Source organism: Hippopotamus amphibius, chromosome 11 (assembly GCF_030028045.1).
Source record: "Hippopotamus amphibius kiboko isolate mHipAmp2 chromosome 11, mHipAmp2.hap2, whole genome shotgun sequence".
NCBI lineage: Eukaryota > Metazoa > Chordata > Mammalia > Artiodactyla > Hippopotamidae > Hippopotamus > Hippopotamus amphibius.
This window is the reverse complement of record NC_080196.1, coordinates 2,849,308-2,920,926: the sequence shown is the minus strand read 5'-3', so window position 1 is coordinate 2,920,926 and position 71,619 is coordinate 2,849,308. Positions and strand designations below refer to the sequence as shown.

At 48.8% G+C, this 71,619-nt stretch overlaps 1 long non-coding RNA gene across 1 annotated transcript; it reads left to right on the top strand.

Annotated features, from left to right (window-relative positions):
* The first annotated feature begins 17,093 nt into the window (after positions 1–17,093).
* Positions 17,094–58,826, top strand: LOC130831466 (uncharacterized). The gene is made up of 4 exons (XR_009048061.1): positions 17,094–17,175; positions 19,735–19,857; positions 57,113–57,236; positions 58,494–58,826. It is a non-coding gene; the product is annotated as an uncharacterized LOC130831466 (long non-coding RNA).
* The last annotated feature ends 12,793 nt before the right edge of the window (positions 58,827–71,619 follow it).

Genomic DNA, 71,619 nt, shown 5'->3' with positions numbered 1-71,619 from the left:
TAATTATAAATTTGTGTTGATGGGCAAACACAGTAAATGATAATAGTTGGAGACTTCACTTGCATAGGAAACCCCACACAGCAACAGCACAATATGAATTATTCTCAAGTGTACATGGAACATTCTCTGGGCTAGGCAGTATGTTAGGCCACAAAACAAGTCAGTAAATTTTAAAAGACTGAAATCATTTAAAGGATGTTCTCTGAACACAATGGAATGGAATTTGAAATCAACAACAGAAAGAAATCTGGAAAAATCACAAGAATGTGGAAATTTTCTAGTTTCTTAAGGTGGAAGTTTAGGTTATTGGTTTGAGATCTTACTTATTTTCCAGTGTAAGTTTTTACAGCTATACATTTCTCTCTGAGCATTGATTTCACTGCATCCCATAGGTTTTGGTGAGTCTTTGTCTTTCAGAAATTTGAGTATAATGTGTTTAGGTGTGGATTCCTTTGTGTTTATCCTACTTGGTATATGTTGAGTTTTTGGATGTGTTAGTTAACTTTTTTCATCAAAATTTGGACTTTCACAGCTGTTGTTTCTTCAGATATTCTTTCCAATGCTTTTCTTTCCCTCTGCTTCTCCCACTAAGCATATGTCAGTATGCTTGATGACGTCCCACAAGTATCTGAGGCACTGTTCATTTTTCTTCATTAAAAAAAAGTCCTCAGAGTAAATCATCTGCATTGGCCCATCTTCAAGTTCTCCGCATGCTTAAATCTGATATTGGGCCCCTTTAGTGAATTTTTTATTTCAGCTATGAAAATTTTCAACTCCAGAATTTTTATTTGGTTCCTTTTTTAAAAAAATAATGTCTATATCTTTGTTTGTTGTCTCTATTTGGTGAGATATTATTCTCATGCTTTCCTTTAGTTCTTTAAACGTTGCTTTCTTTAGTTATTTGAATATATTTAAAATAGCTAATTTAAAGTCTCTGTCTAGGATGTCTCACAGCTAGGCTTCTTCAAAAAGAGTTTCTATGGCTTCTTTTCTTCTATGTATAAACTATACTTTCTTGTGTCTTCGCCTGTATTGCACTTTAAAAAAAAAAGCTGAAAATTTAAAATAATAAAATGTGGTAACTCTGGAAATCACATTCTCTCCCTTCCTGGCATTACTGTGTTTTGTTGGTGGTGCAGTGGTTGTTGCAGTTTGTTTAGTGACTTCCCTGAACTAATTCTGTAAATCTTGCATTGTTTTTGTCATGTGTGGCCACTGAAGTCCCTGCATGGTTAGCTTATTGATCAGTTAATGATCGAAAAAAGATTTCATGAAAGGCCTGGAACGAATAAGTCTCCCATTTTTTTGCTGAGGGGCTCAGAACTCACCCAGGCAGTTTACAACTCTGCCTTAGCCTTCACTTCCTGCTTGGGTAGAGCATCAAGGTCAACCAGAGATAAGAGCTTAGTGCCTTCTCAGGTCTTCTCTGAGCATGAGGACAGCCTGGTGCTTGCATGTGGCCTTCTAGATTTCTAGTAATTTATTGAAGCTTTTCAAAGCTTCCTATAGACAATACATTCTCCAGCTTTTCTTTTTGTTTTATTAATTTATCTGCCCCAATTCTTATCACTACCTCAGGGAACTGCAATGTTAAATGATTGGCATTGATTTTTTTAAACAAATGGCCCTGGGAAAAAGGCTGTTTTTATTGGGCAGACTTGGGGTAAGGTCAAATAAAACACACCCTGCAAGTGGGATCTTCTAGGGAAACCTCAGACAAATCCAATAATGACAATTTTCTGGGAATGGGGTTTTGAGAGAGCTGCAAGCTTTTGAGTGACTGCTGGGCTGCTGGATTTTATTGCAGTTGTGGACTGTTGATTTTCAAGACTCCTGTACAGCTGAGGAAAGGGGGGTGGCAATAGGGCAAGTGAAAATGCCAGTGAACCCACTGTTCTTACTGAGATTCAGCTGTTTTTCTTAAATAAACACTCCCAGACTGTTTCGAGCCTTTGGTTAATTTCCAGAGTTTTGAAAAAGTTGATTCTGACACTTCCTGCCAGTGTCCTCTTGATTTTTATAGTGGAGAGGATTTTTGGAGGTCTTTACTCCTCCGTTCCTGTTTATGTCACCTGAGTTGACGTTTCCACTCTATCTTATCAATTATCTTCTTAGTGGTTGCTCTAGGAATTATAACCTGCATCTTGTTACTAGCTACTAAAGATCAATGTTGACTTAATTCCAGAAAATATAGTAGCTTTGCCTCACTAAAATCCAATTCATTTTCTGTCCTTTGTGCTTTTATTGTTTTATAACTATATTATATATAATAGTTATAATATACCAGATATAACATAGAGATATTACATATAATATGTATGTGTGTTTTAAACCCATCAATAGTCAGCAGCAAAGCTATTGTTTTTCATTCCCTGATAAGACTACCTGGCTGCCCAAGAGGCAGGGGGATTGGAGCTGCCCCCAGCAATAAGGCTGCAGACTCTTACTGCTCTTCCCCCAAAATCTAGCAGCTTTTCATGACTAAATAGCTCTCCATTTGCTGTTTCCCTTCGGTAAACTTCCAGGGCCATGAAAGTGTTGTTTTAAATGATTTTGTCCAGTTTTATACTTGCTTTCTGAGGGGAACTTTTGCTGACCTTCTATTCTGCTATAGCCAGAAGTCCCATATCATCATGATATATTATTTCCACCTTTATTAGATAATTCCAGACTGTTTTCCAAAGTACTTCTATCAATTTACCCTCCCACCAGCAGTATTTGAGAATTACATCTTGTCAACACTTGGTTTTACAGGTTTTATTTTTCTTTATTAGTTTTAAGCTCATGCTATGTCTTACCTTTTCATTCTCTTAACGGTATTTTTAGATGAACAGATTTGTTTAATGAAGCCAAATGAATCAGTCTTTTCTTTTGTACTTAGTGATTTCTAACCCAAGATCATGAAGATGTTCTCACGTATCATCTTAAATAATCTATATTGTTTTATTTATCACGTTCAGATTTCAGTCCACCTGAAATTGACTTTTATGACGCAGGAGGGAAGTTTTTTTTTTTTCCTTTTCCATATGGATATCCAGTTAACTTAGCATCATTTCTTGAAAAGATTATCCTTTTCCCACTGCTTCTGTTTCCAATCCTTACTTCTGGAAATTTGTCAATAACTGTCAAAATTGATCTCGGTATATTCATGTTCAAGACAGTGTAGTCAGATTTTTTAATCTATCTTCTCTTATAATCAGTTGAAAACATTTTTGTTAATTTTAATTTCAAATTTTCCTTTCACATGAAGTGACAGATATGGAAAGTCATAGAAATCCTTTAAAAATGTTCTGTAACAAATAAATGTTGATAAATTTGAACAGTCTGCCAAAGGTATAATTTAGGCAACACCAAATTGTACCACTGATGCAATATTGTATTTTCTTACTATACTCTTTAGTTTTAAAACAATTTATAATTATAATTATAATAAATTATAATTTAAATATTTAAAAATTTAAATCTGAATTCAAATAAATTAAAATCATTAAATATTTAATAATTTAAATTTAAATTATTTAAATAAAATAAATCTCATCTATAAACAAACTAATCAAATCATATAAAATATTTTGAGTTAACTAAAATTTGCATTCATCAAACACAAACCTTATACTTCTCTTTTTCACTATTTTATTTTATTTTATTATTATTTTTTTCTTCTTTTTTTTTTTATTATTTTTTTGGGGGTACACCAGGTTCAATCATCTGTTTTTATACACATATCCCCGTATTCCCTCTCTTCCTTGACTCCCCCCACCTCGAGTCCCCTCCACCCTCCCCGCCCCAGTCCTCTAAGGCATCTTCCATCCTCGAGTTGGACTCCCTTTGTTATACAACAACTTCCCACTGACTATTTTACAGTTGGTAGTATATGTATGTCTGTGCTACTCTCTCGCTTCGTCTCAGTTTCCCCTTCACCCCCCGCCCCCTCCCATACCTCGAGTTCTCCAGTCCATTCTCTGTATCTGTCTTTTTCACTATTTTAAAACTTAAACACCAATCAAAATTCCAAGGGATCTCATAGAATGACAAAATTTAAATAATGCCAGTTCTGGTTTTTGTCTTATAATCAATGTGTTATCATTGTTTATTTTAAATCTACTATTTAAACACAGGAATATGTAGTACCATAGGACACACAAATAGCAATTTTGAATTGTTACAAACTTCCCCTTGAAACAATTCTATTACTGAGATTAAAGAAAAATTAACTTGTATAAACAAACAGTGTAGAATACAGTGTTTATTTTTTCTGTTTTAAAAACTTTACAGTTAAGGTATAATCTACATCCTGCAAAATTCACTCATTACTATCCAGGCCTATGAATTTTGACAAATGCATTTTTTTGTGTGTAACCACCACCACAATCAAGATACAGAACAATAAGAATTTGAATCGCTGTCTTGAAATATCTGCACCCCATGCTTATTGCAGCATTATTTACAACAGCCAAGACACGAAAACATCCTAAGTGCCCCTTGACAGATGCATAGATTAAAAAATGTGTTATACATACACAACGAGAATGTTATTCAACCATTAAAAAGAAGGGAATCCTGTCATGTGCAACAGCATGAACAGAGCTTGAAGGCATTATATTAAGTGAAATATGTCAGGCAGAGAAGACAGTTACTGTGTGATCTCATCTGTATGTGAACTCTAAAAAAAACACATCATAGAAACAGAGAGTAGTTTGGTGGTTGCCAGGGGCTGGGAGGTGGGGGAAATTGGTGAAGGTAGTCAAACAGTACAGTCTTCCAGCTATAAGATGACTACATTCTGCGGGTATGATGTACAGCCTGGTGACTACAGATAACAACATTGTATTGTATGCCTGAAATTTGCAAAGAGAGTAAATCTTAGAATTTCTCACCACACACACAAAAGGTAACTTTGTGAGGTGATGTATGTGTTAACTAACCTTATTCTGGTGATTATTTTTCAATATGTATATGTGTATCAAATCATCACATTGTATACTTTAAACTTACACAATGTTCTATGTCAATTGTACCTCAATAAAGCTAGAAAAAAGCCTGAGATATAGAACAGTCCCAGCCATCCTGCTGCCCCACTTGTGAGTAAATCTTTCTTCCAACCTCTGCCCCTGGCAGTCACCTGTGTCCTGTCTGTATAGTTTGCTTTTTCCAGAATGTCACAGAAATGGAATCCTGCAGTGTGCGTGTAGCCCTTGGGTCTGGCTTGCATTTCTTAGAGTGCTTTTGGGGTTCACCCCTGCTTTCACGTGCATCAGGAGTTCGTTTCCCTGTGTTGCTGAGTAAGTTTCCATCAAAGATGTATCTCCGTTTACCCACTCTCCAGGTGAGACACGTTTGGGTTGTTTCCAGGTTTTGGCGATTATGAATGAAGCCACTGTAAGATTTCATGTGAAGGCTTCTGTGTGAATGTAAGCTTTCCATTTCATTTGGGCACCTTAAACAATGTCAGATTTATCCCTGAGCACTTGATATCTTTTGATGAAGTAAACGGCATCTTAAAAAAATTTTTTTTTCATATTCAAACTCTATTGCTGGGATAGAGAAATACAGTTGAGTTTTGCATATTGACAATCTATCCAGAAAATTTGCTAAGCTGGTTCTTCAATTCCAATAATTTAACCTAGATTCATTTGGAACGTTTATGTTTGAATTGTTTGTTGCAAATTCCATTTTTTAAAATAAGGACGTTCTCTTGTATCATTAATTTGCTAAGATTTTTTCTTCTAATTTTTAATTTAAATGAGGAATATTGATTTTTTTCTTTTTCTGCCAAGCACTTCTCAGAAGTCCCAGGCACTAAGAAGGGGAACAGTTGGATTCACTTAGATTGGGGTTTTTTGTTTGCTTGTTTTGTCGCTTTCTGTAGTTGTTATGTAAATACAACAGATCAAGAGAGTTTAAGATACTGGCAAAAGCGTGGCTGAGGTGAATGAAGCATGGGATTAAAACCCTGCAGGAGGACAAAAGGCCCGAGAAGGGAAAGAGGGGAGGGTGGGGGGGATGCGCCAGGGGAGGTCATGGAGCAGGGGACCCAATGAGGCTGAAGACCAGGCGGAGTTGGAGTCAGTGAATGAAGCAGGGAAAGCAGCTGATGGCATCCGGGACTAGATGCGGAGTCTCAGTTCTGGCTGCCTGTTGGAATGTGCTCTACAAGTGCTTGGATGCCTGGGCCCCACTCTGGGTCAATGACATTAGCATCTTGGGGGTCCCCAGGCACAGGCACTCGGTGACCAGCGTGCAGCAGGGGTGAGAACCCAGCCCTGAAAGGTCAATGGGGAGATTCCCGAGGTGCAGTACGAGGGAGACGGGGCGCACGAAGACGACAGCGCTGGACAGACGGGGCGGAATGGAGCAGGAAGGTGACGCGGACAAGCTGGGTGGGGGCGGGCATCTGTCGAGACCAGTCACCCCGGATGCCGGATGCCGGTGCTCGCAGGTGCTTGCTGGGGGGATGGGAGGAGACGCGTCTTCAAGGGATGAGGGGAGGTGAGTGGACGCTGGAAGACAAGACGAGTAGAAGCTTTTACAAAATGCAGATTGATTAAAAATGGTCTGGAAAAAACAGTGTAGGTGGAAGATGACTTTGACTCGGGAGAAAGAGCAGCCTTGCGGATGTGGCCGCGGTGGTGCAGGTGTGGGAGCAGAGGGAGGCTCTCCTTCAGGTCAGCAGGTATGGGAATCATTTGGAAAACCTTAACCAGCTTTGTAAAAGTGAATTCCATACACCCACCATTGTGTGCCGATCGTGTTTCAGTCTAGATGTTGGCTGCTGGACAGTTCAGGGCTAACCTGGGGCCCACCTGTGAAGGCCAAAGAGCTTCATGGATTTTGAGCACTCATTTCACCCCGGCTCCCATTATGTTCCGATTGCCTTAAATCCATTACTGTTTTCAAATTTTATTTTATCTGGGATTATATGTACCTTTCTAAGCTGCCTGGAACGTGTGTTTGAATGGGGTGCGTTATAAATAAATTCATACGAAAGAATTCTTTGCAGCACAACATGAATCATGGCCAACTCCTTCCCCATAACCAGTTCCCCCTCGTGTATTAACATGTAATTCTATGTACATATCACTTTCATGAAACACGTTTACTGTATGAGATAAACATAGTTTGATTTGATCTAATTTTTCTTGTATGAGTAACAGAACGTTTTGAATCGAGGAAGAGGAAATTAAATTCTGTGTGACCTCCTAATGTTAAAAGAATAACCTATTTGTTGGTACAAAGAGCAGTCTGCATCCCCTTCATCTCTGGCCAAGTCACACTTACTTTGTCAAAACTGGCAAAGAAGGACTGTTTCTAAAGGTGACTGAAAAACACCGAGATGACATTGTTAGCAGCTGGTTTTGGCGCAGTTGCACACAGAGCTGACGGATTATAGAAAAACGTAGTAAATTTCAGAAGTTTGTTTTTTGATGTCAGTGAAAAACTGGCTGCAGACGCGGTGCCTGACACTGTGGCTGGGGAACCCACAGCTCTGACTGTTGCTGGTCTCTGATGAGATAATCAGAGGAAACAAAGCAGGGTGGCTAAGGCCTGGGTTCTGGGCTTGGTACTTACCAAGCTTTCTAAGCCTCCGTTTTATCATTTGTGACACAGAGCGAGAACTGCGTCTACCTCATGCAGGTGGGTGAGAATTAAATGAGATAATGCGTTTGAAGCACTCAGCCTAGTGCCTGGCACCTACTGTAAACCATTTAGAGATGTTAATTCAAACAAAACAAAACAAAACAAAACGGGCTTTCACTTTGATCTAGCTCACTATATGGTGTTATTCTAATTGTTGCCATGCATTTATGTCTCTCTCTAAATAGTGTAATTCCTTAAGGACGGGGAATCTCCCTGCTATGTCTAACTGTGCCAAACACAGGAGACTCTGGCAGATCACTCCGGTCTGGATCTATCGCCTAACAAATGTCAGTGGCATGTCTGAGCCAACATGCTTAAAGAAATTCACCGGGAAACTGCCTATAATGTGGAACTTACTGTGTGATTTCATAGATCCATCTGCCTTTAAATGTTTGTCAGTTGCCTTTTTAGTGTCTCAGTTGCCTTTTTAGTTCCCAAATTTATATACTACTTTCACGATGCCTAGAGCATATGAGTATTTTGGATGTTAATAGTATCTTCTCAAAGCCAACTTTAAAACAAAATTTAGTTTATTTTCAGTTGTGTAGTATTTAGTGAAGCAGAATATTTCCAAGTAATTTCTGCAGGAGTACTTTCTCTTGCTGTTCCCAACACCTTTGGGAATTGATGGTGGTGTCTGGCTGGTGGAGATGTGAGGTTTTTGCCTCCTCCTTCATAATAGAATGTTCCACTGGGAAATTTTCTAATTTTCAGGACTGGTGGGAATTTCGTTTTGTTTTTCTCTGTCAACAAATGTAACCATCAAATCCCCAAAGCAGAAACATGAGAAACGGAGCAGAAATTCTCAGAGTGGTCCCTAAAATCACGGGTGTGATGGAAGGCCTGTGACTGCACACCTGTCCACACCCCACACCCACACGTTCTGTGGCTTCTGACCAGGACCCACCTTAGGGCTTGTCAGCCCAGGCTTGATGGGAATGCGCTGTCTATAAGGAACGAGGCAGCTGGCGTGGGTGGCGCTGGTTCTCAGGCTCAGAACCAAAGGCAGGCTTGCAGGGAGGGGCAGATGCAGCTGGTGAAGAGCACGGCTTCCTGGACTCCCTTCTCTTCCTTCCAGAACAGCTGTGGAGGGGCAGTGGCTGTTCTCCCTAAAGTAAAAACCTACGTCGTTAAGAAAGCCCTCTCCAGCCTTGGGCCTGTTTTCTCTCAATTTTCCCAGACATCAGTCACCTTTAATGACACTTGGTATCACAGAATTTAACCTGAATTTTGAATCCTGGTGAAAGAGTTTGGCTGTGGGTTTGATTTACAGCACCCTGTTTTAACTGTGGTCTCTTGTTAGTTTTTAAAAGTAATATTTCATGCTGTTGGTTTTATCAAAAGATTTCACAGCTCACTGAATTCACTCATGCTGTCTTTTCCAACTTATTTGTTAAATTGAAAAAGTGAAACATACATAGGGTAAAAAAAAAAAATCAACAGTATAAAAGAATATAAGTGAAAAAAAAAAGTAGCAACAAGCCTTCTTCCACTCCAGGTTTCCAGTCCTCCAAGGCTTCCTCCCCAGAGATAGTCATTGTTACCAGAGTGTGTGTCTCTTTCTGGAGTTTTCCGTTTATATACAAATATATATATATACATGTGTATTCATTCTCCCCATACTGATCTGTATCTTGCTTTTTCCACTTAATGTCTCTTTCCATATCAGCTCCTTTATAACCACCCTGTTCCTTTTCAAGGCTGTTAGACTTGTCTTTTACATTTTAATACGATGTTTAGAACAGTCAGGCATTCATTTTTATTTTTGCCTCCAGTTCGGGCCAGCGGCAGACTGCCACACCTGGGACCGGCCTCGTGTCCTGGGAACATCCCCCAGTAGCACAGCATTTTTCTGCCCTGGCCTTCCTGGAGCCTGTAATTCCCTAGACTTCGGCCCCCTGATGGTAGTCATTGCTGCCAATGACTCGAAGGCAGATGTTCCTGGGAATCTTGTGTTCTTTTTCATCCTGGCCTCAGTACCAGTGAATTTTCTCAGGTCCTTTTCTGGAATCAGTGTAGCTGGCATAGGAAGCTGACTAAACTGGGGGTCCTGGGAACTGGGGTGAGGGTGTGAGAGAGAAGAAAGGAGAGGTGGGGCCCCACTCAGCTCACTTTCCAATTAGTTTCCACAGTCACGTCTGTCTTCCCTGAATCCCTCGTGGAAGGTGACTCCACAAACGAAGACGAGGATGGGGAGGCTTTCTTTTCCGTGTTTTATACATTAGGGGAGTCCTAGCCGAGGACTACAGGCCCTGCATTCCAGTCTGAGCAAGAGTCTGTCTGTACTGGGAGACGAGGCAGGACAAAGGACCTCTTTGATAATTTGATAAAAGCTATGACGCTTTCAAGAGAAATGCACAAATACATAGCAGTCTGTGCACCACTGCAAGGTTATTGTTGTTTGCATGTTAACGCTACTACTTATTGGGCAGTTATTATATGTTGGTCGCTCCGTCAAACAGCTCTGCATACTTATTCCTATTTAAGCCTTACAATAACAGCCCTATGAGGTAAATGTTGTTACCCTCAATGTACAGATGAAGAACCCCAAGCTTCAAAGAGTGTCATATGCACAAGGTACCAAAGGATAGAGTTGGGTTTGAATCTATCTCAAGATCAAGAGCTTCTGTTTGAAGGTATCTCTGACCCACCGAGGCGGATGGAGGACCAGGCTTGGGACGCGTCTGATGCAGGGTCTAGTGCCTGCAGGCGGGAAGAGCACGCTGCCCTGCTGGGCAAGAGGTGGCCCGAACAGGCCAAGGCCACACACACACACGTGTGGAGGGGCTGAGCACAGAGCACCAAGTGTGTTCAAAATCACCAAGAGCGGAAGGAAAGGAAGGAAGGAAGGAAGGAAGGAAGGAAGGGGAGTTGGGGGTTTATGTTAGCACCTGGTGTGGAACCGGAGATGATATTAGCCAGCGTTATTGAGTGCCAGTCACAGGTGAAGCATTGATCTAAGAACATCACATGCTGTAACTCACTTAATCCTCAATAATCTTATGAGTAGCTACTGTTAGTATAAACCGGGGATAGAGAGGTCGTGGAGTTTGCTCCAGATCATACAGGTAGTAAGTTGTAAGGTCAGGATTTGAAAACAGGCAGTTGGGCACAGTCTGTCCCCTACCGCCAGGCTATGCTGCCCCTCTCCCACCGGTCCCCATCCCCTCTCCCCCTTTGTGCATCTTGGTAAACTCCCTTAAGGTGATTTTCAAGGCCAAGCCAAATGTCCCATTCTCCTCTGTCTTTCCCCGTCCTCAGCTCCTCCTACTCAAGCCTCTGAGGCATTCATCATTCCCTTCTAGGTGGCCTCATTGCACCTGGTTCATGTATACTCTTCGTTCCTTTTGGATGCTACATTTTAATTGCTAAACTGCAAGTGTCTTGCGATGGAATAGGGCACATTCTATTTACCCCCAGTGCTTAAACCAGCACCGGTGACAGTGATAGATGCTCCCTACGTGTTTCCTATGTGGCTCAGAGGCTGGATTCTGCTTCACTCCCACGCTGCCGGGTACCCGCGCGGCACAGCAGGGCACAGGAGAAGTGGACCATACAGGAACTCACCAGGAGGCTCGTGGAGCCCCGGGCCCAGCAGAGCTGGAGATACCTAACAGCATGAGGGAGGCCAGCCCCCTTGCTGCTTCCCTGGAAGCAGGTGTTGTCTCTACCACAGTGGCTTCACGAGTCTTGCAAGCAAGCATCTCTCTGCTCTGCTATTTCTGTCTGCTTTTACCCAGGGACAGCTGACTCTGTTCATCTTAGAGTCAGATTCTAGGACAGGATCTGACTGCCTTGGCCAGTCACTGTCCAGGGTCAGATGTTCCTCTTGGCAGGGTTCTCGTGCCAGGTTCCCTCCTAAACCTCTAGCCTCTTATATATAGTCTAGGCATCAGTTCCTGGGTGTGCTGAATCTTGGTGGAATCTGGAGTTTCCCGTTTTTTTGTGCATGGAGAGAAATGCTCAGTCCAATTTTACTTTGTTGAATGTCCAATTTATTAATCTTCAGACAATCAACATGCATCTAAATATTCAGACACTAGTTGCACAATGATTAAATGAAAGAGAACGTACGAATTTAATAAATTCGATTTCCCCCAAATCGAAATATTGATTGCAAATTTAATTTAGGTGCTCAGAAATCTAATATTATCAAGTACTTGTGGTTATTTTAATTGACTGGAGACAAAACATGCAAAATTTCAAAGATTATAAAGCTAATTGGTACTTGATTTAAGACTACCACTGCACTAATAAGATGGATTTGAATTTGTTACTCCTTTGCCTTTATTTTTATTCCTTTATTTTATTCTCGCCTTTATCTTTCACATTATTATTCCTTTACTCACCTAACCTCACCAGGGCTGATAATAATTCAGTGCTATTGTGTGAATGAGAAAACAGTGGTCCTTCCTCAAGTAAGAAAAAAAAGGAGTATGTTATTTCTTATTAATAATAATTACAAATAATAATTATAACAGTCATTCTAAGTGAATTTATACAAATAAAATTATTGAACATGAAATGATAGTTCATGTTTTAAATCACAATAGTTAGAAAATTTTGAGTTTAAATACTTTGTTATAATAACAAATCTTACTGTCATGGAAACCATTTTTGAAGGATGTTTTCAATGTTTACTAGTTTCAGTATTTTTGAAATGTAGAAATGTTTGCCATATTTTACAGTCTTTCGTATGACATTGTAGACCTTGAGTAGTTTTTAAATCAATTTTAATGTTGAATAATTTTGTTCTTCACCAATGGCATATACTGGCAAAATTAAATAGATCCTGATAGCTACAAAGTTTTATAAATGTATCCAGATGAGTATTGCCGGAAAAAATTGCAGCACTTGGACAGGAGTCAGGCTAGTCTTTAAAAAACAAGGCAAGGACTTCAGCTCACACATCATACATCCAAGTCCCATCAGCATCTTACTCCTTACTCTGCTCTGTCCGTTTCGATAGTAAAAATGCTATGTTTGTTGCATTCACTTTCCTTGTTATTCTTCCAATTATGTGAGTTATTTATAAACCTTCCTTTTAAGTATATATTGATGTTTTGCTCCAATATAGAAGAAACTGATTTTTAAAAATTTTTGTTTAGAAATTTCAAACATAAAAAATTGAAAGGATAATACAATAAACATCAAAAATCTTTTTACCCAGATTCCTTACCTGTTAACATCTTGTCACATTTGCTTTCCCCCACTTTTTTGTCGAGACGTTTGAACACTGCAGATGTCGTGATGTTCCCTTTCCTTCCATGTGTATTTGCCAAGAACCAACATCCTCCTACGTGTCCTTAAAGCCAGGATCACAGCCGAGAAACCCACTAACTCCCTGTGCTCTCACGTACAGTCTGTGTTCAGGTGTTCCTGACCATCTCCCAGTGGTCCTTTGCAGATCTCTCTTCCAGAGCTGAATCTTGTTTCCGTCATTGTGTTTGTTATTTTGTGGCTGTTTTGGTCTAGAACGGTCCCCTCCCCTGTGTTGTTGTTGATGATACTGACATTTTTGATGCGTTCAGGCCAGTCGTTTTGTAAAATGCACCACCACATGGATTTATCTGTCGGTGACCTCATGATCAGATTCAGGTAGAACGTTTCTGGCAAGAACACCAACGAGGTGAAGTATGGTCTTCCCGCGGAGGCTTCTGCTGTCAGCTTCTCTCTAGTTGGCGATGCTAAGTTTGACCAAGAAACCAATTTTGAAAATCAGGTTGGATTGTAACTAGGCACATCATAAGATTTTCAATTAAAATGAGTCTTCTCCTTTCTAGAATTTTCTATCCTGGGGAAGCTGACATCAGTGTCAAGAGACTCTGAAGGTTCGTCACGTGTCTTTGTAAATGGAAGTTAGAAAGACCGTGCCAGGATATCAAGGGGAAGCGCTTTACAGGCAGGGTGCGGCAGGGGCAGGGGCTGGCAGGACAGCGGTCGGCATGCTTGGGGAGCAGCATGGAGGCCAGGACGAGAGCCTGTAGCGGGGGGAGGGAGGAGGAGACCCAAGAGGAAGCAGGGAGAAGGTCCTGAAGGCCTTGAAGGCCCCATGAGAACTTGAATTTTGGGCTAAGTGTTAAGGGAAGTCTCTGAGAATTTCTAAGAAGAAGCCGAAGTGATCTGACGTCCACGTTTTGCTTGCTATTTAGAATTTTTAATTCTTTTTAAAAGTGATCTTTCAGACGTGGACGGATTTTTGCTGTATATTGTGCCTACATAAAAAAGGAAAACATAAGTGAAAGACGTTGTTTAAGGTATTTCTAAGGCAAGGCCACTACAGCAAAACTGCCACCTGGCTGACGGGAGTTTAAAGACCATCCTGACTTCAGGGATGTTAAAGTGTGAAAAAATATAATAGGAAGCTCCTGCCTAGCAGCTCTTTGTTTCAGAAATATAATCCCAGTTCCGCCGAAGCCCCTTGTGTGTACCTCCCTGATCACACCCCCTCCCCACATTGCACACGTCCAGGCTCCTGGCTGCTGTGTTTGTCCTGGCCTCGTTTCTCTGCTGTTACTGCAAACATGCCTTCACTGCACGTTTCGGCCTTGGCGTTGAACTGTTCTGCATGTTTTGTTCTGCGACTTGTTTTCACGCAACCGTGTGTGAGGTCCCCCGTGCCCGTCCACGCTTCTCTGTACTCTTGGTCGGGGGCGTTTGGGGGCTCCCCGTGTTCGCTGCCACAAACCACTTTCTTACCAGCGTTTCCCACATGCCTCCTGGAATGCATGGGGGCCTTTCTCCTCAGCTCAGACCCCTGGGATCACTGAGTCCATGTGGCACCCCTTCCTATTCTGCCCCCACCGACAAGATCTGTCCTCCCTCCCTGGGCATCCCGAGGGGATGGGAATCCTGCCCTTGCTGGGTCTGTGGCCCGGACTGAACTCTGTATTCAGGGTCCTGAGGGGGAGGAGGGGGTGTACCTGTCAGCCAGCAGCCTGGGGACCAGAGCCAGGACCGGGAGGCAAGGCTGTGCCCTCACCCTGGCTCCCAGATGAAGGGGCTGAGGTGGCCCCTCTGGGGACTGGGGGCATCTCAGAATCCAGTGCGAGGTCCCTGCTGGGCTGGAGGACGTGGAACGCCACAGAGGACGCTTCTCCTTCTGAGCTCCTCTCATCTCGGTTCCTCTCTGATGGCAGGGAGGGAGGCTGCAGCTGCCCTGGGAACACGCGGGGCTCCAGGCCGCTGTTGGGGTCCAAGGTCACCACCTCTCTGATCCCAGACGTCAGGGGGGAGCAGGGACCTCGGCCCCTGGCCACCCTCTGCTGTCTCCACGGTGGCCCACATGCTCCTTCAAGGCCCCAGACGTGGGGGCCCACCCCCAGCCCCTGTGCCCTCGAGGCAGAGGCTGGCAGGGACCTTCCCGAAGGGACAGCTGGTCCTGCTGGTCATTCCTGTGGAGCCTGGACTGGCCGGCTCAGGCCCCCGACTGCGGCGTGGCGTCGCTCTTCCCGGCCCATGGTTTTGTGAAGAGAGGAGCCAGCTGGCCGCCCCTGAGTTGTGCGGGCCTGTTTCTTTTCATCAGCTCTCCGGAATGGAGCCGCAGGGCTGTTCAGGTTGCTGTGTCAGCCCTGCCGGTGGGGTGGGGAGGGGGGACGGGGAGCTCCCCCCACCCCGCCCATCGCCCAGGAATCTGCCCTCCCCCCTTCTGCCCCTCTGGGCATGAGCACTGGTGGCGCTTCCCTCGGAAGTCTCCTGCCGCCGTCCCTCTGCAGGGAGGACACAAGGCCCCCGCCTCTGGGCCTTTATTTGTTCCATCCCGCGCCTGCTGGTCCCTCCGCTCCCGAGAGAGCTGCGTCTGTGCTGTCCTCTGCGCCCCCCACGACCAAGACACCCCGGGACCCGATGGCTCTACCCCCGGGTCAGGCTGCTCCGCCACTTGTCCGGCTGGGCGTCGCTCCCCCTCTACTGTGTCCGCCATCCTGGGCCTGCAGGCCTGGGAGCCACGGCCCCCGCGGCCCCCATGGCCCCCGCCCCGGCCGCTGCTCCTGGGGTGGCCCCTTTGGCCACAGCTGCACACTCGGTGACCACACAAGGAATGATCTCAGCAGGAGAGACTGGGCATCCCCTGAGCAGGGGCTGTGTGTGGGCATCACGGCAGCTTCCCGCCTGCAGGGAGATGCGAAAGGGGACGTGGGAAATGTCCTCAAGCTGACCTGATCCTACCCTTCTTGTGGAGCTCTGTGACAGCGGGTCTCTTCCTGCCCGCGGCCACAGTCCAGCCACTCCCATCGTGACCTGGCAGGGGTGGCCTGGGTACCATAGCGTCTCCAGTGGGGGTCTTGGGAGTAAGTGAGGTTTTCTCAGCGGGCAGCGAGGTCTCCCAGGTGCATCAGGGGAAAGGCACAGCCAGTGGTTAAGTGTCAGGCATAGCTCCTGTTTACCCCAAGCCCGGACAGAGATGTGGACCGACTCCAGAGAAGGAAGCAGCCTCTGGCCCGCTCTGAGCCACAGCCAGCGCGTGGCTAACGGCCTCGGGCTGTTGGGCCGGCAGCGTGACGTGGGACGTGGGACGTGGGACGTGGGCGGTGGGGCTGGCCATGCGAGGCCACGCCCCCTCGGTCAGCGTGCGCACCCGTCCCCCTCCCCCCCCCCTCCTCCCCCGCTGATCTGGGCACACTCGCACCCGTGCGCGCACGAATACGTCAGTCTCCCCTGCAAGGCGGTTGCTGCAGGTCCCTGGGAGATGCACAGTCACGGGGCTGTGTGATCCTTTTTTAAAAAGATGGCTCAGCCTCTGGGACCTGCGCCACTCAGACCGCGGCTCCAGCAAGAGGAGGGACTGCACTGCCCGTGTCTCTCGGGGCCTCTGCCTGGGCTCCACACCTGCTGCTGCCCGTGGTCAGCGATCTCCCTTTGTCCTCGTGTCCTTCTCCCCTACAGCTGGTCGGGCCCTCAGAATAGCATCCCTGCCCCCTCCCCAAAATGCACATCACCTCCACGGGAGCAGGCCCACGGTTCAGGGGGAGGAGGCGGGGACCCACTTCCATTTCAGTAGTATTGCTGTGGCCTCTGTGTGGAAACTAGACTTGAAGGATGGAAGTGGAAGAGAGATTACTTGGGAGGCTTCTGCAGCAGTCCAGGCAGGAGATGCCGGCAGCTTGAGCAAAGAGGATAGAGCGGGGCGTAGGGCGTTGGATTGAAAATCTGCTTTGAACAGAGATCCAACTGGTTCAGAATTCCAAATGGCCTTAGTAGCTTAGGGACATGGAGAGAAACTAACACAGCGAACTGTAGGAGAGACAAAGGCGTTGTGCTTGTAGAGGGAAAACCTGACCTTTCCCGTCCACAACAAGGGATGACAAGGCAGATGCAGTAGAGCTGAAAAGTGTCTGAAAGTCCTGCGGACCTGGGCAGATTGTGAGTCAGCAATAAAGTCTTCTGGTTTGGAAATCAAGTGCAAAATAAACTACACACTTAGCAACCACAAAGCAATCTCTATTGTATTCAGCGCTGCTCAGAGCCTTGCTGGAATTCTGCATCCAGTGTTGGGTTATATGAGCCTAGAGAGATGCAGAGAATTCACAGAAGGTTCAGGTGAGAGCTTTAGTGATGATTAAAGGGTTGAGAAATAAGATGTAATAGAGGAGAAGGCTGCATGGTGGTTTAATAATAGTATTTTGTCCACAAAGGCATGTGTTTTGCAAGAGAGCTGAGCAGTTCTTCCATATTTCTCTTGAGCAACTAAGATGAGATGCCTTTATTTAAAAAAATTTTTTTGTTTATTTTCTTTTATTGAAGTTTTGTTGGTTTACAATGTTGTGTTAGTTTCTGTGTATGGCAAAGTGATTCAGACATATATATGTGTAGTTTATTATAAGATATTGAATACAGTTCCCTGTGCTGTACAGTAGGACCTTGTTGTGTATCTGTTTTATATACAGTAGTATGTGTCTGCTGATCCCAGACTCCTAATTTATCTCCCCCCTTCCTCTTTGTTTTCTAAGTCTGTGAATCTGTTTCTGTTTCATAAATAAGTTCATTTGTGTCACTGTTTTAGATTCCACATATAAGTGATATCATGTTTGTCTTTCTGTGTCTGGGTCACTGCACTCGCTTAGTATGATAATCTCTGTGTCCATCCACGTTGCTGCAGATGGCACTAGGTCATCCTTCTTTACGGCTGAGTAGTATTCCATTGTATATGTGTACCACATCTTGATCCATTCATGAGATGACATGCCTTTGAACTGCTCCAAGGGTGATTTTGGTTGGCTATGAAAACAGTCCCTCGTCTGAAGGGAGGACTGTTAGGCACTGGAATTTGCTACCAAGGGAAGTTCTTGGGAACTTTTCCCCAGACGCCTTCTCCTGTTTGTGGGGACTGTTAAGTGGAGCCCACTTCGCAGATGGAGAGACGGCATAGCCAAAGCTGTGAGCAGTATCCACCAGTGGCTCTCCTGGCCTCTGCGGACCAAGACGGCCAATGAAGTCAATGATGCTTTCCTTCTCAGGATGTCCTGGGGATCCCTGAAGGTGCCAGGGCTGAGAGCTGCGGAGCCTCCTGGGTACATTGCGAGAAGGACCGTGGGGGTGTGGTGGAGATCATGTGCGGTCCAGGTATTGTACAGCTGCTCTCACTGGTCTGGCTCTTCAGTGGAGTCTCACCTAGTGTGCGGCTGGTCTGGACAGCCAAGGTCCAGATTCCACGGCAGGATTCCCTGAGGACCTTACAAGGAAATGCTGCCAAGTTCTCCCTTGTAGGACCAATCTAGGTGGCTGCTGGCTGCCCAGCCTTGGTGTAGAGTGTGCTCTGGGTGGAGGGGGAGGCGGAAGCTCGCTAGCCCTGCCTTCTCGGGGCTTTTGCACATAAAGGGAGTTGTTTGTCTATGAGTGGCCATTAAATAATAAAGATTCTGCCCAAGGTCATGTACTGAGGCTTACAATGGGCGGGTACTGTGCTGGGTGCTGGGAATCCAAAGGCACGGAAGCCCTGCGATTCCTGCTTCTAGATGATTGGCCCCAGGAAGAGCTGGGCGAATGAGACACCGGTTTCTATTCTGCTCAATGCTTTCACACGGTTGGAGTTCACTGCAATGGAACATTTGAAGTGTTTTGTTTTGTTTGTTTTCTTTTCTTTGTATTTTATGAGCTCAAAACAAGGCAAAAAAAAAAAAAAAAAAAAGCCTGTAGAATGCCTCTGAGTGTTCTATCTGGTACCAGGAAAGAATTTTATTTTATTTCTGCTTTCACTAGAAATTTTGCTGCAAATTCTGAGCTTCACAGAATGCCCTCACAAATAACAGGTTCAGGAATAATTCTATCATAGTTACACGGTTTCCTTTGCCTTGAAAAAAAATCTGGTTAGTTACATGCTAGACTGTTGCCAAAATGGATCCACCAAAAGGATATCACTTTTGGGGAGAGATTGTTCCATGATACATAATTGCATCTTTATTCATTAAATATGTGAGGGTCTAACATTGACCTGTATGTTCTATGGGCATAATGTCTGTTCTCCAATTTTTTAATCATAATAATAGTTGCTGTTTTGTTGAGGGTTCGTCCTGTACCAGATCCTGCACACACAATTTTGTTGAACCCGCCCAACAACCCTTTTGAAATAATCAGTATTATTATTTCCATTTTATGGATGAAAGCTGAGGCTGTGAGAGTGTGCCCAAAGTTACATAACCAGAAGTGACTGGACAGGGATATTTTGCCACCAGAGCCTGTAATTTAACCACTACTCTAGCCTGACTCCTTTTGCTTTAATGTGAGAGAGGAGATGTACACCCAAGTACAAACTTCCGATCGCTCCGATTAGGAGTAACCTCTTGTTCTCGGAGCCATACTTCCAGCCGTCCTTGAGGCTGGGAGATGCTTACCTTCTGCTAGTGAAACTGACTTGTGAAAGTAGCACAAAGTCCCTGGTGCCAAGCATGGTGACTACGGTGGTTAATCCCACTTCCAGTCTAAAGTGTGGTGAGACTCAAGTATTATCATTGGCTTGGAATTGTTTCCAAACGAGGCATTTAGAAACGTTTTATCTGATGGTAGAAGGAAGTGTTGACTCTCCGGAGACACCTGTTGTGAAAGGACCTTGCAGGTGCGTGCGTGGTCCTGACCGGTGAGGATTCTCCCATTTTTCCTCAGCTCCTCTGCAATCCCTGGCCCTGAAGGAGTGGGCAGCCTCCCCGTGTGCTGGGCACAGCATTGAGGCTCCCTAAGCAGGACATGACGGATGGACTGCACGGAGCACACCATCGTCCCCTGCAGGTCAGTGAGTCCCTGCCCACCTCTCTCCTTTGTGTCCTTTGGAGTGGGTGCTGAGCTCTGACCTGAGGCCCAGGACGTCCAGGTGGGCGTGTGGTTCTCACAGAGCCTCTCCTCCAGCTCCCACTGACTTGCTCCAGCTGGAGGTCTGGGCTCCTTGATGTCTCAGGCTGCTCTAGGGTCACAGCAATGGGACAGTGCCAACTGCGGCCCACTGGCCCCTGCCTCCCAGCAGAGAGAAACCACCACTCCGGTGGCAAGCCAGACGTAACGCTTTTGGCTTCAAGAACCTTCCCCACAGGTATGCCTCACGTGGGATTTCAGAGCATTTACCTCTGTCCTGCCTCTTTGTCAGGAGCTCTGAATCTGTGGTCCATGTGGCCTGGGGTGAGTGACTTCACCTCCCGAGACCTCTGTGTCCTCATCTGTAAACTAGTGGTGGCTGCGGAGGTGGGGTGACGATGATTCTCTATCTCATCCGGTTGTTGTTGGAAAGAGCACAGATCCGGCTGCTTCCCTTGGCTGGAATCTGCCTTCTAATTCGGGTGACTTCTCTGAGCCTCAGTTTTTTCATACATATGATTGAAACAACACATCATGCGTCTTATTTTTGTTGGAGGGCTTAAAGGCAAGGATACAGGTACAACATGAATTCAGATCCTGCGATACAGAAAATGCTCAGTAGTGGTTTTTATAATCTTACTGTGCTGTCCTGGAGGTCGATGGAAGGCTTTGGAAGGTGCAGTCCGTGCCCCCTCTGGAACTGCCTGCAGGTGTCAGTGTGTAGAGGTGTGCACTCCTCTGGGGCCAGGCTCCATAGCGCTCGGCTGGTTCTCAGAGGCCCACGCTCCCCCCCGCCCCCTCCAGAGTCATGATCCCCTGCTCTAGATGCTTAGATGTGGGGGATTCATGAGCTCCCTAGACACAGCCTCCAGGACAAGGTTGAAGATGGGCCCTGTCCGTGCGCTGCCTCCTGTGTGTGAACCTAAAGCCCCAGGGCTGGTTCTCTTCCCAGCCCACGTCCAGCTCCCCAGCCCACACCCCATCTTCGTGGCTGGTCGTCATTTGTGTTGTGTTGTATATTGTGGCCATCTGCCTTTTTGACTGGACTGTAAGGTCCTGGAAGGCAGGGACTTACCACTTATGTGTCCCCAACAAGGGGAGGCTGAGCTCAGATCCCTGAACCAGGCAGGTGTTCTGGAAGCTCATCGAGTAACCACAGATTCAGATTCAGCAGAGCAGGGCACTGAGGAGCTCCAGGAGCCGTCACTCGGGAGGGGAATCAAGGGGAGGCTTGAAACATCCAGGCCCACGTCCCTGCTCGAGGCCAAGCTGATTTCCACCCACGGGTGGGACAGCAGGTTTCCTCTCTCCTGTGTGATTGCTGGGACAGGTTGGGGCAGGTTGGTAACGTGTGGGAATAATGTGGCTTGCAAACACGTTGGCTGGCTTTGCTCAGGCAATTTTGGTGAAAAGAGAAAAAGGTAAAACAGGTAAAACCTGTTCTGCATTGGCCAAAAATAAAATTGCATTTGGCCTAAAAGGGAATTTTTTGCTTTGCTCGTTCAAATGATTCAGGGGAAATCAGTGGTGGCCTGTGCATCCAGACTGTTGCCGTAGTACCCTGCTCTATGCAGGGAGTTGGGTTTTGGAATCCAGGAATTTAAGGAGAAGGAAAAAAGCTTTCTTAAATTCGATTCAACTACTATGAATAGGTTTAAAAAAAAAAAGAGTCCTATCAAGTTTGGTAAAATTCAGAAAAGCATTACCTTCCTGTTTCTCTCTCTTCCTACCATCTTTCTTCTAAGCTGTACCAGTGAAAAGACTTATTTACTGTGCTGGTTTGTTTTTTCCCCAGAATTTATACATCACACTAGAGAGGGTAAAGTGGTTCACAAAGCCTTTGATTTCCCTGAACTTTTTCAAATTATGAATTTAGTTTTTCCATTAAAAAGTCCTATAAACACACATAAAAATCTGAAGACTAAGAGAAATGTCATTTAAAACCTGACCGCCCATATTTGTATAATCCGTTATCCACTATTACCATTTTTAAAGCCTTTCTGCCTTGTGTGTATACTTAAAATTGTAGTGATGGTTTAACTACAAGTCTGTGTCTTGCAGTTTTCACTTACACAGTCACAGAGGCATTTTCCTCGATGAGCTCTGCTCTTTATAACCATCGTAGTTAGCGGTTGTATTTTACGGAGTGTACACACCATATTCTCCCATTGCTGAACATGTAGACTATTCCGGGCGTGCTGTTACACCAAATGCCACACTGCACATCTTAGTGTGTAAAGCTTTTCTACAGGTGGAATGATTTTCATAAGCTTGGTTCCCAGAAGTAAGATCAGCAAGTGTAAGGGCTTGGGTGCTCTTGACGTGACCTCCCCAGAGCTTCCCAAAGGCTTGGACAGTCCGTCCCGGGCAGCAGCAGTCGGTGAAGGTTCCAGGGTTCTCAGCTGAGTTTTTCTAAATGATGACATGGAAATGGACTGCCTGGAAGGGTTTTCTGATGCGCCGCTGCCCCTGGGGGACAGGTGGCAGGAGGCAGGGCTGCCTGAGGGGCCACCAGGGATCGGGACTCATGATCTCACCCTCTCTCCTCCAAGAGGGATTCCCTCTGCGCGTGGACCGCAGGAGAGCCGGGGCATTCTAAAGCACGCACCAGAGAAGGCAGGCGAGAGTAACAGATACGCGTTCTGGCCTGGCTTAGACACACTGCCTCCTCGTGCTGAGACCTGAATGAGGAAGGGAAGCCTCCACTTCGTATCAGCTCTCAGTTTGTCCAGAGCCAATTTACCGGACTAGCGGTCCAAGGCCACACGTATTTATTGTTCTGCCGGGTCTGTCCACGGTAAGCCGTGCTGCATCCCAGCACCTAGAGCATGTCTGAAGAGAAGCAGCGTCCCACATGTACGTGTTGAGCGTGGGAACGGATGGACTGTAGAAGAGGAGCTGGCAGAGCCCTTGTTTCACGTGAGGCCCAGGGCCGATGTGGCTCTTTGCCAGTCAAACCCCTGTTTCTCTCTTCTCCCCTATTAGCTGAGCCTCCGTCTCACTGGGGGCTGCAGTGTATCAGGGAAAGGCCTCGTTTCCCCAGGCCCCTTGCACGCGGGGAACATGAGGCCGGGGGTCTGGGGACACACGGAGCAGTCACTGTGCAGATATGATCTTTGAGTCTCTGGGGAAGCCCAGTTTCTTCTTTCCCGCTCCCCCGTCTCTGTTTTTGTGAGCCTGGAGGTGGAGCAGCCGTGTTACCATCGAAAGATGACGGACGTGAGGATGGAAGTGATGAGTCTGAGGGCAGAGAGCGAAGGAGCAGGGAGCCGGGGTGGCTGCGTCGGCCCAGGCACTGTGTTTCTGAGGAAATGAACTCTTTTTAGAGACACGACTGTGGTTAGACGTTCAGTGACAGGCAGCTGAATGCCATTCTTACTGATATAAGGACCCCGAGGGCCAGGAAGTGTCATCTCGCCCACGGTCAGTGTGGGCCAGAGCTAAGACCAGAACCCAGGTCCCCTTCGTTAAACCAGACACCTTTTCCACTGTTACCAGTTTTAGACTAGAGGCACCCTCAAAAGTACATCGAGATTAAATGCATTTTCAAGATTTTTGGAAGAGATTTGATAAATAACTCATCTTGATAAATATTGGTTTCTGACTAATTTGGTGGAGAAAGGATACCTGAAGACACTTATGACACAAGGGTTTTACTTTTATAGTATATGTTCTGGTCCAAATGTGAGTTTCTTAGGGGGATATTTACTGAGCAGAAGAGATAATAAAATACCAGGGTTTTCTTTTAGATTTTATTACCTATGTTAACTCTGCCCTCATATGTCATAGAAAATTGGAAATCACACCTGATAAATTTGATTTTGGATTTGATATTTCAAAACTTTGGCATGGTCTTCCAAATTTTTTTTTAATTTTTAGATAGGTCAAGAAAAAGCTGGGGGTACAACTGCCAGTGTGTATTTTCTCTCACTGTGTTGAAGTATGGACCCTTTAGCAATAGTTCTCAAACACCTGCTTTTAAATGACATTTGAAAACCATCTACACGGTTCACATAGTTTTGTTTCTTGGATATATAGTCCTCTACTCTTAGAAGGGACTTAGAAAAGAGACCAGATGAAAGGGTGAAGGAGGGTCAAGTTCACGTGGTGTCTCGTTTGCTGCGATGACCCAGCAGGGAAATATTTCCATAAATCAGCTGTAGCGTTTTCCTTTGTAAGCACAGAGGAGACTGCCCCTTGGTGCATTTGTCAACAGTAGGTAATTTCCTGAAGGTGGGATGCAGCAGACCAGATGTTTCAGTGCCTTCTTCAGGAGTCATATGACATTTTAGAAAACAACGTAAGGATGCTGTTTAGACAATCCTGTCAATATCCTATGTCTTACTCTATTCATCAGTTAATTCCAATTTATCTATTTATTTATTAAAAAATTTTTGGCCGTACGGTGCAGCATGTGGGATCTTAGTTCCCCGACCAGGGATGGAACCCCCATGCCCTGCATTGGAAGCGTGGAGTGTTAAACACTGGACCACCAGGCAAGTCCCATTTCCAATGTTTAAATGTAGTCACCGCCCTGGCTTTTATTGTAATTCTCCATGTGTTAGTACCTATGTCAGGTAACTTCCTGCAACGGACCTGTTGACCCTGACGCAGTTCTGCCCGTCTTTTCGTGCTCTCCACTGGCCACGGGCACGGGGATATCACAGGGTCCTGGGGAGCTCCGTGCCTTCGCCCTGTTCTTCCACCGCAGCCCAGAAGTCAAGCCACAAACGGGGCCTGGCTGTGTCTGGGAGGGATGCTGGGGTTGCTGCCGCCATCTTGCCCTCAGCCCAGGGCTAGGGTCGGCGAGGAGGATGACAGAGTGGACGGTACCAGGAGGTCCTTGATGGCACACAGCCCTGTTCACGCTGCATCTGCGTTCCCAGTTACGGGGCACAGTAGGTGTTCTTCTGGTTAAGCCAGTTGAATCAGATTCTATAAATGGTAACCAAGAGCATGACTACATTTAGGAGGGGCTGAGCGAGCCCTGAATCAGCCCTGCTAGCCATCTGCGATGTCACACTGTCTGCAGGCTGCACGCACAGCCCGTGCAGCTCACGTCCGACTCCTGCAACGTAGGGATGATGGCTGCTGCGGACCCCGTCGTCCAGGGCTACCAGATTCAGCAGGTGCACACACAGGACGCCCAGTTAAACTGAGTTTCAGATACATACACGAATAATTTTTATAGCATAAGCATGTCCCAAATATTGCATAGAACATCCTAATACTAAACAATGACTCCTGTGTACCTGAAATCCAAGGTTACCTGGGCATCTCGTATCTTATCCAACAGCCCAACTGTAGGCGCCTAGAAAGATTTCGGAGGTTCTTGTGGGGGTGCCTGGTTCCTGGCCACCCTGGGGTCTTGAAACCGTGTTTGTCTGGGGCTCATGTTTCCGTAACGCCCATTCTCTGGGTGATGAAGAAGGACCGCAGGGTTTCCCGCCGGACACTGGGCGCTGCGCTAGCGGGGAAGGGTGAGCCTTCTGTTCTCGGCACCATCCCCGCCGACTGGCCCCTGTTCTTCCCCATTTCCAGGAGCCTGGTGCTCCTGTGGCTCTGAGGCCCCCAGGGACACGGCGGGGGGCCTGTGGGCCAAGCGCTACTTCTTTCTCCTCCCTCTCTACACACCCACCCTCACCTCGGGCGACCCCCAGGGGACACCGGGCTGTGGGAGGCTGGCAGACAGCCCGGCCCCTCTGGGAGCGTCTGCCCTTCGGCCAGTTCGCAGGAGCGCTTCTGCGATCTCGTCGGAAGCAGCAGGGAAAGGGACGCCTTTCAAGCAGCAGGTGGGCGTGTGTTGCCCCAGAAGCGCTCGGGCTCTGGCATCTGCTCTGGGGTCCTGGCATCTCAATCCACAGGTGCTCCTGGCTCAGGGGCTGACCGGGGGCCCCGGCCTCGCCTCTTGGAGCCACCAAAAGAGGATTGATTCCTTCTCCACAGCAACCTCAGCCAGCCCTAAATGGAGATGAAGGGGGTTTCCTTTTCTCTTCGGTTGAAATAAAATTGGACTCTTAAGAAACAAAAAAAATAGTCCAAAGCGTGTACATGGCTCTGCCTGCAGAGGTCGCTTTCTGGTCCTGACCGCCCCCCAGCCCCTGCCTGGCACAGCCTCGAGGAATTCAGTCCTGAACTGACCCATCCCTTCACCCTTTCTGGACCAGACGAGCCCCCGAGATAGAAGCGGATGCTGCTGCCTGGGGTGTGACCCTGTCTGTTCCCACCGCCTACAGCATGTCCACCAGCCCGGGGACCCTGTGCTCCTGAGTGGAGGACTTGCCTCTCTGGCCTTGAAGAACCCTGCTCCCTGGTCAGCCTGCCCTCCTAGGGCCTCTGGCCCAGCCCCGGGAGTCCCCATGACTCTGTCTTCGTTTTCTTCGGTCCAGCTTGGCCCCTCCAGTGAAGGTCTGTGTCCTCTCCAGAGGCTCCGGGGCCGCCTGCAGGTCCCATAGCCCTGCAGGTAGCCTCCACCTTTCCCCACGATCCTTCAGCACCTCACTGGCTTCCTGCGATGGCCAGAAAGAGACCCCTCCTCCTTCCTGGTTCCGTGAGCCCCGCTGTCCTCTGGCCCACCTGGAGATGACTCTGGCCCTCAGTTCATTTGCTGCAAATATAAAGATCTCAGTTAGAGAAGGCATCATCTTCAAAGGGCAGCAGTGAAGTGTCCTATAATTTGGTTACTAAGCATGTCTGGCTCCTGCTTCTGGGGTCATAATGACGGGAAGAGGACGGTGAGAAAAACCAGCTTGTCAACAGGAGACGCTGGGAGACTCTGCAGAGTGGTTCCCGTTCAGAGACCGTGTATCAAACGTCTACACTCGTGACCTAATTTAATCCCTCTCACGGCTCATTTAAAGACGAGAAAAGTGAACCATTCGCGTGCCGCTTACCCCCCACCCAACACTGCCTCTGTCACGGGGCTACCGCCGTCATGGATGTCTCAGTTGTGCATCCCCCCAGATTCACATGCCTCAGAGTGTGACGGTATTTGGAGGCGGGGTCTTCAAAGAGGTGATTAATTTAAAATGAGGTCATATGCGCAGACCCTAATCTAGTGTGACAGATGACCTTGTAAAAGGATAGGATTAGGACACAGACACAGAGAGAAAGCCATGTGAGCACACAGGGAGGAGGCAGCATGCACCAGCCAAGGAGAGAGGCCTCAGGAGAGCCAGCCCCGGGACACCTTGACCTTGGACTTCCAGCCTGCAGACTGTGTGAGGGTCGGCATCTCTGTGGCATTTGTTCCCGCAGCCCGAGCGGACTGATACAGCCGTTTCTCACACATCAGCATGGTCACTTCTCCTGCCTGCTGTTGAGGCTCCGGGTTGGGGGGGGTGAGGGAAATGGGTAGAGCTAGGGATCCTCTCAGGCAGCGTTCCAGGCGGGGCTGCTCTCTCTCTGCCCCGACCCCCTGCCGTCCTTTCAAAGCCCCCTGTCCCTGCAGTGGCCACCGAGTCCTCATAGACAGGACATGCGGACAGGAAGGAGTGTAGGTTCGAGGAGGCGTGCAGGGGGTGTTCTCTGAGCAGCACCCCAGCGGCGCGGGGCCTTGCCTCCGAAATTTTATAAAGGTTGTGGTTATGACTTTAAAGTTCTATACAGAGAATGGAGGAAACAAGGTAAAATGAAGGGACAGAGGGAAAAACGCTAACTTAACAGGAGTGGTATCACCTTCTGTTTGCAAAATACATCAGAGGTGACCAAGCCCTCAGGGCCGATGGTGCCTGTCCACCCTGCACGGTGGACGGGGCAGCGTTATGAGTGGCCTTCCCGTTTCACAGAGGGTGAGCGTCTGGCCCAAAGGCCTTCAGTGGGTAGGACGTGGAGGCGGAACCCAGGTCCCGCGCCTGGAGCTGCACAGTGTTCTGTGCACGTGTCCCGCGTCCACGTCGTCTGCGGTGCCTCCCTCGGCGAGGACCCTGAGATTTTGCCACCACTGCCTGGGGCTGGGGGTGGGCTGAGGGCTGAGGTTCCAACAGCTGGGTGCCTCTGGGACACCCACCGTTCCCTGAGCCTCAGCTTTCCCCTCTTCTCCAGGGACGGAGGATGCGTGGAAGGATTTGTATTTTGTCCTGTGGACCGACGGCAATAACACCCACTTTGACAGCCCTCAAGGCCTCGGCCAGAAGCCAAAGAGAGTCAAAGCCACGGTGTTTCCGGTGGTTCCGTTTAAAATGAAAGCCCAGCATGTTGTCCTTTTTTAAGTCCACAATTTATTGTGAAGAGAAAGGAAAGCTCCTGCCCCGGTGATTGAGTTTTCAGAAGGCCCACCTCTGAGCAGGGCTGTGAGGCGCTGCTGCCGGGAGGTGGGGTATGTGAAGGATGAGAGCTGGGCCCTCTCTTTCGTGTGGGCTGTGCTCAGGCACCTGTCCTGAGAAGGGCATCTCACAGCTATCAGGCCAAGTGCAAGGAAGTGGAAGCAGCAGCCTGCCATCGGACTGAGTGTTTTCTAACACTCAGCAGTTATTAATAGGGAAGGCTGTCAGTCACCACCAGGCGTCCTGTTGCACAGGGCTGTCTGCTCTCCAGCTGCACAGAGACAGTCGCCAGGCTGGGGTTTGGATGCTCTTCTGGGAGCAGCAGGGGGGTGTGACTTGGTGCAAAAGTTGCTTCTTGGTTAAGTGCTAGTTCCACCCCTCCTGCCCCAATTCACTTAGGGAAACAGAGGGAAACGCTGTCCTCCTTGGGCCGTGCCTCCCACCCCCAGCAGCTGTGTGTCTCCACAAATCAGAACTTTCCGTGATTTTCGGGGATGTCTGGGAAGGCTCGGGCTCCGACCCAAATAAATGAAATAGGGTACATCCTCAGTGTGGGGGCTCCTTCCGCGCCACTCATCTGGAGCTGGTGGTCACTTAGGCTGAGGTGAGTCAGGTCCCAGCAGAACCTGTGGTCCCGAGATTCCCATCCCTGCTGTTCACGCCTTTGCATACAGCCTCCCCGAGTCTGGGTGGTCCCGTGACTGAGACTCTGGCAAAGGTGGTGATGACTCTGTCTCCCCAGCCGCCTCCCTCGTTCTCTGCTGGCTTCGTTATAACCGCCTAGGGAAGGGCCACGTGCCCAGGAACCCTGAGGCCTCTGGGACAGGGGGCAGCCTCGCGTGGGCTCTCACGCCTACAACCACAAGGAAGTGAGTCCTTCCAACACCCGGAGGAAGCTTGGAGGCAGAGTCTCCCGTCAGGCCTCCAGGTGAGGACACAGGCCAACCACCACCTGTGAGACCCTGAGCAGGGGACCCTGTTAGGCTGAGCCCAGACTCCTAATGCCCAGAAACTGGGCAACAACAAATGTTTGTGGTCATTTATCAGTAGCCGCAGGTACAGGCGTCTGTGGGATAAACGGGTGGAGGCCGTGGTGCCGTAGGGCTGGTGCAGATACAGAAGGAGGCAACTTGGGGAGCCCTTCTGGAAGCACTGCTTGCGTTTTAGGAACAGCCAGCCACCTGGACTTCTGAGCCACCCTTTAAGGAAGCTGCAAGTGAATGCTTCCAGCAAAATCTGGAGTGAACACTGGATCTGTCACTTCCTAGATGGGGCTCCCGCGGAAAGAGTGGTCCCGACACGGGGGCTCAGGGCTACAGCCGCGGTGGGGAGCACACCTGCCTGCCTGACGCACAGGAGGAGGCGCCGTGGCCCGAGAGGAGCTGGCCCGTGCGGGAAGGCCAGTCACGGGGGTCCTCAGGGGCCTGGGTGGCCAGATGGGCCCGTGAAGCACCAGAAGGATACTGGCTTTCACCGAGTGGCCTGGGAAGCTGTTGGAGGGTCTGAGGAGCGGCTGGGGCCATCTGAACCCTCCGTCCCACCTGCGGTTGTTCAGGGAAGGTGGGTGCCTGGGTGGAGAGATGGGGATTCACTTCTGCGCACCTCGCACTACTAAGCACGACGCCTGATGTCCTGGCCGCCCCGTAAGCGCCGGCTGGGTTGGATGGAATGTGCCGGCCCGCCGTGGTCGCTGTGAGGTCTCCAGCTTTCTCAGAGTTTGAGTCCCCAGCTTTATCACGTTGTTTGACTGGTATTGGAGCTATTGACGTAGCTGGTGAAATTCAAGGTAAAACTGTGTCGGTGAGCAGGGCAGTTCTGGTTTTTGAACCCTCCCCAAAGTTCATGGAGAAGAAAAAGAATGGGCAGGTGTTACCTCGGGCACCCCCTCCTTTGCCTGGAGGCTTTATAGAGAGTGGGGTAGAGTAGGGCTTTGTGCAGTTTCTGCTTGTGTGAGTGGTGTTTGGCAGGGGCCTGGGTGGTGTCCTCTGGTGCAGGGCTCTGTGTGGCTTTGCCTAGAGCACCTGCTGCTAGACTAGCACCGGTCTGTTCATCAGTTCTTACTGTGGCTTCCACTCTGTTGTTACTTTTAATACTTTATTAAAGGAAGTCATGAAATCAGCGTGTTCTGAGTAAAGCCGGTTGCTCTCCAGAGTGTAGGTGGGTCTCATTCCGTCAGGTGAAGGCTTTAAGAGAAAAGACCGAGGCTCCCCAAGAAGGAAGGGATTCTTCCAGACTGTCCTTGACTCAAGCCTGCATGATCAGCTTTTGCCAGATTTTCCAGTCTGCCGGCTGCCCTGCAGATTTAGGACTTGCCAGCCCTCACACTCGTGTGAGCCGATCCCTTAAAATAAACCTCTCTCTCCCCATCCTAGTCATATATAGATCCTACATACATAGGCAGCGATATATACATCCTATTCACATCCTATTCATTCTGTTTTTCTGAAGAACCCTGACGAACACACTGTAAAAGATCTCGGAGACTAGACGTCTGTCTACTCCTCCCCTTCTCCCCGAGGGTGGGTCCAGGTCTTCCTTTCGAGCTGGAGTGAAGCATGGGTGTGTCTCCTACACGAGGAGGACAGGTCTGGACGAGGGTAGGTGAGATGTAGCCCCCAGACAAGTCCTGGCGCTGTCAGCCCAGCTTCTCAAGGCCACCGTCTAGGGAGGACCAGGGCCTGAGCAGGGCGGGCCCGCCCACCTGCCCTCCCCTCCCCTGCTCCCAGGGGTCCAGACCTTTGGTAAAGGAGGGTTCTGCTCTTTCCCCAGGCATCAGCTTCCCCAAAGTCCCCTCATGGAAGGGTTTCCACTCAGAGGGGTCCTGATCAAAGTCAAGGGCACGAAGGTGTGAGCACTTTGCAGCCCCAGCGTCTGTCCCGGTGGAGAGCTGGCAGGTGAAAAGCATCTCCGATCGGCGCGCTTACAGGAGGGCGTTCGGTGGGCGCATTTGGCTGCCTGGCTGCCTTTACTCCCCAGGGCCCCAGGGGTGGATGGGCCGGAGGCCTGCTGGCTGTCGTTCAGGGCAGCCGCACACAGTCACCCCCTCCCCCCACCGTAAGCTCCCCCTCCCTGAGTGTGGTCGGCCCAGGCACAGCCGGTGCCGTGAGGTCAGGCCTCTCACCTGGGGACACGGCTGATTTCGAGCGGGCCCCGGTGCTGCGCTCCGTACTTTGTGCACAGAGAGGATATTCGTTAGGATACTGAGACCAGGGGCATTCTGCACCCTGGAGATGCTGCCCCACCTCCCAGCAGGGATCCTGTCCCCGAGTCCCATCAGGACCCGTTGGCCTCTCTGCCTAGTGACCATCCCTCGTGGAGTCTTGGTGACAGCAAGAATGGTGCCAGTCTGTGCAGGTAACCTGCTGTTTGCTCTTTTTAGGAAACACGGCCTAAATGGGGAGACACAGGAGAATCTGCCCAGGAGAAGGGCCCTGGAGCTGGTCCCCAGGCGCTCACCCAGAAGGTGCTCCTCCCCGGCGGGAAAACGGCCATCAGCCGCTGTAGCCGGTTAGATTCCCGCAGGCTGGAGAGTTTGCCGCTTCCCCAGGCTCGGTCAGCCCCCCCATTGTCACAGCCCTGGAGGAGAGTCAAAGGGCAGGTGACAGACACAGAGGGAGGGACAGCAGGTGTGGGGGGGCAGCTCGTTGTTAGGGTAGCTGGAACCCAGGGAAAATCCTCTGAGCCTGGTGTGCTGATGCTCTAAGAAAGTGATCTGCAGAGAGACATAGGGTTTCCTTCTTCCCTCGGCACTTTTGTGCGCTCAAATCAGAGCCCTTTCACGTGAGCTTTTCGGCAGGTCCCTGGACCCACCCGCAGCTGCCTCTTTGCCTCAAGAACTAGGTCGTGTCCACCTTCACTGGACAGGATCTGAATGTGCTTGGCCTGTCACTGCAGCTCCTGCAGGAGGCCAGGCAGCGGGCGTCGGGGCTTGTGTCCTGGGCCCTGAGCCCCGGGGGCGCACGGACCCTAACCCTCCATCCAGCCGTCACGTGCCGTGTGCGCCATGTCCTCCCCCGGAAACCTCGCAGGTGCCCAGCAGGGCAGTGCACTCGGCTGCCGCCCGGTGCCTGCTGTTCTGCCACGTCCCTGGCTGCCCCGGGGGTGTCTCCAGCGACCCGATGTCTCAGTACAAAGACGGTCTGCTGCCTCCTTTTCTCTCTCTCCCTCCGCCTCCCCCTCTTCTTCTTCCTCCTTCTCTTCTTCACCTTCTGGAGCTCAAGCAAATGTTCTCGTCTGAGGGTAATGACTGTAGAGCCAGTCCTTAATTTGGAAACCGTTGTTTTGTCTCCAGCAAGAATCCTGTAATCAGGGTTTGGGAGGGGTATACAATTGAGGTTCCACTGTTCACGCATCAGAAATAAAATGTTCTCTGTCCCTTCCTCCGTGTCACATTTGATAGACTCACGCGCTTGTGACACAAAGAAACGGGAAGGCGCCCGGGAGAGGCTGTGGCTGCGCAGATGGGCAGGCGGGGGCGGCAGCCTCCTCCGGGCACCACCCGCACAGAAAGATGCACCTGGCATCTGGGGGGGGGAGTGGCATCTTGAAACACATGGCGACGTTAGGGGCCACTAAGGAGTGACCTGTACCTTCTTCCCTGGTTTGCCCACGAACAGACAGGCAGAGCTGGGGTGGGCAGGGCTCGACAGCAGACCACTCAGGGGTAAGGAGCCTGATGGACGCCGTGAGGGTGCCCGCGGTGCACGCCCTGCATGGCCAGGACATTCTGGTTTCCTCCCACCCTGTGTGCCGCTTCTCCACCAAGCAGGTCGGGTTCCCGGGTTATCAGCAGACGGAGGCCCCCGAGCAAACTCCAGGCTCACGCCCGGCGCTGCTCAGCGTGCTGCAGACCCGGTGATCCCCAGGCTGAGTCGGGTGGGGGCAGCCAGGTGAGAGGCACCTGCCGGAGGGAAAGGAGGGCAGGCCTGGGAGAGGCCACCTCAGAGGGCAGACAGAGCACCCACCCTATGCCCTGCACGTGCAGGCGCCCCCCTCGCGCGCTCCTGGAAAACGGAGGCCTGAGCCCCCGAGGAGGAGTGCCGCCCCCGCCCCGGCAAGCGCGCATCTGTAACGTGGCAATGCGCACCGCCTGCCTGCTGGGAGGGACCGGGACCCGAGCCCCCAAGCACCCTGCACTCAAGTTAGGGGAGAGAAACTGCAGAGGGATGTTTTATTTAATATCCCCTTACTTGTATGATGTCCAATTTCGCTCCCTCTGCCTTTCCGCTGCCTTGATTCCTCCGTGCTACAGACCTAAGACAGAGCCTGCACTTTGCTAGCTCCCCTCCGGCCGTCACTGTGGAGCCCGCCCTGCAGGTGCCCGCTCTCAGAATCCCACCGAGCCAGCGTGGAGGCGCACGCGTTACCCTCAGGCTGAGCAGCACAGAGCGGAAGGGTCCATCCAAGTGGCGGCAGCTCAGGAGATGTGAAATCCAATACCAGGCTACGCACATTGTTCTTGCAGAGAGGTTCCAGCTGTGAGCGGATGAGACGGGAACCACGGAAACCAGACAGGGGGAGCAGAGGCTGGGAAATGGGGCCTGAGAGACTCCCCCCATCAAGACGTTAGGTCTGGCAGTGGAGAACGATGAACGTGCTGACCAGATGGGTCACCCCTGCAGCGCACCCGAGGGCTCTCCCTTTGGGGGACCCCTCACCAGGGAAATGCAGTCTGCGTGTTATCCCTGCTGGCCTAGGTGCACCACCCTCCCACAACAAATCCGCATGTTGAAGCCCTGGCCCCCAGCGGGATGTACTTGGAGGTGGGGTTTGGGGAGGTAATTAAGGTTAAATGAGGGCATGAGGGTGGGGCCCTAACCTGACAGAGCCGGTGCCCCTGCAAGAAGAGGAAGAGGCCAGAGCCCCTTTCTCCCTGGGACATGAGAGCACACAGTGAGCAGTGGCCTTTCTGAAGCCCAGGAGGCGAGCCCTCACCAGGAACAGAGCCTGCCACCACTTTGATGTGGGACTTTGTAGCTTCCAGAACTGCAGGGAAGTACGTTTCTATTGTTTATGAGTCACCCAGTCAGTGGTATTCGTTTGGGGGCCAGAGCCGCTACGGCCATGGAATTGGAGCTCCGTCTCCCAGGCCTCCAGTGATTCCACCCGCTCTGCCCCATCACGCAGCTCTTCCTCCCCGTTCTGTCCTAACCTCACAAACCAACGAGGCCAAGACTGCTTTCACCCCACCCCAAAGATGAAAACCCCAGGGGTAAAGAGGTCAGCAGACCTGTGGGGTCCACGGGCTGACAGGTGCGGCCCCGACCTGCACCCCGGCCGGGACGTGTACCCTGGGCCTCAGCGCCTTGTGGGCTTGTAATGGTGGGGACGTGCGTCAAGGCAGGACACTTTTAGGTTCCCCTGACTAGTGGTCTCAGCAGCTGCCACGCCGGCCCTTTCGGGGAGGCCGGTGGGCAGGGAAAGTGTCCGAGGACCCGCTGGGCTGGGTGCAGCTGCAGAAAGCCTGGGCCTCCCTTTGACTATTCTTTCCCCTCTGCGTCCCTTCCTGGCCTTTGTCCCCCGTCCCTGAGCCCAGGAAGGCTCCCCAGTCGTTTCTAGGGCTGGATAAGAGCGAAACGGTGACTCAACAGCGTTTCCGGACCCCAGGCTCATGGCCAGTGGCCATTCTGAGGGCCCCCTGCTGAGCACAGAGAGCAGGTGTCTGCCAGTCCCACGAAGGTTTCCAGGAAGGTGATGCTTCATGGCCACCCATGAGGGACCACAGGCTGCCCTGGGGACCCAGCCTCTGCTACAAGCGTGAAAATGAGGGCTTCTGGCACAAAGACCGAGAGGCTGTCAGTCCCTCTAAGAATCTTAAAGTTAAAATCACGGGTCCAGAAGGAGCACCTAAACAGTAAGAGAACACCGTCTGTGCCACCCAGACTCCTAGGAGGCGTCACACGGCGCTTACTGAAATGCACCTCCCCTCCCGGATGGGGCGGGCATGGGGAATAACTCCATCATCTTGGCTCCCGCAGAGGAATGTACCCAAGGAAAGGATGCTGGGTGGAAAGAAGCAGCTCTCAATATTAGTTTCCTTCTTTGCTCTTTTCCTAATATTTGACTTTTATTGTGGATTTAAAGCTTTTTTTTCAGCCAGAACTTTGTGGTGTACATTTCCAAACCACAGCTAGCGAATGACAGTTCTGCTTTATCAGGCTTTGAAAGTGCCGTTTCAGAAATCCAGCTGGGTGACGTGTTGGTGTGTGTGTACGTATTGATTTTGTTCGCTTTCGTGAGCTGCAGGATAACGGTGACGCATTCAGTGCTTGCTGATGTGCTCGGCGCCTGGTGAAGCACTTTCATCGTTGTCTCAGTTGACATCGGCACGCAGCCCTGTGAGCTGGGTGCTCTTCTGCGACACTGGGATTTGTAATGAGAAATCTGTATTTGGTCTTTGTCCCATTCTTGGCACGAAGCTCCTAGAACCCTTGGAATTTCCTAAGTGATAAGAGGGATATGGGTGTCTTTCGTTAGGTTAATGAGTGACTTTTTGAAGCTCTGAGGATGGGGGCTGGTTGCCAGAGGAACCAACTATGTGATTGGAGGGTTGGAACTTTCAGTCCCACCCCCTGGGGGAGGGGACCGGAGATGGAGTTCAGTCACCACTGGCCAAGGGTTTAATCCGTCGTGCCTCTGTAATGAAGGCCCCATAAAACCCCCAAAGACAGGGTTGGGAGAGCTTCTGCATCGGTGAACCAGGTGCAGCTGTGAGCCAGCGTGCTGGGCCCCCAACTCTAGACGCAGAAGGTCCTTTGTTCGGGGTCTCATCCTGTGCATCTCTTCACCCGGCTGTTGGTTCTGATCCTTTAATATCCTTGTACTAAACTGGTGACCTAGCGAGCAAACGGGCTTCCCGTGTCCTGTGAGCAGCTCGAGCTAGATTAATGGAACCGCAGGAAGGGGTTGTGGGAATCTCTGATTTACAGCCCTTCCGTCAGAAGCACCAGTGACAACCTGGACTTGTGATTGGGCTCTGAAGTGGGGGCGTCTTGTGGGACTGAAGGGCTCAGCCCTTCACCTGTGGGATCTGGTTCTGTCTCCAGGTAGATGGTGACGGAACTGAATTTGTGGAACATCGGGTCTCTGTCCGAGGAGAACTGAGTTAATTGCTTGGCGTGTTAAAGAAAAAAAGGCACATCACAGTTGAAGTCTGAATTGTATTTCTTATGCCTGTTTTACACATGAGGGAACTTAGGGACAAAGCCACTTGTCCAAGGTGGTTGGTGGGCACTTAAGAGACCAGAGAGAGAGACTGAACTCAGTAACGCACCTGCCTGGCTGGGAGCCGCACACGCTCGCCTCGTTCCTGCCTCTCCCGCCCCCCGGCTACTTCCTGGATGGGCGTCACTGAGCTGCCGGTTAGAGACTGAGCTCTGGGCCTTGCTCATTCTCCGCTTTCCTCCATCCCGCTTTCCTGTTCTTTCTGATCGTAGCAGAAACGTTTCCTTATATCTACTAGTCAGTCTCTCCCTGTTCTGGACCAAACTGTGTCCACTCCAAAATTCATATGTTCAAGTCCTAATTCCCACCCCTCAGGATGAGACTGTTTGGAGACAGGGTCTTCAAAGAGGTGATTAAGCTAAAATGAAGGCATGACGGTGGGCCATCATTCAATATGCCTGTTGTCTTCCTGAGAAGAGGAGATCAGGACACAGACACACACAGGGGGATGACCGTGTGAGGACACAGAGGAAGACGGCCATCTGCAGCCCAGGAGAGATATCTCAGGAGAAGCCGTCCAGAACCATGGAGCCTTCGGAACACTGAGAAAATGAAGGGCTGGCTGGTATGTTGTCACGACAGCCCTAGCAAACGTATACACTCCTAAAGAGTCAGAGATTGTTAACAGCTGGGCACGACTTGGTCCCAGTCACCATGGAGGCCCTGGTCCAGCGAGAGGGACAGAGAAGTTGGCAGATAACATCAGTGCTGCTTCCTGACTGCGCTGGGAGCAGGGCGCAGGGGGCTTCAGAAGCTGTGGGGGCACAGGGTGGGGCCGGGGGGAGCCAGCAGGGAAGAGGCCTGGGAGAAGAATCAGGAAGGATACAGGTTAGCAAGCTGAGAAGAAAGACAGGCCCTCCAGATGGAGAGGACAGCAAGGGCAGAGGTGGGGAGCTGGACCTCAGGACCACCACGTGCGGTACATCCTTGACAACCGCAGGTTTCGTGTCCCCAGCGTGGGCAACACCAGAGTGAACAGCCAGGTCCCTGGCATGGCCAGGTCCGTGATTTCTCCAAGGAGCACAGGTGACCTGAGGGGGCGGTGCTGGGTGGGAGCCCTTGTCTGCCCTGCAGTGCCTCACTCAGCACGATTTCTGTCTCATCGAGACCCCGGGAGAAGCAGTTTTGCAGACTAGGAAATCGAGGCCGTTACCTGCTGGAGTGCTACTTATGACTCTGAACCTTCCCCAAAGCCCCCAGGTGCATCCCTTGTGGGCGTGAAGGGCCCTTGCAGGTCTGAGATGACGATCTCCCCGGGCTCTGTAAAGGACGTGTTGGTGTCCTGCCCCTGTTCCTCCCTTAAGTCGGTGTGTGTCTCTCACGTGTGTTTTGTTGAGCCTCCTACGCTGTACCAGTGCTGTGCTAGGTATACAGTGGCGACAAAACACGCATGGTCTCCGCCCTCCTGGGGAGGAGCAAACAAGGAAGCTGACAGGTACGCTTTCCAATAAACGCTGCTAAGGGAAAGAGCCCGGTGCTGCGGGAGAGCATGACAGGGGTAGGGACGCCAGCCAGGGGCTCCCTGGGGAGGGGAGGGGAGAGGAGGGGAAGGGAGAGGAAGACTGAGCAAGCCCCTTCCCCCCAGGAGAGGGAGAAGCGGGCCGAGGGCTGAGAGGGGAGCTGGGGTGGGTGGGAGAGGAGGAGCAGCCGGGGTGCGAGGGCCAGGCGGGCAGGGGGCCCTTGAGGCCTTGGGCCAACATAGGAGTTTGGAGTTTATTCCCCGTGACATTGGGTTTTAAGTAAAGAGGGTCAGGATCAGTTTCCACTTGAAAATCATCCCTTGGGATCTCACGGAGAAGGGATAGGAGGGGGCCCCCGTGCACCCCCAACTGGAGCACTGGTTCCCAAACTTGGGGTCCCTTGGAAAGCGTAAAACCATCCTGCTGTCTGGGTCCTCCAGCCCCATCCTAGGGATTCTGATCTAGTTGGTCCAGGGTGCAGCCTGGAATTTTAAAGTGTCTCAGGGGATTCTAACAGGCAGCAAAATTTGAGAATTTGTGCATCTAGAAGGTTCAAGGCATGACTTGGTGGAGCGCTGAAGGCTGAGGCCGTGAGGCGGGAAGTTGTGAACAGATCGTGAGATGCATCTTAAAGGCAGAGACAGCAGCTTCGCAGACACTCTTATTAAGAGAATTCCTCCGGGAGGAAAAAAGATGGCGGCGAAGTAGAGAGACGTGGAATGCATCCCTCTCCACAGATGCATTGGAAATGCACCGAAGGACGCAATAATTCCCACAGAGAACCAGCTTAACACCAGCAGACGGCCTCGGACACCAGAAAGGACCGCAAGGATCCCGACATAACCGACTGTCAGCATGTTTGCACATCAACTGGTTTGTGTTCAGAATCCCATGAGTTTTGTGTTGATCCCTGAACCACTCAGAAGGAAACCCTAATCCCATCGTCGTATTTCTAACATGCTTTCTCTGTAGAACCTTGGGCTTCCCTGGTGGCCCGGTCATTAAGAATCCGCCTGCCAATGCAGGGGACACGGATTCAATCCCTGGTCCCTGATCCGGGAAGATCCCACATGCTGAGGAGCAATTAAGCCCGTGCGCCACAACTACCGAGCCTGTGCTCTACAGCCCATGAGCCACAACTACTGAGCCTGAGAGCTGCAACTACTGAAGCCCACGTGCCTAGAGCTTGTGCTCCACAACAAAAGAACCCACTACAATGAGAAGCCCTCTCACCGCAATGAAGAGTAGCCCCTGCTCGCAGCAACTAGAGAAAGCCTGAGTGCAGCAATGAAGACCCAACACAGCCAAAAATAAACAAATAAATGATAATAAAAAAAAAAAGAGAGAGAATTCCTCCGAAGGAGACCACAGACAGACCCTGGGGAAGCGTGGATATTTGGGTTGGTACTTTAAGCCTCAGGAATAGAAGCAACCACACAGGAGAGCATGTGAATAGGGCAGGAGAAGCGCTCCATTTTAATGAGGAGGAGAGGAGAGAGGCTAGATCGCAGCGGGGCGAGGTGTGGGCCCGGGAGATGAGCTGCTCCGTCTCCCTTCAGGGCGACCCGGCCGGCCCCCTGGACGAGCCCGGCTCCGCGGGGCTGCTCCCTGCCGATGACGCGGGTGCCGGTGTGACGGCGCGGCCGCTGGGTTTACCTGGGAGTTTCCCGCAGCGTTGCTGTGGGTTTCCCACCGCCGTGGACACATGCACCCTCACCTGCACATCTCGCGGCAGCCGCCTCTCCACGGCCCGCGCCGGTGCGGGAGGCTGGGCCTCCCTCTGATTCGCTCTGTTCTCTCGGGTGCCCTCCCTGGCTGTGTCCCCTCTCCCTGCGCCAAGGAAGGCCCTCCAGCCATTTCTAGGGATTCTGGAGGGAGGAGAGCATCCCTGCCGGTTTCTCTTGCCTGCGACCCGCTTTCACAGGCTCACCCGATTAGGCCAGGCCCACCCGGGGCCATCTCCCTTCTGATGAATTTAAAGTCAGTTGATCGCAGGCTTCATCGCACCTGCCAGAGCTCTTCCGTTTGCCCTCTCACACAGCCCCCTCAGTGGTCGGCGTTCACAGGGGCTGCCCGCACGCCAGGGGACGGGGTCACACAGGGCGAGTGCACCAGCGATGGGAGGGGCTGTTGTGAAAGTCTGCCTCCCGCACGGTTCACACCAGGCGAAATTTTAAAAAACAGTGTTTCTTTTTCATTTCTGATTGCAGATGCACTATCAGTTCATAGGGTAGAGTCTGGAATCCTTGGGGATTCCCGAAGAGGGAAATGAAAATCCACTCATAATATCACTTCTCCCTAAAATAATTTTTATTTATTTCTCTTTACTTAATGGGACCATCATTTAGAATTATTACAGTTTGCCATTAGAGGAAGTGTTCTTTGAGGATGTGAACGTGACTCACAGCACTCCGCTGTATGAAGACAGACTTGATCTATTTATTCTTTTCCCTTTCACACTCTGGCTGCTTCTAATTTTTAGCTATGATAAATAATCTCGATGAATTCACTCCAGCACATCTAAGTGCTTGTTCAGAGCTTACTATTCACTTGAAGGTTTCAGGCAGAGATACTTAAAGTGATGGGGCCAGATGCCAATAAAAAAATCAATCTGAAATAAAAAGTAGCCACAACCTGCTATTGGAAAATAAAATCAGTTTTTCTTTAAGAGCATTTGTTTTTCACAAGCATTTATTGAGGAAACCAAGATACTCCTAAGTGCTTTGGTGTAAATCTTCACAAATATGGGGGTGGCATTTACACCAGGTTCCCCAGACTCACATGAAAACTGCCGGGCGTACGGATGTGGTTTTGCCACGAGCACAGTTGCATAACAGCTCCTGGAGGGAAAGATGGAAGCCAGGGAGGGGAAGAGAAAAAAGTGGAGGTGAGTTTGGTTTGGGAGGGAGGGTGGAAGCAGGAGGGGGAGTTAGAGGGTCCGGGACTGCAGAGAGAAAAGGGAGAGGGTCCCTTAGTTGGGGGCTGTGGTGGCTGAGCCTACCACCAGGGCTGCAGGAAAGCTGCCCATGGTGGTGAGCTCCATAGAGTGATTTAAAACATATTGACCCGGACTTCCCTGGTGGTCCAGTGATAAAGAATCCATCCTGCAATGCAGGGGATGTGGGTTCGATCCCTGCCCCACGCCTCGGGGCAACTAAGCCTGCATGCCACAACTACTGAGACGGTGTGCCTCAACTAGAGAGCCTGAGTGCCACAAACTATAGAGCCCATGTGCCACAACTAGAGAAGAGAAAACCCGTACGCCACAAGCCTGCATGCTGCAACAAAGAGCCTGCGAGCCACAACCAAAGATCCTGCAGGCTGCAACAAAGACCCAATGCAGCCAAAAAAAAAGAGTCATTAAAAAAATAAAATAAAACAGATTGATCTCTGCGTCTTTGTGGGTTTGGGTTTAATCTTAGTGGTTGGCTCACTCTGTGTGCAGTGGCCAGTCAGAACTGCTAAGCCAGTGGGGGGTTGGGGCCCTGAGCTGGGTGTGCGAGAGGCGGTCTTGGACATGTCCTTGTAGAGTGGAGGCCGCGGAAGGCAGTGCAGTGGGGTTTTTTTGTTTTTTTGTTTTTTTTTGTTTTTGTTTTTAAACTTCTGAGTTCTCTAGGAGTGTCTGTGTGTGTTGGGAGGGGGTGGGGAGGGGAGCGTGAGACCGGGGAGAGAGCAGGCATGATGGGCAGGATGTCAGGGGCCCCTGGGTGATGCTGGGGAAGCTGGTCCTTTGCAGACTGTGCCTGACAGGTGAGAAGTGTTTCCTGCCACTTGGGCAGCACACCTGTGTTCTCTCTCCAGGTGCAACGGGAGCCACCTCTCCCTCGGCAGTTGTGTCCAAGCCCTTTGTGTGTTATATGTCTGCTGGGAGTGAATTGCTTTTCACCTTGAAGGGGAGTGACCTCTACGTGTCCCCTGCCAAGCAGCCCAGTGGGCGCTCTCTCCTCCCCGAGAAGCACACCTGTGGGGTAGTCGGGAGCTCGGCAGACCCCATTCGCCGGGCGTCAGGCTCTAGCCACCGCCTTGAAGGGAGCCTGGCTTTCTCTTTTCCTTTTTGTCATCTTGGTGAAGAGCGAGCCAGGTGTGGGAAGTGTGAGTGTGTGTTTCGGGAAGAGTGAGTCACTGGTGGTCCGTCCTTGGCACACCTCCAGGAGGTGGCTTTGCTCCTAGCACTTCTGAAATCCTGTGCTTCTCAACTTTACCATGATGAGACTCGAAGGACCAAGCGTTGGTGTAGAACAATGGTGCTCAGCTGGGGGGTGTTCCCCCCGGGGGACATTTGCCAGTGTCTGGAGACATTTCTGACTGTCAACACCAGGAGGCTGGCGGAAGGTGGGTGGGGAGGCTACCCATCTAGTGGGTAGGGGCCAGGGTAGGGCACAGGACAGCCCTCACGACCAAGAATTATTATGTCCCAAATGTCAGTAGAGCCAAGGTTGAGAAACCCCTATATAGACCAAAGTATGACCCCTATTACCAGAAAGCCTGGGTCCCGAGTTTACAAGATAGAAACCAAAGTTTGCATAGGAGCCGTCTGCCAGAACTCTACTTAGGGGGAGAATCATGACCTACTTTTCAGCACTTGCCCTAAAGCAAGATGGGTCAAAAATTTCAAATATCCCCAAATGTGGGAGTAAATGAAAAGCAAACGTCCACATCTATTTGCTGGGGGTTAGAAGACTCATTTCCTATGACAAGGGGACACTTGAAGTAAAGGAAAATAGGGGCTAGAATTGCTGCACCAAGAGTGTCCACTGAGAAAGAGTGCTGAGCTGGTGCAAGGAATACGCCCCGTCCACCCTTATGCCCGCCTCACCTCCAGCCGGAGCTCAGCAGGGCTTTCAGCCCGACCCAGAGCACTGCCGCGCAGCAGACCTGGAGATGGCCTCCCTTTGGGTGGTTTATGCTGAATTAGTTTTGTGGACCCTTTGGGTACCAATTCCAACCGTCTTTCTTCATTATAGATGGTGCCTCTGGGACCGGTAGTGAGGAGTGTGTCTTAAATTACCAGGTCATAAATCTAATATCGGAGACCGTCTTCCCTTCCTACCCAGGAGCGTATCACAAACAGCTTTCAGTGTGTTCAAAAATGCTCACACTTTAATGTGATATCTGGGGTTTAAAGAACCCTCAGGTCAGAGAATAAGTTTTATGAGCCCTGAAACTGTCACGCAAAATTGTGTGTGGGTTCAGTTACCCGAGGAGGGAATCCATTGATTTCATCACCTTCCCTAAGGAGCCTTTATTCCAGGTATTAAGAGCCACTGATATGGACTCGTTCATTCATCACATGTTTATCGAGCGCCTGTTACGTGCCAGCACCGTGCTCCAAACTGGAGGTGGAGAGAGAGACAGGCTGAGTCATTGATGGAGACCTAAAGAAATCAGGAAGGAGTATGAAAAGTGAGGGGAGGAAGAGAATTTCCTCTACCCTTCTAGGTTCCTCTGGGTGGCCTAAGAATTAAAGCGACATGAGACAGATTAACAGAAGAAAAATCAAACGTCAAATAACATGTGTACGTGGGAGAGACCCAGGGAAACTGGGTAACTGGCCCAAATGGCCAAAACCTTCACCTTAAATACCATCTTCAGCTGAAGTCAAAGATGTTGGGGGTAGTGGTTTGGGACGTCAACAGGGAGGAAGGCAGCTCACAGGAAGCTGGAGAAGCAAATGTTTGGTGAATAATTGTTTGCTGGGCTGCAGAGACGACAGGACGCAGAGACGACAGGACGCAGAGTGGACGCTGGGCGGTGCCAAGTTCCCCCCCCACACCTGGTCCATGCTCTGCTGATGCCTCTGGCGATGCTCTATTCCAGGAACAGGCCTTTTGTCTCAGTTCTTGAGGCACCACGCGGCGGGGCGGGGGGGGGTGGTCCGAAGAAAGACGTCCCGAGTCTTGTTTCTTAACAATAATCAGCCTAAACTAACCCTCATGCCAAAGAGACACATTTTGGGGTGACAAATTTTGCTCCCCTACAAGAGGAAAGTATAAAATTAATCAAGATCCACTGAAGAAAGCGATCGAAAAATTTAAAGAGCCTAAAAATGTTTTTGTTTGCTATTGACAGATGTTTTTATTTGTCCGTGCACACCATTGGAACATACTGTGGCTGTGGAGACAAAGCAGAGGAAAGGTATGGCGGTGGTATTTAGATGAAGTCAGGTTTTATTCACAGGCAATAAAAAGCTCTGAGATGCTGATCCTGAAGATAGAAACTAATTTGTTCCCCCCCAAAAGTGTTTCCTTTTAAAAATTTAACGAGTAAGTGGGTTGGTCATCTGTGTTCCCTACAGCTTATAATTTTAGTGTTTTGGGAACGACGTGGAAATAAAAGCTTGCTTCCACAAAGACAGAGGTAAGCTGTTCTGTCTGCCACACCCGTGAATTACCAGGAGGCTTCCGCTCCAATTTTCTTCACTGTAAACCTGTTCTGTTTCCTTCTTCACTCTACAGTTGCACAATCTGCTTCCTAACCCAGCCCTGACCCTGACATTGGGCACAGAGGCAGTGGCAGTGGGCGGGATTGGGGAGTCAGTTGCAGCTGTCAGTGGGCCTGGCATGGAACCCCAGGCTGCGCTCTGCAGGACGGGCCCCAGACATTCAGCCCATGACAAAGACAAACCTCCCTCGCGAGGCCCCCGCACCAGCTTGGAGTTTCACACAAGAGAGAAGTGAATTTCTAATGTGCTAAGCCGCATTTGGGGCCGTTTGGTGCATCCAAACTTAATTATTTAACAAATATAGTAACTTAGGTGTGTTCCTACTGCCTTCCCACTAATGTGTCCCTTGGTCATTTTTATGGTACATGGGATACAAACCCACTCAATGAAAGAGGGTGGAGATTCTTATCGTAAAGAGGCGTCTGGGTAACAGGTGGAGGAGTGGACTAGGACTCTCCCCACGTGGGACTGAGAAGGGCTGGGGCTGGACTGCGATGGTTCAGAGCGACTTCCATGCATCACAGACGCACCCTGGACCGCACAGCGCTGGGGGCGGGGGTGGGGGCCTGCCCTCCGTTCTGCCCACTGGACCAGAGCAGGACTCTCATTCGATCCACAGCCTTTCGTTTTTGTCACTGGAAGGGTGGGAAGGAGGAGAGATGACACGGAGTGAGTGGAAAGGGGCCTTATTTGTATCCTAGGGAGGCGGTAACCAAGTGCCACGGACCACAGGCGTCTAGTGCCTCACAATGTGGAGGCCGGAAGTCTGAAGTCAAGGTGTCAGCAGGGCCAGCCCACCCCCCACCACTGAATGGCTGGGAAGGAGCTGCTCCAGGCCTCTCTCCTGCGTCTGGGAGTTTCCCGCTTGTGGCCGTGTGATTCCCGCCTTCACATGGTGTGTGGAGGACGTACCACCATCCGCCTGTCTCTGTGTCCAGGTTTCTACTCTTGGTACTGCCCTGGAGGTCCAGTGGTTAGGACTCTCTGTTCTCATTGCTGGGGCCCGAGTTACATTCCTGGTTGGGGAAGTAGGATCCCGCATGCCATGTGGCATGGCCAGAAACAAACAAACAAAAACAAATCTCCACTCTTATAAGGACCCCAGTTGTACTGGATTAGGGCCCACCCTAACGACCTCATTTTAACTAATTACATCGACAGTGACCCTATCACCAGTTAAAGTCACATCCTGAAGTACTGGGGGTTAGGAATTCAACACATGAATTTTGGGCAGGGGGACCTCCATTCAACCCATAAAAAGGGATAGGAAGTGACAGAATATTTCAGCCAAATTATTCCATCCCACCAGGAGCAGGAGAGGGAACCGAAGTATCTCAGAGAACCAGGGGACCACACGTGGGGCAGCATCCTGAGAGGGGGAGATGGGCTCCGCAGTGAAGCTTTGGTCTCCCTGAACCCTCCCCCGACGGCAGCACGGCCCCCACTGGCCAGGGTTGCAAATCCAGGACCCTGAAGCTAGGTGTCCCAGCTCCTTGTCTGGTCTCTGTCCTTGCGTCCCAGCTGCTCTTCCATCCTGCCTGGGGGTGAGGGACCAAAACGATTCCATGCTCTGTCCGGAGGCCAACATCAGAGGCGCTGTGTGTGAGACAACACAATTTAACCTTCTCAGTGATAAAAATAGAGCGTGCTCATTATAACTAAGCTGGAAATGACACAAGGGGAAAGCGTGTAGGAAAATCTCTCCTAATGCCAAGACCTGGGCAACCCCTGGTAAATTCTGGTGTACGTTTCACGCATTCTTGTCTTCTTTTTCTGTGAGTATTTTACAGAGTCTGGACCATGGTCTCTATGTAACTATATGCTTTGATTTTTCATATAACATAATATGGCATTTCCTCTGTCATCACAAATCATGCTGAAACATTCTTTCAATAGCTGAGCAAGACGGAAAATGACCAGTAATAATGATGATGACGACACGGAGACGCTGATATTTTCTGCATTCCACTGTGCCAAGCAGTTTATGTACATTTTTCAACGTAATTCTAGCAACAGCCCAACGAGGTAGAAATTATTCTCATCATATAAGTTGATAAGAAAATTGAGGCTCAGAGCTTTAGCAGTTTTTCTAACATCACACAATTATTAAAGAGCCAAAGAGGGATTTGTAGGCAAGTTTGCTTGACTCTGCTTTCCATGCTTCTACTTACTGCCTAATTTCTCCATTCTTGGACATGGGTTTGTTTCCAAATTTTTACTGTTATAAATACTGCAATGTATATCTTTCAGACAGAACATTTTTTCCCATGGATAAATTCACAGAACTGGAATTACTAGAACTAAGATGTGAATGTTAATTTTTTTTTTCTATGTTATTGCCAATTTGCTTTCCAAACAGGCTGCACCATCTTGCATTTCCTCCAGCTCTGTTCTTGTTTTCCGACACACAGCACTGGGCAGTTGGTCTCTCTAAACACTCCCGCTATTTATGACAGCCGAAAATGGATTGTTTTTGCTTTGTGTTTGCTTTTATTTAATTATTAGTAAGGTCACACATTTTTCACATGTTTTAAGCCATTTGTATTTTCTGCTAATAATCTGGACCCATTTATCCAGTAAGGCCTTCGTATGCAGTTGAATCATGTGTGATTAACATTTTTGTCGGTCAAAACATTGTTGACTATCAGCTCAACCACATATTTTCTTCAATGCATTAAGAATATTAATCTTTAGATATATTGGCTTAAAACATTTTTGTTTATGTTTTGATATAGAGGGTTTGATTTCCAAATCGAGGATCTAATAATCTGGAAAGGATTTGAGTAATAACAAAGATGGCATGCTAATGATTTCCACGGACTAATTTTTTTCTTAATTTCATGCTTTCACACTTTGTCTTTTCTGCACTTCCTACTCTGCCTCATCCCCTCAGCTTTGAGTCCAGAAAGATGTAGCTTTATAAAGTAGATCAAGGCTTGGCATCAACTATGGAGACAGAATAGGAAATGTCACTGAAAGAATTACAGGTGCCACTAACACAAGTGAAACTAACACGTCTTCATTGTGGCTGATGCCTTCTTAGAGTAAAACAGTTAAACTGGCCTGAAAGCATTTGGAGGCATAGCCTTTACTGCAGCAACACAGAGGCTCTTTAAAGAAAGAGTGACCATGGCTTACGGGAAGGGACACACCTGGTACAGGTGACACCGGAACAGGCTGCATCTCATCTTAGCCAAAATGAAGATAAAGCCAGACCATCTGGCTTGGCAAGGACCTGACGTTGTCTCTTCCCTGTAGGTAGACAGGAGCACTGAAAGTAAGCTCAGACACACATTTGAACATCTAAAAGGAGAAGAGAAGGATACAGTGATGAGCTCGAGTCTCTTGTCAAATATAAGCTCATGGTCGGAGGACTAGCCGTGGGTGTTTCAGAGGTCGCCGATAAGTGTTTCCTGTTAACATCTGGTGCCCAAGACCATCACTTGTAGAAACTGTTGCTTGTGTTCACGGGGGGAGAGGGCGGGGTCGTACCCCATGCGGCTTCCTTGAGCCTCTGGTTAAAATGATCCACACCAATTCTCACTTGGCCTTAAGTACTTTTCCACGTCAAGAACTGATTATCTTCCGTAAAGACGGGAAGCAGATCTTGGCTCCTGCCGGGTCCAAGCCTCTGATGCCCCCAGCGGGTCCTGCTTCTTTGCGCAAGTCTAAATGGAACTGCGTTTATGTCCACGGCGTGGCCCCCAGGAGGGGGACCGAAGACGTTGCAGGGGCGGCGTTTGCAGAGATCATGAACCCGATGCCCCTGCCTAGGGGCTGAGCGTGCACTCGCTTTTCCCAGGGAGGACACTGCTCCCGCCACGGCCCCTGCTTGTCCCATGCTGGCCAGCCTGGGGGCGCAGCTGGTGGAGAGAGCAGTTCTCCTCCGGCCAAGCTACCCGACCCCGCCACCAATCAGACCTGAAACTTCAGTCCTGCTGGCCCGGCCTCAGACCAGTGGGGGGCCCTGCCCCAGCCCCGGGCCCTGCCCGAGGTGGGCCGCGTTTTGTGGAGACACCTTCCGTGCGCACACATCCCAGATGCTCCCTGGAAACAGCTACCTAAACACTCCCACGCTTTCCAAGGGCCCGGCTGAGACGTGCAGCCACGGTCTGGGCTATTGTTGCCCACTGCCGGGCATTTCCTCTCTGCCCTGCTGAGGTGCAGATCCTAAGAGCTGTGGGTGTGGTTAGGGTGGGCTCGTTGCAGGTACTTGGAGTGTGATAATCCTACACGAGAACGTGAGCACATTTTAAAAGAGAGCAAGAAGAACCGAACAGAAAGAGCAAGAAGCTGGTAACAGCTTGAAATGAATGTGGGGAAATGTGATGATACTTCCGAAATGATAACACCGTCCCCTGTTTGCTTTCTTTTTTTTTTTTAAGATTTATTTATTATTTTATTATTTATTTATTTTTGGTTGCATTGGATCCTTGTTGTTGTGCGCGGGCTTTCTTTAGGTTGTGGCGACTGGGGGCTATTCTTCGCTGTGGTGCGTGGGCTTCTCAGTGTGGTGGCTTCTCTTGTGGCAGAGCACCAGCTCCAGGCACGCAGGCTTCAGTACTTGTGGCACTTGGGCTCAGTAGTTGTGGCTCACGGGCTCTGGAACACAGGCTCCGTAGTTGTGGCGCATGGGCTTCGTTGCTCCTCGGCATGTGGGATCTTCCTGGACCAGGGATCAAACCTGTGTCCCCTGCATTGGCAGGTGGATTCTTAACCACTGCACCACCAGGGAAGTCCTTCCTGTTTGCTTTCTATCAAGGTTTAAATACACGTATCTCCTCCCCTCCCCTGGGGTCTAAAGCTCTCCCTTGGAAGCACATCCATGGTGACTAGAGGCTGTCCCTGGAGCTGTGGTGTGAACTTTTTCTTAAATCAAGGGCATGGGCGCATCTGTCCTCCCCGTGGGCCTGGAACCCAGTGATGCAGGTTGTGTACTGTCCCTCCTGTGTTCTCCCAGAACCTCCCTACCTGGCTCCCAGCGGCTCCTCCCTCTCTGTCCAAACCCATCCTGCATGCTGCCTTGCACGGATGCACTGGGCCTAACTGGCAATGAGCTGCTTCCCTGGAGGAGAACATGCGATAGCTTTGTGGTCCCCAAGGCACTGGGAACAAAGAGCCATGGCTTCTCCTGGGCTCTGGAGACACCTCCCCATCTGACTCACGTACTTTCCAGCCCCCCTCAACCCCACCCGTCTGCCCTGATGCCTGCGACCCTTCATATGCCCCAAACCGGGTCAGACTGCCTCTCATGAGTTTCCCGACCATCTGACCGTTGTCTTCCCGGCCCCGCTCACAATCCCAATTCTGGGTCAGTGTCTGTGAGGGTCAAGGCTGAGCTGTCTTGCTCGCTGGGTTTCTGCGGTACCTGGTGAACAGGTGCTCTGTGAATGTTCTCCGACTGAGGAATGACGTCTTAGCAGCCAGCCCAGCCCCGGCATGTAACACTCCAAGGCCATTCCCTGCTGTTCAGCCCCGCAGGGTCAGCTCTGTCCACCCTAGGCACCTGTTCTCTCCACCTGGGCTGCCCCGTCCTCTTCCCACATCCTGCTCACCTCTCCTGGCTCCCCCAGCTCTTTACCCCGGGCAAGGCCGCCCTGAGCCCTAGCTCATCTGACCGATGTGAGCTCCCCCACTTCTGAGTTCCTGGGGTGCCCCCTGCACCACGGACACGGCCTGCATCACACACTGCCTTGCCTCGCACGACCCCTGGACTGTCCCCACGTTTGCCCTGGATCCCTTATCAAATGTGCACCCACCTCCCCAGCTCCTCGCAGTCCCGAGCGGAGCTGAGCTCGATGAACGTCTGCCTGATCGATTGCGACCGGGCATCTTCCCTGCTTCTCCCCCAGGACCACAGCCACAGACTGTCCATCACTCAAAGTCAGCTCAGCCTGGCTTCCTCCACGGAGGCTCCATGGGTGACACCCCACAGTGGTCTCCCACTGGCTCATGATCCCTGCGGGCGACACTTCTGAGCCCACTCCCAGCATGTATGTCTATCCGTTACTTGCAGACTTCATGCGTGCCCTGTTGGGGCCTGGCTCTCTGGGCCACCGGCACCCTCTCAGGGGAGCCCACACGCCACCTGGAGACACAGCCCCGGAAGACAGCCCACCTGGGGCGGCCACGTCGTCTTCACGCACTTGGACACAGAGGACACGAGGCCCCACCGTGTGTGCTGGGTGCCAGCGGCCCTCTCCCCAGGGCCTCCTGGGCGAGTCACAGTGTCTGGTCCAGGAGTTTGATGCACATTTTCCTCACGGCGGGGGTGGGGGGGGCAGCAGAGTTTTGAGACCAGGGGACTCACCACCAGGAGACCCAGCACAGAGAGACCCACCTGTTTCAAAGCAAGCCCACTGTGCCTGGCCCGGAGCAGGAACTTAATACATGTTGAAATAGCAGAAAAACAGCCGTGATCCTGGATGGCAAGGGTCCTGCCCCGTGTCTTCAGACATTGGCTTGTGAGCCTCATGAAAGAAGTTGGAAAATCTACGTACGCGTCCACCTGTTGTTAAGTTGGCATCTAAAATTTTTCATCCTATGTTTAAATGCTTATGTTTTATTAAGAGGAGATAGGAAGTGTTAAATATTTCATGTGGTGAAAGAAGATCAGGATTGGTTATAATTTGAGTAACTATTTTATATGGTTGGATAAAACACACTTTCATCACTTTATTGGACACGGCATGCCCTAGCTGAGAAACGTCAGGTGAGATTTCTGTTTGTGTGTCTGATGTGTTGTGCTTTGGAAAATCCGAGAGCACTGCAACCATCACGTGTTAGAGGCTCCACGTCACGGGCTGGGGTTGCTCTGGAGGCCCTGAGCCCTGAGCCCCGTGGCCGGCGCCCTTCTTGCAGAAATGCATACCGGACAGGGAAGGACAGGGAGCCTCGTGAGCTTGAGTCGTCATTAACTTGAGTTTATCTTGTTGTTTCAGGCGCCCTCCTGCAACAGAGAACCAAGATTCGGGGTGGATGAGGGATGTCGTTTTCTGCTGTGAAGTGAGAAAAGGCATATTCTGAACATAGGCTCAGTTCAAGCAGATCAGGATTAGCAAAGACTACCTATAGGCATCGATGCCCTTATGAGAATCACCTGGAAGGTCTTCAGGTCTTCCAGGAGGTGTGCGGCCTGGTGCCAACCGCTGGCCCACCCTCGGCCCAGCCACCATCTAGAGCAGAGCCTGGGCGGCGGCCAACCCGGCCTGGGGAGCGCCCGCCTCCTCTCGGCTCCATGGCGAGGACGGGCCTCCTCTCCACCAGCCAGGACAAAACCAAGGAAATTGTTAGATGTGAAACATCAAGCATTAGAAACCAAAACAGAAACTGAAGGGTAGCTAAGCCTGAGGCGCTCGGTGGAGCACCTGAACTCCGGGAGGAGTGAAGGGCCGAGGGTTGGGGGCAGGCCCGGGGAGGCAGGGGCAGCAGGGGTCAAAGGCCGGGTACAGGGGCTGGGGCAGATCTGCGGTCAGTCGAGACCATTTCAAGGGCCCTGCGGTTCCTTTTGCCAGCCCTTCATTGGGAAACCTAGACACCTGGGTCCCCAACGTGTAGCCTTGACTTCCAGGAGAATTATTTACCCCCTGTTGTATGAAGTCTGCAAATGTAGTCCGGCCTCAGCCTCTGTAGCTTCAGCACATACTCTAGTCCCAAGGTCTCACTTTTCTTTGGCAAACCAGACCCTGCCGGGCTTTTGTGCCTCAGCTGACCCCTCCCACCTGGGATGCCCTCCCTATCAGTTCTCAGATCTTTGCCTTGGAGCCTGCTTTCTTCAGCACGTTCAACCTGTCTCAGCCCTTAGAGCAGAATTCCTCAGAGTGGTATCTACTGCTGTGTCAGCATTGTCTGGGATTTTGGTAGGAAAAGGAGAGTAGATTCCTAGGACAAATCTGGGGACACCGATTTGTAGATGTGGATTTAGAATCTATAGCATCAGAGCCCCTAATGCAGAAACCTGCATTTTTACAATAGAAGCCTCCCTGGGGCTCGGGTGTGCTCTGGAGCTTGGGCTCCACCAGGGCTGCAACATTCGTGCTGAAATCCCAATGCCTAAGCAGGTGGTATCGGAGGCAGGGTCTTTGGGGTGATGGGGTCATGAGGGTGGAGCCCTCATGATGGGATTAGTGCCCTAATAAAAGAGCCCCCAAGAGATTCCTTGTCCCTTCTGTCCCGTGAGAACACTGGGAGAAGACAGCTCTCTATTATGCAGAAAGCAGGCCCTCCGCAGACACCAGCACTGTGCACTGCTGGCCCCTTGATCTTGGACTTCCAGCCTCCAGATCTGGGAGAAATACATTTCTGTTGTTTATAAGCCGCCCAGCCTGCCATGCTCTGTCCTAGCCACCTGGATGCACAAAGACAAGCGGCTGTGGCCAGGGACTTCAGCGCTGGCCCGGGCTCCCTCCGCACCTCTGCGGCAGCCCTCCGGCGTCACGCTGTGACATTTGTGGGCCTGCTTGTCCCACCAGTGTCTGGATTCTCCAGAAGAGACATGCCCTTCATCTCTGCAGACTCCACACCAAGCACCGTGCCGGCTACTTGATCACTGTCCGTTCCGTGGTCAGGCGCCCCTCGGGGAGGGCAGCAGAGAGGAGGGGCGCATTCTCAGAGGCCCCCCGGTGTCCGTGAGAACCGCCTGCTGGGGTCTGGGATTAAGCTCATGGGCTGTGCGGGATGCGAAGGGCAGACCGGGCAGCATGTGGTGGTGAAGCCTCTTGCCGCGTGGCGCTCACCCCCCGTGTCAGGGCCCTCTGCCAACTGTGCAGGGTCGTTGGGGGCGGTGGGTGGTGACGTCTGCTCAGGTGGTGACGTGTGGTGAGGGGGAGACCTGGCTGCCTCACGGAGTGCAAATATCACAGTGAAATGAGCATCCTCTCAGCCTAGACTGAGTCTCCAGGAGTCGCCTGTGAGTGTCTGCAGTTTCCTGGATTCCTGGTGGGGCCGTGGCAGGAAAGCACTACCTCACTCCCATCTCCCCTGTATTCCTCAGTGTAGGGATGTGGGGAAGGCACCGATGTATCCTGCGGAAAAGCTGCATTTCCCAGTGCCCCTGTGGATGGGTGGTTGCTGAGCTTTCAGCCCTCTGCTCTCCCCCTGCAGCCCGGAACGCCTTCTGCAGGAGCAGTAGGGGCCATTCTCCACCACGACGGAGGCAGCGAGCAGGGCGCAGAGAACCAGGAGTCGGCAGGGACCCTGGTGTCATCATGGCATCACACTGCAGCCATGGAGGCCGACCTTTAGACTGCTTTCATGTGGGAGACAAAACAAACAAGCACACAGAACGCTGGGCTGTTGTGCCGCGGGTGCATGGATTTCCAGTATAATCCTCACGTCCACACTGCTGGGGCCGTTTGCCTTGTGAGCCGATTGCCCAACATACGTTTCTTATTTGCTGCTCACATGGCCCCTTAGAGAGGCAGGCCTCACCCTCCACGCCACCTCTAGCTGCTGCCATCCACTGGGTCCCTGGCTCTCTGCCTGGGACTGTCAATCTTTTAAGTTACCTGAAAAGCAAGGCTCTGGGCTCACCAGCCACGGGTGACATCAGCCAGCTGGGTCCTCAGGTGCCTCCCTGAGCCCGCTGTGCCTGGGGGTGAAACTGGGGGGGGTGGTTTCATGGACTTTTTAATTTGGACCCAGAGGAACCGCACAGCTGGGAGCCTGTTACTCCTGAGATTTTCTTCCTCAAAGCCAGTCACCTTTGACTTTGAGTTTTAATTGCACATGTTTAAATCTTCCAGTTTGCAACTGACACAAAGATTTCTTGGGGAGTGCATGCCAGACTCACGAGGGAAAAGTAGGAAGACTTCATAATGCTCTGAGAGGAAGAAGAGGGACGTACACAGCAATGTGTGATTGCGGGATGGGCTTCAAGGTACAAGGACTTCAAGTTTTCTGCTATGAAGGAGCTTTTCTGGTTGCGTCTGGAGACCATCAACCTTCTAGGAAGATGTAGATAAAGCTGCAAGCATTATTCTGGCCCCAATGAAATGAAGGTACGTCCACAGGTCTGGTCCAGAATATTCTGTATAAATGTTGTCTAGCTGAGGGAAATTCAAAGAATCCACACACTGTGATCAAAATAGTAGAAAAAGAGGTTTGAGTAACTGTACTCACATGGACTTTGGGGAGTCAAAGAGAACTGGGTTCAAATCTCTCTGTCAGCACGCATTATGAAATGAGGGCATGAATTCCAACCAGCAAGGTTGTTCCGAGAATGAAATGAGAAGCCTGGCCATCGTGAACACAGGGTCGAGACGCGGGATTGGTGAGACAGTGGTGGTCAGTACGGGCTTTGCAGTCCTGGAGACGGTGGTCTGAATCCAGCCTCCTTTACTTACTTGCTCTGTGACCTTGGACAAATCAGCTAACCTTTCTATGCCTCAGTTTTATGATTTGCAAAATGGGGGTAATAATGTATCTTACTGAGGGCTCTTGTGAGAATATATGACATCATGCATGTCCTGCAAGCTCTTAGCAAAACGCCTAAAACCAAGCAAGACCTCAGTAAGTGATGCTGCCCCGCGGCAGCCTCTCCCTCCTCCCCTCCCCGCCCTGCCCGCCTCCTCCTCCCTCTCCTCCCCTTCCCTCCCCTCCTTCTCCTCCTTCTTCTCTTCCTCCTCAGTTAAGGGAAGGAACACAATCTTTTCTTCCTTACACCAAAGAATGCTTTGTTAACACCCTCCTGGACCTGGGGAATCTTGTGTTTCCTGTGACCTCAGATGTCTTTCAAACTGTGTTCCCGGGAACACTAGCTGTCGCTAATGGTTAGGTGGGGCCGTATGTCTGGTTATGGCCCATGAGCTGTTCGCAGAAGTGATGTGTGTCATCTAGGCCAGAGTGAGCACTGACCCTCCACCTGCTTCCTTCCCCTGCCCTGGAAACTCCTGGAGCTGCACGCTGAGATGGTCACAAAGCGCTGGAACTTCCGTTAGCTTGGGTCCCTGGGTGGCTGTTTGAACCCATGTTGGCTGTGTTCAGCTGCTGGACTTTGAGGCTGACGTGTTACAGCAGCATAGCCAAGCTTACCCTGACTAATACAAATAACTGCACCAGCTGTTGATGTGAGTTACATGAGAAAGTGTCTCAAGGTCTAATAAGCTTAGGAAGTGCTAGGCCACAAAGCAAGTTCATGCTGGAGTTCCTAGACTGTTTGGTATGTTCCTGTCCCTTGTGAAGCTCCAAGGTTTTCCAAAATAATTTGACAAAGGACCATTTTTTAAAAATCATGCTTTAAAGATCTAGGCTTCTACAAAACAAACTTTGGAAAAGGCTGAGCAGGCTGGTGCATTTAGTTAGTTGACCGTTTCCTCCTGCGACCCCCACCCTCGTTCCTCTATTGCTGTGTGAATCCGAACAGTACATTCCTCACACTCCCCCCTTAACCCGCTCCTGCCGAGGCTGCCACCATCCTCATTCTTCTTCTTCCCTCTGAATCCCAGGTTGGCGAGCCCTGCTGGAGAAAACTGAGAGCCGGACGCTGAGTGAATGCCCAGAGCTGTTACGCGGTGCCAGCCTGTGCCTTCAGCACCTGCAACCTCTCATTTCATTCCCAGTCAACCCCCCTGCAAACCTCCTTCCACAGCTGTTCTTGTTTTCACTTTCCTCGGGCCTCCAACTTCCCCTCACTCCCTTCTCTCAGCGCAAGAACCCATTGCCCACTTTATGGAAAGCACCAGGTCACCCACGGCAAACTCTCGACCTGTTCTCCCATCTTCTTCTTTATACCTACAGTGGATCATTACCCTTTTGTCTTCTTTAAAGGAGAGATTTGTTTATCAGCGTTTCTATATCTGCTTCATATGCATGCCTTTCAAGTTTCTATATCTGCTTCATATGCATGCCTTTCGTCATGGTGATAGGGAAGAAGATGTTTCAAAAACAGCTGAAGTCCCATCTCATACTTTTCCCCTGCCCTCTACCTTAGGAAACCACTGGAAGCTGGTGTGTGTTTTTCCACGCATGATTTTGTTTTTTTATCTCGTATGCATTGCTTCGTAAATACACATACACGGTGTTTTCTGTGTTTTAAAACTTTTCAAAAATGGCGCCGTGCTGTGCGTATCCTTTTTCAACTTGCTTTGTGGCTCCGTGTTAGGTCTGGTATTTTGACTTATTGAGACTGGTAGATGCAGTTAGTATATGTCAGCTGCTGTGTGTCACTCAATCGGTTATGACATCCGTAGCTTCTTTATCTGTCCTCCTACGAATGGAAAGCTTATCTTTTATTCTTGTACATATTTCCTTGTTTTTATTTCTTCATGTGCTCACTTCAAGTTGGCCAAAATTCAAAAGTGCAATAGTACTAAGTGTGGTAAGAGGATGGAGAATGTAATCTCTGTGGGCGTAATTCTGTACACCTGCTGGGAAGATCTATTTAGTGATACCTGGCACCGTCGACGATCAAAGGTCCATTTCGTACTTTGTTTAAGAAACTTTCGGAACCACTTTTATTTGGCTCTACTTTATAAATTTCTATGGCAAGTAAATAGCTTCTTATTCTAGTCATCTCAACAAATGAAAACTGCTCTGCAACTTTTATGCTTTTCGGGGAACAGAGACTCCTCCAAAGGGCTGGGAAACCATTTAAAGTGTTTAAAATTTTTCGAGTAAGTTTATTGTAAATTCAGGTGTATCTGAAAATATGAATAGAAAGTAAGAGATCCTGATTACGTTGAATTTAGAGCCACCGTATTGCACAATTCACCTTACCAATACAGAGGTTTACACAAGACACTCAGTTATGCAAAACACACCTACAAATAATACACCTTTCTCTCTTCTTTATCTTTCACCTTGTTCAGAGTCTGTAACGTGGGCAGACTTTTCATATGAACCACCCCTGCTCCAGATCCCACCGACTGACGGTGCGAATTTGGAGAAATTTCTTCATCTTGGGGTCCCATTTTCCCCTCATCTGTAAAACAGGTAATAATCACAACATACTTTTAAGGGTTATCACAAGCATCAGATTAAATTACACATGCAAATAGAATGGAAAGCAATTCACAAATGTTAATGATCATGAATTGCCCTGCTCCACATCACCATATGTTGTTTGAGTTACAGCTTCCGTATGTGTTGAATGGTTGTAATTTCCTGTTTATTTTTTGTATGTATCCTTATACTTAGAACCTAAACCTCAATTGAATTAAGACTTTTTTTGGGGGAGAAGCATGATCTATAATTCTTTAGAATATTTTATTTTCCTCATTTCCAAAGAAAAAGTGAGAGTCAAAAAACATTGAATTGAATGTATTAACAGAACATAGTTTATAATTAAAAATTTTTTTCTGCTGCAGTAAATATTAGCACTGGCTAGGATTTTGGACACGCACTACATGTATGTGTATGTGCATATATACATGTACATATCGACACACGTGTATATAGGACGTATGTTGACCTCTGATCTTTCCCTCTCCACATTTCTCCTTTTCCTTTCTACCACTTTCCATCAGATAACTTGGCTCATTGAAACTTGGTTAATTGTCCGAGGGGAGGGTTGTGTCAGAATCAAGAGCAGAAATCACTTAGGAGTCTTTTTTCCTTTAGTTTCTTAAAGGCTAAGCACAGAGCAGGAGAACAGATTTGCAGCACAGACAAAAAGTCCTGCCAGAAACCATGGAGAACACAGAACTTCCCCATCCCCTGTCAAGAACAAGGTTGACCTGGGCTTAGGAGAGAAGTGACCAGGAAAACTGTCCAGGAGGTGGCAAGACCCCAAAGAAGGAAGCTGGGAGGGGTATCTAGGGAGATGGGCAAACTTGAGACAATTTCAGTGTCCCTCCCATGCCTCAGAAAGGTAGAGAGCATCTGGACCTGAGGATGGTGGACAGTCTCCAGGGCAACTTGGGTGGGCAGACAACAAAAGAGATTTTTCTATAGCTCCCCATGCCCTGCCACTGTGCTCTGGCCATTGTAGTGGAGGCAGAAGCTCATGAAGACTGAGGCTAATTAAGACCAATATGTCTTAATAGTTTATGAGCCAAATAGAAATTAAACTGTTGAAGAAGTTAAAGAAAGTTCTGTTTCTTAGACATTTGAATGTGGGCTGTCCGTAACCACATGTATGCTGTGCATGTGTGCTGATAGCTGCTTATATTTATATTTACACATGCACAGAACACAAGTCAGGATGCTCTGCCGGAGATGACATTTGTATTTTTCTCTCTTCTCTGGAAGGGAAGATGCCCACAAATCACCTTGGACTCCCTGGTCGCAGCTCCACCACTGGGAAGATGCTTTAGCACTACTGTGGAGTCCCAGTGCCAGGAAAACGCCACCTTGAGATATCTCAGCAAGGTGACAGCCCTGCAGTAAAGAGAGCATACATCACATCTTAAAGAAACGCAGAGGTCAACCACATAAATGTTACAAAGGGACAATGTTATATTAATGTTAATGTTTTGCCGTTGCTGATATGTTTTTGCTGATAGGAGAGTTGACATATGGTTTTATGGTAAATTAAGGATGATAAATGGAAAAATAAGAATGATAAAAATAATGTTGTCTCATTAACAAGGACAAATTGACATAATGACAGCCAATGGCTCGTGATTTCTATGGCAGGGAATGGCTGGGTTGTTTAAAAATGACTCTTAAAATGAAGACAATTGAGACTTCCTCCTGTGTAGCCTGGAGCATTCATGCTCAGAGGCTGGCTTTGAGTTCCTAGGAGAAGGGAGATAAAAAATGGGGAATAATTAAGGAAATTTGCTGGAAAAGAAAGCTGCTTGCAACTTAGAATCCTGTCTCCCTCACCATCATATTCTCTTTGCCCTTCCTGCTGCCTGCCACGCAGCTGAGATGTCTATTAACAGAGCAGTAGTGGTTCTGCCATCTTGAAGACAAAAGCTACTTGGTGAGGAAGGCAGAGGTAGAAGACAGAAGGAACCAAGGTTCTGGATAATTCCCTCAGCAGTTGGCAGTTGCCCACGACTGCCTGCCTTGAGATTCCTGCTACAAGAGGAAAACAACCTCTTTCTGTCTTCAGTCACTGTGGTTGGATTTTCTGTTTCTTGCAGCTGAATCCCTCCCTCCCTCAAAGCCGTGTGCACAACGATAATGGCTGATATTCTAGGGAACAAGATACACTCAGGGCAGGTCTCATTGTTCATAACAGCAAATCCACGTTTCAGAAAGTTGCCTTGGTGATTCTGAAGATTTTTGGCCAAGACCTTGTCAGATTAGATTGGACTGTCTCTACTTTCATTCACTGTGGGGCTGCTTAAGAGCCGGTGGCAGGAGCAGAGGGACAGTGCTGCCACAGTCTTGCTGTTCATCTGTGTTTGCACTGTCAGCACTACCTTCAGCCCCGAGAACATTTTGTTTTGTTTTTTGGTAAAAGTCTTAGAGTCATCATTGTGTCTTATGGGAATTAATTTAATTAAAACGTTGTGATGCAGACGTGTGTAATCAGAGCCACGCAAAGTGCAAAAGGGGCTTCTAATCTGAAAGCAAACAAACAAGGGAGAGCCCCAGTCCCCACCCCCACCAGACAAGAAGGTCTTCCCCCTCCTGAGACTTCGCAGGACGGATATGGTGTGCAGATGAGCAAAAGCCACGCTGGTAGTCTGATGTCAAGCAGTAATAGAACTTAACTTATTTATTTTAGGCATTAGAATGAAGATGGAGTATGGTGAATTAGACATTCTGAAAGGATATTCTAGAGGAATTTTCTGTTATAATCCAGCTAGATTTTGGACAGATTTCTCCCTTCCAAATTATTTTTGACCCATTGCTAAGCTTGCAAGAAAATCGGGGGAATTTTCGAGGAAACAAAGTAACTAAGTCTCTCATCTAATTGAAAAATTAACTCAACGTGGCTTATGAACTCAAATATAAAATGTAAAACTATAAACCTTTTGGAAAAAATTTATAGGATAAAAATCTTCAGAATCTGGGGCTAGGCAAAGAGTTCTGAGACTTGGCACCAAAAGCGTAATTCATAAGAGGAAAAACAATAAATTGGATTTCATAAAAATTAAAAACTTTTGCTCTGCAAAAGACCCTATTAAGAGGATGAAAAGGCAAACTACAGACTTGGAGAAAATATTTCCAAACCACGTATCTGACAAAGAACTAGAATCTGGAATATATAACTCTCAAATCTCAGCAGCCAAAACCAAACAATCCAGTTAGAGAATAGTCAAAAGACATGAACAGACAGAAATAAAAGAGGGGACACTATTAATTTTACAGAGATAAAAAGGATTACAAAAGAGTACTATGAACAATTGTACACCAACAAATAGGATAAGCTGGATGAAGCAGACAAATTCCTAGACACACAACCTACCAAGACAGAATAATGAAGAAATAGAAAATCTGATCCAATCTGTAGCTAGTAAGGAGATTGAATCAGTAATCAAAAACTTCCCAGCAACGAAAAGGCCAGGACCAGAGGTCTTCCCTGGTGAATTCTACCAAACATTTTAAAAAGGATTAACAACAATCTTTCTCAAGCTCTTCCAAAAAACTGAAGAGGAGGGAGCACTTTCTAACTCGTTCTATGAGCCATTATTGCCCTAATACCAAAACCAGATACTATAAGATACTATAAGAAAAGAAAACCACAGACCAATATTCCTGATCAATAATGATGCAAAAATCCTCAAAAAATGTTAGCAAAACTTAATTCAAGAGCATATTAAAATGATTTTATACCATGGCCAAGTGGGATTTGCTCCTGGAATGCAAAGATGGTTCAACATGTGGCAATCAATCAATATAATACATCACATTAATGGAACAAAGGAAAAATAAACACATGATCATCTCAACTGATACAGAAAAAGCATTTGACAAAATTCCTTCATTTAATTAAAAAAACACCACACTGTCATGATAAAAAACCACTGAACAAACCAGGAATAAACAGAAACTATTCTAATATAAAGGCCATATAAAAAACTAGAATAAAAGGACACTACCTCAATATATAGACCATATGTGAAAAACTCACTGTTAGCATCATACTCAATGTGGGAAAACTCAAAGCTTTTCCTTTAATATTGAGACTAGAACAAAGATGCCCACTTTTGCTACTTCTATGCAACAAAGCACTGGAAATATTAGCTAGAGCACTTAGGCAAGAAAAGGAAATAAAATGAATCCAAATTGAAAAGGAATAAGTAAAATTATCTCTTTGAAGATGACATGATCTTATACATTTAAAAAAAAACTAAAGATTTCACCAAAAGAACCCAAAACTATTAGAACTAATAAATGAATTCTGCAAAGTTGCAGGATACAAAATCAACATATAAAAATCAGTTGCATTTCTACACACTAGCAATGAACAATCTGAAAAGGAAATTAAGAAAGCAATTCCATTTACATTAGTATGAAAAAATAAAACAACTTAGGAATAAACTTAACCAAGGAGACAAAGATTTGTACACTGAAAACTACAAAACATTGCTGAAATAAATTAATGAAGATATACATAAATGGAAAGACAGCCCATATTATGAATTGGAAGACTTAATATTGTTAAGATGTTTATACCACCCAAAACAATCTACAGATTCAACACAATCCCTATCAAAATCCCCCCAAATGTTTTGTTGTTGCTGTTGTTGTTGTTTGTTTGTTTGTTTTCAGAAGTAGAAAAATCTATTCTACAATTCGTATGGAATCACAAGGGACATTAAATAACCAAAACAATTTTGAAAAAGAACAAATTTGAAGGTCTCACACTTCCAGATTTCAAAACTTACTGCTAATTTATAGTAATCAAAACTGTGACAGATATATAAACCAATGGAATAGAATAGAGAACCCAGAAATAAACCCTCACATATAGAGTCAAATGACTTTTGACAAGGGTGCCAAGACTGTTCAATGGGGAAAAACAGTCTTTTCAACAAATCATGCTGGAAAAGCTGGATATCTATATGCCAAAGAATGAAATTGGACCCTTACCTTACATTATACACAAAAATTTAACTCAAAGTGGACCAAAGACCTAAACATATGAGATAAAACTATAAAATTCTTAGAGAGGAAGACGTAGATGGAAAGCTCTATGACATTGGATTTGGCAATAATTTCTTGGATATGATGCCAAAAGCATAAATAGCAAAAGGAAAATTAGATAAATTGGAATACATCAAAATGTAAAATTCCATGCGTCAAAGGAAACTCTCTACAGAACAAAAAGGCAGCCCACAGAATGAGAGGAAATATTTGCTAATCATTTATCTGATAAGAGATTATTATCCAGCATATACACAGAACCCCTAAAAACGCAACAACAATCTTATTTGAAAATGGGCCAAGAGCTTGAACAGACATTTCTGTAAAGAAGGTACACAGATGGGCGGTAAGCACATGAAGAGATACTTAACATCACTAATCATTAGGGAAATGCAAATCAAAACCACAATGAAATATTACTTCACACCACGAGGGTGGCCAATATATTTTAAAAAAAGAAGAAGAAAATAAGTGTTGATGAAGATGTGGTAAAATTGGAACCCTTGGGCACTGCTGGTGGGAATGGAAAATGCTGAAGCCATTGTGGAAGACACCATAGTGGTTCCTCAAAAAATTAGAAATGGAATTAACGTGTGATTCAGTAATTCTACTTCTGGGTATACACCCAAAATAATGAAAGCAGGACTCACACAGATATTTATTTGCACACCCATGTTCATGGAAGCATCAGTCACAGGAGTCAAAGGCGCAGCAAGCTTCGTGTCCACCGACAGATGAGCGAGTAAACGAAATCTACATGCTTAGAATGGAGTTTTATTCAACCATGAAGAGGAAGGAAATTCTGACACATGCTGCAACATGGATCAACCTTGAAGATATTACGCTTAGTGAAATAAGCCAGTCACAAAAGGACAAATGTTGTATAATTTCACTTATATGAGGTACCTAGAGTAGTCAGATTCATAGAAATGGAAAGTAGAATAGTGGTTGCCAGAGGCTGAGAGGGGGCCAGTGGGGAGCTAGTGTTTAAAGGCTGTGGAGTCTCAGTTTGTGAAGGTGAAGTTCCAGGGACGGATGGTGGTGATGGTTACACAGCAATGCGAGTTCCTTAGTGCCACTGAACTGTACACTTAAAAATGGTCAAAATGGTAATTTTTATGTTACGTATGTTTTATCCCAATAAAAAGTTAAAGTTACTATACATAGAAATGCTAATATTTTTTTTCCCAAATCTTGATGGATTCTTTCATGCACCATCTGGGTCCGTGTCCTCTGCTTGGACAGTACTAACCTAGAGGGTCCCTAATCCACCAAAAACAGTTAAGGTCTCAGAGTCCTCTTGCCTTAGTCATTTTGTTGTGAGTATATAGAGGACATCTACAGAACCGGATGGATAATTTTCAAGAAAGTCCAGTAGATTAGACCACCTGGAAGATTCCACCACTTCGGCCATGGAATATGTGCAGCCTCCCATTGTGGGGCAGCTCACACACTTACCTTCCCTCTCCCTGATACGTGACCAGTGTATCACACCTTTGTCCTCTAGGAGTTTGACCTCATGTCGTACCTGTCTAGACATTAAGACTCCTCGCAAAGAACAGTCCAGAGGTGCGTCCTAAAATGATGGGCTTTGCTGCTGGGCACTTAGTTTCATGTAAACATGCCTTCGCTTGTTTGTTTGGACCATCGTCAGGGATACCATTTCTGTCCCTGAATATACAGTCGTCCCTCCGTATCCCTGGGGGATTGGTTCTAGAGCCTCCCATGGATGCTCAAATTCCTTCTATTAAGTGGCATAATAATTGCATATAACCTACGCACATTCTCCTGTATACTTCAAATCATCTCTAGACTGCTTCTAATACCTAATGCAATGTAAATGCAATGTAAGTAGCTGCCAACATGCAGCAAATTTTGGGAAGGTTTTGGAAATTTTTGGAATTAAAAAATATGTATTTTTGATCCATGGTTGGTCAAATCTATGGATGCGGAACCCACGGACATGGAGGGTTGACTGTACCTCGTTTTTATAGAGGAACGTGTTCTCCACCTTGAGTGAGTCCCAGGATACTTATTAGTACATTTTCAGATGAACCTGGTCTCACTGTGTATACAACACAAGATGTGCACACTGTAGTTATGTTTTGGAGAAACAAAAATATCCAATTAGGTTGGCGGGTATCCAGAACTGGTGCCTTCTGAATTGACCAGTGATGGCTGATGGATCTGATGCGTCTTGGGATGCTTAACTGGCATATGCGGAATCAGCGCAGTCCTAAGGATGATTACCGGCTTTGTTTTGATGTCCTTTAATTCCATATTTGTTTCAACTCCTCTGCCAGACCCACATATTTATTTATCTTTTTCTGCATCTGTTCCCAGAATATTTCTGTTTAGCAGAGAAGCAATATCAATAGACCCTACTGTGTTCGTAAGTTTATCAGACAGCAAAGTAGCTGGCCTACTGGCCGTAAGTTATGGGCATGATTTTTCTTTTTCTTAGTTCTTTTAAAGTATATCTTGTAAGGACTGATTTCCAGCATTAAAAAAAAAATCTTTTAATTTTGAGTAAGCCATGAACTTGTGAACTCACATTATATAAAATCTTTATATTTGTACCAAGCTTTGAAATTTCCTAAGCGTTTCCATACATATTTCCTCATTTAATTCAACCATAAATACTATTTAGCAATCATTAATTCTGTTTTATAGGAAAAGCAACTGATTTTCAGATTTCTTGAGAAAGTTTTTCTATAGCTCTTGAAAATGGGATAGAACTTTTAAAGTGTGTGAAATGAATTATACTAGCATTTCTTCATTAGGTGTTCCAGGCCCCTGGAAGTGTGCAGATATATTCTATGTCATTCAAGAGATCTTAATAAGAATATTTAAATTTTATTTTGGTGATGATAAAGGGAACATGTTTTAGATTACCAGGATAAGCACTTTTCAGCCAGACATTCACATTCTTGACCATGTTTTACCAAGAGATGGCTTAAAATAACAACATTTTACTTTTAGTGTGCTGTTTCTCAAGGTAAGGTAAATGCAACTATTCCAGGGCATCTATCAGTTCTCAAATGGACCAACCCTAAGCAAAGTGTGAGAGAGGAAGAAAAGTTAACACACGAGTATTTGCAGAGGACTTCTTTGTTGTTGTAAGGTAACTTTGAGACTGTGACTTTTGTTATGTTGGTCAACGTGGTGATAGGGAATTGAAAGGAACTTGAAATGATTTATTTTTATTTCAAAGAGCAGAAAGCTTTGTACCAAAGGAAAAGAATAAATCCAGAAAGGGAGCAGAAGTGGGTGAGGAGAACAGAGATGCGGAGGGATTGAGAGAGAGAACAGCATAGGAAGATAGATTCGGGGGCTGCTGCTTCGTCTACAATGTAAGAGAAAGAAAAGGGAAACGAGGATTTTAACAAGTGCACAGTGTATCATGAATAAAAATCCACTTTGGCATTTTTTAGAGACTGTTTTAAGGACTTAAGTAGCTTTGTAATTGCTTTGGATATTAGACTGGTGTCTGAATGCAATACATGCTGATAAGGCCCATGAAACATCTTAGCTTTATCTAGATTATTTAATTAGTTAACTTAGGGTCTTCCGTGAATGTCAGAAAATTGAAAATATCAGGGAATTAAAGTAGATAAATATTTACCTATATTGTTATAAAGGCAGCTCAGGGCCCATTAGGGATTTGGGCTTCTATTTTGTAGTTCTGACATCCTAAACGTGTGGTTTTTACCTCATGAGCCAACATGGCTGCCCCAGCTCCATCTATCACATCTGAATTCCAGCTAACAGGAAGAACAAAAGTAGGAGAAAAAGCAGCAAAGTGTTGAACATTAGTGCATCTTAAAAAAAGTTTCCTGGAAACTGCTACATGTCGTGTTTATTTCACTTTGGCTAGTATTTAGTTCATAAGTAAACCTAGCTGAAAAGACAGCTAGAAAATGTAGATTTTGAGTGGCCATATGCCCAGCAAATAATTATATTACTACAGAAGAAGGGGAAGGTACATATTGGGATCAATTCGCAGCAGCCCCATCACCTTGGCCCTCCTACCTCTCACGGGCACCCTCCCCTTCTCACATAGAACATAGTCATTCCCTACACAAGCACACAAACAGACAACACTGCAGAGTCCCACACAGTCCTGAGCCACTGTGTATTACCCACATATTTTACTGCCTGTATTCTGATGCTTTGACCTCTGGGGACTTACTGACCACTGCCTCTCTCAAGTATACCCAATTCCTGGAGATAGTAAACAGTTTACCCACAGTGAGCCTTTCAGATGCAGACCAACCAACCCAGAACCCACACCCTCATCAGCTCCTTTACCAGCACCCACACTCTGGGCCACGGTCCACCTGCCCTCATCACCCGGCTATGGAATTGAACAACTAGGGACACGCCCTGTGCCCTGGAGCCCTCTGAAATTACTCAAGCTGGCCACTCCTAAGCCTGCTCACCCCGCCTCGCCTGTTCCTTCCCACAGAAACCACACAGAGGCTCTTCCCACAGCTCACCCCTCCCTCTGCCTCCTGACCGACCGGGTGCTTCCCTGTGGGGGGGGGGGGGGGGTTCTCCCCTTGGGATCTGTGAGCAACAACGTATCTTTCCAAGGACAAGCATCTCCTGATCTGTAGTCCTTGCCATTCATAAATAACAATAAATCTGCATTTTGAAACATAGTTCAAAGTCTAACCTGTCTGGGTGACAGCCTTTTTCTTAGTGCAGATAGTAGCCTCCTGTTCTGGTGCCTATAAACCAAGGGATGAAATATGTCCCTCAACACACCCAAAAATACAGCAGGAACAGGGCGATCACAGTAGAAATTCCAGTAAAAAGTTCAGGAAAAGGAGACTGGGAAGCACCAAGACCAAGCCCTGGAGGTAGAGCAGGGAGAGCTCCTTCCGTCAGGGGTGTGTCCCCTGTTTAGCCCACCTGGTGGCCCCTGTTGGGGGAAATCAAACAATCCAGCCAACCCCCCTCTGTAGCAAAACAGGGGAAAGAACACAATTTAATATCGAGTAATAATACATTAACCCATCACGCGCGTGGCAGGTAGAACGGAAATGTCTAGAAAGTCTACATTGAACTTCAGACGTTTATACAGAAAAGGAGGAGAAAGAACAGTTAAACCTTCTCTTACCTGCTGTGATTGTTTCCAGGACACCTGTGGGGGTCTTGGAAGCTACTATTGGAGGTAAGGATGTTGGATGTGGGTGTCAGATGGTGCACCACCTTGTATCGTGAAATCAAAAGTTTGCACCTCTTGTTGGGCCTGTTATGTTTTAATGGAGACACCCGAGCAGGATGGAGAAGCATCATTTCCCCTGCAGCCCTGGCTCTGCTCTGGGGTGTAACCCTGTGCTTAATGTGCTCTGGGCCTGGGGCTGCCCTCTGGGGGGATTGGGGGGGCGGGGCGCTTCCTCGCTGTGTCGTGTCACGTGGCTGCCTCTGAAGGGGCATTGGAGAATGTGCCCCACGCTTCCAGCTGGGCCAGGTTTGGGGTTCTGAGAGCTCCTCAAGGATTGAACAATTTGGGCTATTTCAGGCCAACTTTCTGATTTCTTAGTAATTTGAGCTCTTCAAAAGTGTAAGCTTTCCATCTATTTGGCTTCATTCAGTTTCGTGAAAATTAATCACAAATGAATATCTATCTAGACAAAGTTTTAAATCTGAAGACTGAATTAGAGGCTTAAGCGGGATTTGACTTTGCTGCTGGGGAGGCTCCTGTTGTGCAGCAGAGAGAACCTAGAGAAAGTTGCTTAAAAAAACCTCATGGCCACAGGCCGGCACTTTGAAGTCACCGCTTACAATATTGTAAGTTTGGGCTGCAGAAGCAGTGGATGTTTTCAGCTCAGAAGCTGTCAATGGTGAGCACTCGGTGAATTAGGTTGCAGAACACAGTTTTCCTGTCCATTTTCCTGTCCATTTTGCAAACTTATCCCCTTCATCTCTGCCTGCAGATAAGCTAGCTAGAACCAGAGTTAATTTCTCTCTTGTAGGACTTTGTTGCCAGCATCACAAGTTACCAGAACGCAGAAGTATTCTAAATCTCTCCTGCTGATGTGCCCCTGGATGGCCTGTGGTGTAACCCCATGGGCAGGGGTGGGACTGGCATGAGGTAAGGGAATCACCTCCCTCAAGTGCCAAATTTAAGATAAATAAAGTTTTAATGTGATATTTTTAAAAATCTATGATGAACAAAATATCAAGATTTTAGATGGAGGCGGAATTAGTTCCCTTCTGCCTCAGGCTCCAACATGGCTGGTCATAGCACTGCTCACAATTCACGGTTCCGTCAACTATTTTGCAATTGAAGTAACAAGAGTCTCTGCTTTCCAGACGGCCATATTTAGTCTTTACCACCTCTGCCACACAACTTTCAATAAACCACCACTAGAGTCCTACTCCTGGTACCAAATCATGTGCTAGCTAGAATTAGGTTCAGCTATGAAGAACAGAAAATTCAAAGGAGCAGGACCTTAAACAAAACGGAAGTTTAGTTTCCTCTCAGGTAAATGCAGGCAGGCCAGGTTTGGTGTTGTAGCTTCATGACCACTAGGGACTCGGGCTCCCTTCTCTCCTAATTCTCCATTATCATCATTTTGTGGTTTCCACCTCATAGTTCAGAAAAGCTGCTTTAGCTCCTGCCATCACATCCACATTCCAGCCAGCAAAGTGGAGAGTGAAGAAGAGGCAAAGTGCACACTTACATTGACTCTAAAGAATGTTCCTACAATCTACCATGCAACACATAAGCTCACATTCCATTGGCTGGAACCAACAAGCCTTATCTAATTGCAAGAGATAAAGCTTATCTACTTGAAGAGAACTGGAAAATGTAGTCTTTCTTCTGGATTGCCATGTGCCCAGCTAAAAATGCTATTGCTACAGAAGTAAGGGAGCTCAGGTGCTGGGGGCAACCAACATTCTACTTACATGCAACCAGGTACCATTAGAGACTTTGATCAGGGAAGACAGGATGTGACGGACATTTAAAAATGCTAACTCTGTTGGTGGAGGCGTGAGTATGTTTACCTGCTGCTGGGAAATGCTGTCCAGAGGGAAGGCTGAAAATCAAGGAATGGTGGGGGTGGGGTGGGGGGGTAAGTGGAGCAGGCGTGGCCACCTGGGGAGGGGATCCAGAACCTAGGAAGGGGGTTAGTCTCGGCCAGAAGTGAGAAATGCTCTTCATTGTGGAGGAAAGGGTAGCAGAAAGAAGGCACAGGAAATCTGCAGAAGGTGAGGGATCTGAGTGAGGATGTGCCCAGCGGAAGACACAATGTACAAGGTCCTGGGTTTGAGGAAGACGGAAGAGTCTGGACACAGCAGGTGTGGAAGCTGGGAGAGTGTGATGGCCAGGGGCACACGAACATCCTGCGGGCCCAGGGGAGGTGGGAAGGTGCACGTGAGACAGCGCTGTTTGCCCTGCGGGCTCTGTGACTGGGACCGGGTGTCGAGGAGACACACACTGGATTGAGGTGGAGTGGGTGTGGTGGTGGGCACAGAGGAAGGCCCTGGTTCCCAGACCTGGCTGTGAGTTAGGATCACCTGGGGAGCTTTGAAAATACACTGATGCCTGGGTGCCACCCCAGACATGCTGGTAAAACTGGGGTCCAGGTCTGAGGAGCGCTGGGGTAGAGGATGCTGGGCAAGAATGGCTGGAATTGAAGGATCTGGGCAGGGCTGGGGCGGGAGGGGTACGCGAGGGTACCAGGCAGCAGGACGTAGAGGAGCTGGAGGTGGAGGTCTCCGTGAGCTGGAAGAGGGTTTTTTCCTGGGTGTCCTAGGAGTGTAAGTATAGCTACAGCGTCCCTCAGTTTCCAAGCCGCCCTGTCCCAAGCGGCTTCTGTGGGTCGCTGTTTATCTGCACAGCCCTGGGGGACTTGGCGTTAGTAGTCTGAAGAACATTTCTCTGCAATTTATGTGGGTGTGTGCACCATACTTTACAAGACAGTGCTATCCAAACCAAAAGCAATTTAGATTTTAGACACAAAATATCTCCTTCCACCTTCCGAGAGGTGGCGAGACCCTGCCAGTGGCTTTCAGGAGGGTCACAGTGGCACATTCTTCACAGCATCCTTGTTGGAAGCAGCAGCCAATGAGGAATGTTGACTCACCGGTGACAAGTGCCCTCATCTCAGACAAGCTCCCAGGGCCATCTCCCGGCCCCGAGTCCTCTTGGCGCTGGCTGGGAAGGGACTGGCCAGGCCCTAGCAGATAGGGGAGCCCTTTGGAGAAGCTGCCAATGGACCAGCTGAAGAAGTGTTAGGTGGAGTGTTTTCATCAGCCCCGTGGCTTCCAACCACTGCACCCACCAACGTTCACTCCCTCCCTTCTGTGGGGACAGAGAGAAGAATCCTGGGAAATTCCTGGGAGTGCGGAAGCTGTGCTCCCGAGGGAGGCACACTCTTCCCAGTGTGGGGGCACACCCCTCCCCCACCCCCATGCAGGCAGCTCAGGGATCAGCCCACAGCTTACATTTCCAGGGCTGCCCGCTTCCTTCCTAATGGAAGGTAGAGAGTGTTTTTTAAAAAATGGAGGTCCTATTATCAGTCAGGTTTGGGGAGGTGGCAGCCACTGAGAAGGCAGCTGGTTGTGCTCACTGACCCCAAGATGCGGGGGCACCTTGACGGGAGGGGCCCGGGGGGTGGGGGTGGTACCAGGGTCAGTCATGAGGCGGCGGCGGAAAACCGGCGCGAACCTCTGATGCGGATCCCCTGGGAAGGCGCCAGAGGGGCAGGGTGAGCAGGCTTACTTGTCCAGGGTGAAGCATCTCAGGGGCTCAGGCACAGGGCTGTCCCTCGCTGTCTGGTCCCTGGCCCTAGGTGAGGAGGGCAGGGGGACAGTAGGTGGGGCTGTGGGCTCTGGGTGGATGGTTTGCATGTGAAAAGCACTCTAACAGATCCGTCTGCTAGTGTCTCTCGCCCTTGAATGGTCCTGGGAGGGACGATCCCTCCAGGGTCATCCCAAGATGCAAAAGCATCAAGTTCAGAAAGGAGAACACGTGGTTGTTACAGAGAGCCATGCACAGGCCGTGTGGGGCCTCGTTCGGTGGCCCCAGTCACCTGGGTCTGAGGGGTGTACCCTTATGAAGTATCACTTATTCTCATATCTTTGGGGGTGTCTCACAATGTTAGAAACACAAAACTTGCCAGATCCTCTGGCCTCATCTTGGGCTTGAATACAATGGGATGGAAAGGGTGTCCCCAAACTTTGAGCTTTTGTGCTGTCAGAAGGCCCCGGACCTAGAGCTGTCCCTGGGACCTGGTACTATGGACACCCAGGACACGGTGCCGTGGACACGTGTGTGTAGGGCCAGGACGGCAGGGTTTCATGTCCAGCA